The sequence below is a fragment of the Ischnura elegans genome, chromosome 5 (genome assembly GCF_921293095.1).
Source record: "Ischnura elegans chromosome 5, ioIscEleg1.1, whole genome shotgun sequence".
NCBI classification, from domain to species: Eukaryota; Metazoa; Arthropoda; class Insecta; order Odonata; family Coenagrionidae; genus Ischnura; species Ischnura elegans.
Window position 1 is genome coordinate 34,211,724 of NC_060250.1, and position 72,089 is coordinate 34,283,812.

A 72,089-nucleotide genomic window follows, 5' to 3' on the forward strand; every position below is an offset into this window, starting at 1 on the left:
TTTTTTATTTCTCTGAGGCTTTGGGGGGGATTCTATCCCCTCATCCCCACCCCATAGTTACGCCGCTGATTCCACATATATTTAATACTGAACGACCTTGATTTCTACGCGGCACGTCAAAACGAATCCAAACATATTAGAACTGTATAAAGTTACTGCCAATTTTCCACGAGTACTTTCTACCTCAGGACCGCTTTCAATACATTTTGAGCTGACGATGATAAAAAATGAATACAAACCGCACGTGAAGTAAAAATTAAGTATTTGTTAAAAACCGACAGCCATTTTTGATTTACTAGCTACGAACAGATGTTAACAACAATACAAAATAATACGGCGGGCAGAAAATTCATCTAGGACTACGCTTCCCTATTCTGTAATGTCTATTGAGAATTGCTAGAATTTTTTATACGAGGTGTATTTTAGAGTTGAAGGTTTTATAAGATGCACATCCGAGAAAAGTTTAAACATGTTACCAATTTAATTGTTAAATTTTTTTATGTTTCACCACAATTACAAATGCCAAAATTTGCCTGGAATACTTGAAAATGTTCTTTATTTCATGCCTTATTTGAAATTCTTCTAATATCATTATTATATTTGTAATTATTCACAAACTATCACCGCATAAGACCCATATCCCATAACGTGGAATAATACCATGAGCAAGCTTCTTTTCCTCGTGAATCCATTCCCATTCGTGCCAAGGGCGGAGATTAACGTTTTGCGTTGGGGGACCAGCAATTCTGCCGGGGGTTTCAGGGCTGTGGAATACCCTCGATATTTTTATTATTATTATTTCGAAAACCCTAAATCTACACCTAGCACGCCTAAATAACTCACCTGGAAACAACAGAATAATGTTTTTAACTTATTTAAACTTTTGATGTTTTTGTTTTCATTGTAGTTGAATGCACAGGTTTCATACTTTTTTCCGACAAATTACCATGTAAGTACACTCCCCCTTGCCCCCCCCCAAAACTCCGCCCATGCTTCATGCGAAGATTCCACGCGATTTACACGATCGACATGAACAATTGGCTTCATTATGAATCGTTTTAAGCTGAAAACGTAAACGTTTAACAATTCATTCGGTTAATGATAATGTATCAATCAAGATGATTCGTTCATGAACGACAGATTTCCACCGGCAATTACTCTCTTCATGTTTTTTTCATTATTCTTACGTTGCTTCTCCCACTTTCCCTCCTAAAACACCAGCACCACCTCATCATCCCCTTCGTCGCTGCTGACCGCTTCCTATAACCAAACTTCCCCCTCCTCCTCCGAGCCAACGCCGTCGCCACGACAACTTGCGACCTGGAGACGCGCAGGGTTGCCAACGCGAGCGGGTTTCTTCTCTCGCTCTTCGTCGCCCACGTTGTATCGGATGGCCGCGTTTATAGGCGTCGTTGCATAAGTGACCAGATCTCAATGTATCAGATGGCCTTTGGGACCGTGTACATTTCTTCTCGGGCTATAAGGTTGGCGAGATACACTGGGACTACTTTGTCATTTTCATGAAAATTTCAAGATACACCGATGTAGCAGTACGTCTTCGACTGACAGCCATGATTTTATATGATTCCACCACAAAATTACCGTGAACAATGCTTGTGTAAGGAGCCCTGCGCCCTGATTATGTAAATGTGACAGCGACGACGGCGAGAGTGACCATCACGTTCTCCTATCACGTTCCGCTGTATCACGCGATCATGTAAGCCACCGTCATCGCGCGTATCATACAGGTACGAGCGCGTGAGGTTGGTATCATTGAGAAATCTGAAGAGCCAATGAAATCCTTCGACACATCTCTGTCCAAGAATGCGTCGTCTGCGGAGTATTTGAAATAACAATAACAAACAACGAAAACATAAAATGGATGCAGTTCAAAGCTAAGTACTTCGCTTCGCCAATAGATAATATTATAATAAAGTACTCGTATTATGGTAAAGTTATGGGGAAAGTGTTGTATCACTTTCCGATGTGTGATAACGTAATCCATTATGCTAATGCTCGCCGGGAGATGCTGCAGTCATTATATTTACTATATCGTAGAGAATGGCCAAAAAGTCGTGATCTTGGATTGAAACTAATTAATGTTGAAATGATAATGGAAGTGTAATCGCGCTAGCGATTTGAATGTAAGTAGTTAATAGTTGATTTCATCATCATCACTGGTCAACAATCCTAGGATTGGTTTGACGCAGCTCTCCACTCAGTTCTCCTAGCAGCTAATCTTTTCACTCCTACGTATTTCTTCTCTTTCACATCTCTCTTTACTTGTTCCATATATTTTGTTCGTTATATAGTTGATTTATGATGATTAAAAAATCGAAAAGGAGTTTAACGATGTTCATGGTGAAACAAAACTCAGTACTATTCCACAAACTTTTATTGTAAGTCTACTAGTTTCGACGTTTATACCGTCATTATCAAGACTAACCTGTCTGTTAAAATAAAAGTTTGTGGAATAGTTCTGAGTTTTGCTTCATCATGAACATTTCATCGTCCCAACAGGTAACGCCCAAATCAGTTGAGTTTAACGATGTTGATATGTTGGAGAACGTACTTGGCAAATGTTGATAATTAAACTTCGATATAAAGTAATTGACGTTTAAATCACGGATGTACTTCAATTAGCAGTACTTTCCAATTTGCTGTGTGGAAAAAAAGCAGCTCTATCGAATTCACTACCGTGCGCATATAACAATTGAACAACGTGGGCAACTATAAAGTCAACAGAGCACTCCAGTTGAAATAATTAAGAATTATATTGGTTTTTAATCGGTTATAGGGCATTTTTAAATTAAATAAACAATAATTGTTTGATAACATATGCATTTCGTGCTCGTTTTTATGTCAGCATATGCTTGTCACCATGGGTTTCGAACGTGATAGGCCGATGACGCTCGCAGCGTGATAAAGAGAGCGATCACGGTTTCATAATCGCTGCTATCACTTTCCGTCGTGGGAATCGCGTTGCCCCTGGCAACGACATCGCTCTCACCCTTCTCACAGTTACATAATCAGGGCGCTGGACCAAAACTACAGAAGAATAACTACACAAGGGCGTAACCAGGATCAAAACTAGGGGGTGGGCAAGCCATGATTGTCCACGTTGTAACATTTAAGCATGGAAAAAGTAAATGAAACCAACATTTTAAGAAAGCTATAGCAGCGCTTTATTATTTTTTAATATCATTTGCTAGAAAAAAATTATTTTAGTTATAATTCTTATACCATTATATCATTTTTCGTGGGTTTAAAGAAAATTTATTTAAAAAACTTTCGTTTCAATCCAGTCCTGATTTTCCTTAAAGACTTCTGCGATTTTTGCTTCTAAGGGGGGCAGCTGCCCTCTCCTGCCTCTCGCTCGGTACGCCCATGCAACTACGATTACCTACCAATGCAAGTGGTTGATAAGAATATTATAAGTGATATTTCTCAACTTTTGGCTTCTTTGATGATCTGGGTCAATTTCAGGAGCATTGATTTGCGCTCATTCGAATGAGTTACGTAAGCAATAATAGGCCTTTCTCTCGCCTACAACACATAATCTAAGTATGATGCTGTCCTAACACCCCTTGCCACATGGCATTTTAGACGGCTTGTGGACTAGAATGTAGATGATTGAAGACTTACCATGCTATAATTTGCGGAAATTGCCGAAAGGTGTCGGAGTGGGCCTTCATGAAAAAAATTGAGATGGAAAACATGATTTTACCGATAAGGTTGATTGCCTCTACTCACAATACAAAAAATAAAACGAGCCAAAGGCCCTCTCTACGTTTCCCATGCGTATTAGCGAAAATGAATTGGAGATAAGTTTGGGAAAAAGTTTGCCCAATCAGGATGCTGTATGAATTATTGAAATCCACAATTTAAATTGGAGGATATTTTATGATGTTACCGGTAAAACGAATGAATTAGCTGTAGCACTTAATTGCCAATAATCTAGAATTATTATTCGCTTCTAAAACTCAAAAAAAAAAAAAAAAATAGGTTTTATGGCAATTGTTGTACGGGCGTCAATTGGAGATGCATTGTGCGTGGAAGAAAGAGACATCATAAACGCGCTTGCTTTCCGGACAGAGGCAAAACCCTCATAACGACACGCGGCTAACCGAGAAACTCGGAGAGTGTCCAGGACATGAACACATAAGCACTACAAGTATGGAGAAGAGTAACAATTGAAAATGAAAAAATATACTCAATTAGCTGAATCACATTCCTAATGTACTCATTTATCATATAATAGGTATATCTTTAATTAAACGGAAGAAGAATGCAATTGTTTTACTTGATTACTTAAGGTTTATATTTTAACATCTAAATTCAAGTGCAATCGAAAACAATTGTTTTTGTGCCAATCTTTAAGGCCAATTTACTCAGTGATTTTACCCGTACGAGTTAATGCCTAAATTTATGAGCGCGTGGATGAACACGAAAATTCAGCGTGTAACCACCCAACTGGTGCAAATGCATGTACAGATAATAGAACTTGTTCTAATTTGGTTCATGCATTCGTTCATGTTCCGTTCCGACCCACAAAAAACGTTCACGCAAAAAGGCATTATCTAGTAGGTACGTGTAAATGTATCGTGTAAACAGGCAGTGTTGGTTACTTGCAATGAACGTCAAGAATATTACCCTGACGCTACCGTTAAGCTTGGCAAAAAAAAACAACACGGCAATATGCGTAGTTACATTTTTCCACTGAGTTCTCCGCGGTACCTGAATTATCTTCACCGCTCCAGTGCATTCAATTGACGCGTGCAAGCTAATGCGTTTAGGTGACGAGGCCAATCTTGCTTGAGGCGAGACGGAACGGAACCCGGGAGCGGCCCACCAATGAGGTGACAGCTTTCAAACGTCCGCGATGCGAGCAAGGCAAAAATAACACCGCCAGCTGAGAGAGCTCTCTCCCAATTAGTGGACAGAAAACGCATTGCCTCGAAGCGATGAGCGGCGTATATATGCAAGAGAGGAGCTCGGAAAGTACATTATCACGAATGAACGCCGGGAAATGCATTTACCGAACGCTACTTCTGTTTCCTCAATTTTACTTCGGAAGAGAAATGTACTCGCTCACAAAATGAGATGTTTCTTCAAGCTTCACGGTATTTAAAAGTAACAGTACAAGGGGAATTTTATCACGAATGAACGCCGGGAAATGCATTCACCAAACGCTATTCCTGTATTTTTAAATCGTGAAAAACATGAGAATGAACTATAAATGGTAAACTTCCACATAATTTTGAATATGGAACAGGTAAATGAAGATGCGATAGAGAAGAAAAACCGTAGGTGTGAAAAGATTACCTGGCAGGAGAATTGATTGGAGATTTGCGTCAAACCAATCTTAGGATTGTTGATCAGCAGTGGCGTAACTAGGCATACGCTTTGGTGGGCATGGGATGGCGACTCCTTCCCAGCATGCATTTAAACATCATTTTTGCCCTAAAGATTCAACTTTAAGCAGATGCAGTTATTACATTTCAAAACTAGACAATAGTTTTATTTTTTTTTTTTCTCTGAGGCTTTGGGGGGATCCCCTCACCCCCCCCCCCCTAGTTACGCCACTGATGAGCAGTGATGATGATGAATTAAAATATAGTTCGAGAAGATGGAGGCGTTTCATTTTTAATCGATATCATGGGATTCATGATTATTTTTTTTATTATTTGACAACTTTGAAAATCTAAGTCGAAAAAGGCACAAAAATTTTGGCAAAATACTCCTCTCATTCCTGAGTTTCATTGAGGTTGAAATAGCATAATATTTAACGTGGTGTTTAGGAAACTTCCGGCGAGTAGACGTCGAATGAACAATTTTATATTTAATTGGCCTGGCAATGGAACCATCGCATCGTTAGGAATCAATTTTTTTTAAATATCTCCGAGATAGAGGCCCTCCACAATGGACATATCAGTGTTTAGTGTCCCGTAGCTCATCGTAGCACAATAGGTTGCGTCAGTCTCCTCATCTTGACAGCCGGTGAGAGGCGACGATAAAAGATTTATCGCTACGGAAGAGTGTTTGTATAAAAAATTTTCTCCCCATTATCCTCGAGAGAAGAGACCAGACCGAAGCTCAAATCGATGCTTATATCTTTGGTCGAGCATTTCCAGCATAGATACCAGAGAATCACTTTGTTCTGAACAATAACAATCAACTCTCTTGTTTCCTCTCCAGTTCTTGCATCATGAGCATGGCGATATGAGGACCATCGATCCATTTCATTACGTGCCCAAAATATCCCCCGCGAGTCAAACCATCCGACAACTAGTAATCGAGACACTGCACAGCGAAATGAAGCGAAAACAACCCCTACAAACATAGTTTACATAAGGCTGCATGCTCAATCATCGGAAAATAAGGAAATAAAGGTCAGAGTCCAAGAATCAAATAGCCAAAACGAATGTTATAGTTAACAAGTTGTTATTTTAATCTTCACCGGCGGAATAACTATGTGAATCTCACGTTTTTAAGAAATAAAACGAAAACATACTAAAACATACTAAAAGAGTATATACCAGTAGGTGACAGAAAATGTATTGAAACAGGTTGTGAAGTAAAAATTAACGTGTTTGTTGAAAATTGCCAAAAACTCGAATTAACTAACAGTTTAGAATTCCACCAGATTAAACCTGATCGAGTCTTCATAGTACTTCACTCGTTATGATTAATTATTCCATATCAAGGCTTTCCAATATCTGCAGAATGTAAAGCATCAAAATTAATACATTTTTCTCATTTTTGACACAATAGGGAAAAAATTAATCAACCCGAACGAATTCTTAACACAAATTAGGTGTTTTTTCAAGTATGCATAATATCGTTTCATTATTGACGTGGTGGAAATGCGATGTATCCATGATAAAATATAAAATAATAAATATTAATCTCCATACTTTGATAACATTAAAAAAACAACAGTAAAGTACTTTGATTCGACAAAATTAAAAACACTAATAAAGATTTCCACTCTTTAAAACTTCGTTGATGTTGCCTAGGGAACGAGAAAGATTGTCGAAACCATGGTCGTTAGTGGAGTGTTAAATTATAGTGTAGAAATAACTATTGGTGTTTTAAATTTCATTATGGATTTGTGCAAGTATTTCTGTCTTCCTTCGCATAGCGGCGTATAGTCCGCAGTGCGCATGACAATAAAACGTTTCAATGCGCGAGTCTTTTTTTGGGATCACGTATGAGGCGCTATCTACCGTCACAATCGCCCAATATGATCGTCCTTCACGTTCATTGTTCGGATATTCCGTCTCGTGCCCTCGAAGCGCAGTCAAGCGAGGAACACTTGATGCCTCTCTGTATGCATGTATTGACGCTCATGCGACTTTTAAGAGTGTACACAAGAATAGGAGAGGGCCACCTACTGACTCCGAAGCTAGCGACACAATGCCGCGATGCTAATGCGAAGGTCAACCCCCACCCAAGCAAGGGTCGAGGGCCTATATCCACTCTCGTCCCACCATGAGCGCCGAAGGCCTTTTTTTTCTCCTCTTACAGTTTTTTTCCTTCTTTTAATAAGTCCGACGGAGGCACCTGGAACAAAGTTCAGCGTCGAGTCGAACAATCGGGTTGGGGGAGCATCTAAGGAAACGTTGACAGACGGAATTTGAATATGGATGACGAAAAGTGTCGCGCGCGGTAGACGGCAATTGTTAAGCGGGCGCACATTTTAAGGAAGTCAATGTCCTCATAACTCTTCGTCTTTCGCGATATGAGAGTAGAATGGTATCCGCCACGTTTTCAGGACGTCAAGAGCAATTCGTATGCCCGTTCCGTTCAAGGTTAAGTCGAGGCGCTAGTACCTAATCATGGATTCACGAAATCAGACATTAAAACGGAATGTAAAACCGCATAAGGCACTATCTCCGAGTCGCTCTCCTGCCAATAAATAACTTTGCCTACCGTTTGGTTGACATTTCACCATCAAAAACGTCTCCATATTTCCTTTTTATAATATATAAAAAGATTATAGGTTCTTTCGGGTCAAAATAACTGGCGAAACTTCAGGAACTAAAAGTCCATTCGATCAGAAACTAACCTTTAAATTCTAAAAATTAAAAGAAACTTCAATGAAAATTCTATTCAATACTCAAGATGTGGCAAGTGTTGCCACCCGGATGCAATGCCTCCTTGTGGCAGCTGTCTGATTATCATCTCTCCTTCTGGTACGTGCACCTCCTATTTTATGACCGACTTTACAATCCTAAAGAGTCTAGTGACAGAGGAACGAATCCTGTTGGGAATACTCAAGACGGAATACATTGAGATAGCATTACGACTGGACGTCTCATAATAAGTTCTTCAAAAGTCTTCCGTACCCAATTTAAGCAAAATTCCAACTTGAAATTTTCTAAATGTATACATTCTTTTTAAATGAGCAGTACCTGAAACAAAAACTATTTAAATTACATATAGGGCATGAAGAAGTCATTGAAACAGAGAAAAAAAGGAATAAGGAACCCACATAATTTTAATCTTCAAACATCTTTGAGGTGGAGGTACAAGCCCTCCTCCATTTACAAAATTTGGATGTATATCCGAGAACACTGTGGACGACACAGATGGCATCAAAGAACTTTATCGGAATGCCATAAAATGCAATGCATAAAAATAAACTTCAACAATAAAGGCACACTAATTTTAAAATAGTTTTGTTATCCGAACTGATATTATGCTCAGAACTTTCAGTACATTCGGCCAGCTCTTATATTAATAGCAAGGAACCATATGAAATATTGGAACAAATCCGGAAAAGAAAATATTCTAAATTAGGGTCCCGTCTGCAACCGTTCGTGAAAAACACTGGCGTTGCTACGCCTAAAAAAACATAAATTATAACTTATTTCTGGTTAGCTGCGAATCAAATTTGAATAACATGTGTATCAAAAAGTTAAACCGCATAGGAAAGTGATTATTTCAATAACATGAGTTCTTTTCAATGCATCGTGAAATCATGGACTTCCTTTAAATTTTAAGACAAAGCATTGCAATGAATAAAAATATAAAAGCCTGACATCTGCTAAAGGGATGGTAAAATACGAATGATATCATATGCTAATGGCAGAAATTTACGGCGGTTTAAGGAAGATCGAAAATGCCCAGATATTATCAAAACCTAGATTTTTCGTAGTTATTATGAACAAATAGCTTCAAAACTCGTTAACCCTTTCGTCACTATATGCCTAAGGTAGACCAAATAATGGCCAATTCGACGGCTATGACCGAACTCAAATAAAACTATTATCTGTTCATGTTAAAAATGTTGTCCATTTCGGTGTCCAATCCCAGTGGAATGCTACTCAAAATGGCAGTGCAAGTAATGAAAAAAGAAAGAGAAAATTCTTTAGGAGTCTGTAATATAAGCCTCATTTTATACGCATTTTTTACATTAATTCCGGAAGATTTCAATTACCAAGAGTTGTCAGCTATTCTAGTATCCAGAATTCACGGAAAGAAGTTAAAATCCGTCAACGCACGAAGAGAAAATGCTGGTTACCGCGAGATGACGTGCACTTTGATATGTCTAAGAATTTGTTTCAGTTTACTATTTCCCAGTTTAAAAAATATTTTTAGTTTATAAATGCTCAGAATGTCATCGACCCGTATGATTAAAGATGAAAAACTATTACTCGCACCTTTATTAGGCTTCATGAGGCGACTGAAATAGGACACAAATTTCCCTTAACGATGGCTAGATTGATAAAAAAATAAACGTCGTTGGGCAGTAAGACATGCGTATCACATGTAGGAAGAGATAAATATCCTAATGAATCTTCCTTTTGGTATTTTTAAAATGACATGAAATAAACCGGAATCTACTTTGGTGGTCCATGCAGAAAACCTGCCTGTTTCCGAATTCAAAACTATGATACCTATTGCTCAAAAGGCATGTTTATGACATATATTTATCTAAAATAAGTGTGACGAAATATTCACAATCAAAATCGCACCATTTGACGACCCGAAATTGCTTTATTTGGGCAACTGGGCATTCATCCGGACATTTGCTCAGCTACGTAGGTACTGCACGGGGCATCTAGTAAACATGGTTTAAGACCTTAGACCACCCCACTATGTATACCAATTGCATTCGTAAAATGTTACCTGGAAAATTAGCGGTTTTTCATCGCACAAAACTATATCGATATGATCTAAATTTAAGAACTTTAATTAACGATTTTAATGAAAATGATTAATCCATCCCGCTACGTATTATTGAATCTTTCATCAAAGTGAGATACTATCGAAACGAAAGAATTGATCAGAACAATATAGAACCCTGGCTATAGTTGAATGCAGCTAGGGTTATCGTTACCTCCATTGATTCTTCTAAGTTAATGCCAACTTTAGGCGGAATTAATTAACTTGCTTCAGTTACTTTTTATTTTTCTGTTCACTCTGTTAGAACCTTAACCCTTTCACTGCTGTGGACGTACCTAGTACGTCCGCACGGTAGACTGCTGTGGACGTACTTTTTCCTCGTCCCTGCCATGCGGTCAGCACTTTTGCCGAAGCACTCCAAAAGGTTGCTAATCCGGGACCCGAAATCCTCGCCCAGCTCACCCACGTAGGACCTTCTCATCGACCCAACCAGCGTGGGGCCTACCTCCCAAAAAGTGACCGCTCTGACTGCAATTTGAAAATCAATCAATCAATCCGATCATCAAAAAATTATTGTTTGCATCGCACTCCGGCCAATCAAGCAATCAAGTACGTCTTTGAACCGTGTTTCTGTGATGAAAAATAACGATTTTGTTAACTTTGCTAAAATGGCCATTTTCCTGTTGTCCGCAGCCACGTTTTTAGGAAAGTTAACTAAATCGTTATTCTCCATCGCAGGAACACGGTTCAAAGACGTACTTGATTGCTTGATTGGCAGGAGTGCGATGAAAACAATCATTTTTCGATGATCGGATTAATTGATAGATTTTCAAAATTAAGTCAGAGCGGTCACGTTTCGGGAGGTAGGCCCCACGCTGGTTGGGTCGAGGAGACGGTCCTGCGTGGGTGAGCTCCTAGAGGAAAGGGTCGCGGATTAGCGACCCTTCGGAGGGTGTACCACACCCATCCTGGAAGTACCTGCTCCGTGGGCCCACCAAACGTATTTTAACCTTTTCGCCGCATGTGAGGAGACTGTTTTCGGAGATAGAGCAGCAGTGAAAGGGTTAACAATGGAGTTGTTTAAAGCCAACCATAAAGTTTTAATGGGTATGTATGATATACATGACTCTTATGTTTTTTGATATTAGTTTTTTTTTAAAGTTCAGTGTGAAATTGGAGTTTCATTGAGTAATACGCCTTCAATATGGGATACAAGTCGTCTTCCGAAACGTCGGCCTATACGACCTGGTTGCAAACCCGAGAAGAATTCATCAATTTAAGAACTCTAACTGCGATTCGGTTGGATGAACAAAAACCGAGCCATTCAAATGATACAGTAACTTAGAAGAATCAATGGAAGTATAACCTTAGCTACATTCAACTACAGCCAGGGTTCTTATGTGTCCTGATCGTTTCAATAGTATCTCGCTGTGGTGAAAGATTCAACAATACGCAGTGGCCCCGACTCCATGACGCCTTACGGGGCCCGAGCCCCCTCAAAAATTCGTAACGGGGGTGAGGAAAAAATGTGTCAGGCTTGTCGATTTTCCCCGGAGTGTCCAGTTATCGAGAGTCGAGTTTTCAAGGTTCTAATGTTGATCATGTGACTCTTCCAAAATGCTTTAAAGATCTTTAAAATCAGTATTCATAAAATTTCCCGTGGGAAGACCCCCGCTATGGGCCCCCCAATATTTTTTATAACTCGGGAAACTTTATAATACGTAGCGGGATGGATTAATTATTTTAATTCTAAACCGTGCTCGACACGAATTCGCCTGCAGAGTGCGACTACCCTTCATGGCACCACGTGTTGCATCGAGGCCGTTCTGGAACGAGGTAATCGGAAACGCTGACTGAGCGTCGCTCGCCTCCTATTTCCAGATTTTGCGGTTGGAAAGGTGACTCCTGCCTCGCTCCGCCCACCAAAACTCCCTGAGGGGGCTACCTGAGGATGAGGAAGCTGCACGGTACACATATGGGCGGTTTTGCCTACGTGAAGAACAGGAATGAGGAAAGAACTCCGGAAAAAATCTCGCCAATAGTAAGTATCTGCATAGTTTTCCCTTACAGGGGTGCAGCTAGGAATTAAAGCAAGGGGGGGTTTCAGGCGCAACTATAACTGACTTTACTGACTGACTAACAACTTTATAGAACTGGGGTACCTAGGGGTGTGGTATACCTGCCAGGGTAAGCGGTAGGTGCGAGGGCTCTCCGCCAGAAAAAAATTAAGATATTTTGTTCAAAATGTTGAGTTTTACGGCCTTCTGAGGGATATTTTGCTAATACTCACACTATTCTAACAGCAATATTAATCCAATTAAGTAAAATAGATTTAACTTAAAAATTTCTCTGAGCTCTGGGGGGGTTTTAATCCTCCAAAACCCCCCCTCGCTGCGCCACTGCTCCCTTGTAACCATTTGTAAGGTCCTATACGAGAGTTGACAGGAAAATCAACAATAATTGGGCTAAGTGTAACTTGCTCAAATGTCTTCAATTCATCCAATAGCAGTAAACTTGCCCCAATTATAGTTGATGTTTCTGTCTTCTCTCATATAGGACCTTAAACTCAACAGTGAACTCAACTCCACTGTTAAGTTTGCTTCACACTTTAAGACTACGAAATTCTGTGTCCCGTCCATCCATTTTGGACCCACTTTTCCTCACTTCCATATTCATCACAAGAGCGCGAAAACTTAATCTGTCGCATTTTGAGACGCCATGGCCTTATTATAATATTGTCAAAGGACAAAAGAAAAGAAAGAACATCTGAGGAAGTTTCCGGATAAAATACAGTAAGTAAAGGATGTAAAACAGACGTAAAATATAAGTGTTAAACAGCAGCAAATAAGAGAATTATTGAAGAGCCACATTACACCTATCTTCGGTTTTCTGACTGATCATGATGATTCTCATAATTTGATATTATTAACTCGACCTCACCGATTCAGTTAGTTAGATCTACGACTCTACCCAAATAGTTCTCGAATTATTATAGTTTAATGACCACACGGAGGCGTACTACCAACAAACCGTTACGTACTACTGTAACAGACATTGGTCGCTTTACTCGTTACTAAACTTTCGGAGAGCTCAAGTATTTTATTTTTCAACAATATTAACTTACTGGGGACACAAATATAGTTAAGAGTACAACGACACCTCACAACTGCGAGCGATAAAAATGAGAATATCCATGAGTAAGCGTAACGGGCAATGTCGGTAACTAGCACAATAACTGAAAGTGAACAGCTCTTCATTGCTATTCACTGATTGAATCAATTGCCAGGTTTTTAGGCAAGTAGTGTGAAGTTGAAAAACAGTATAAGAAATTGAGAAAATATCAGCTCGAAAGAGCTTCTAGGTAATGAAACACAGATTAATTCTGACTCAAGCATCCTCATTGAGATTTCCAAAAAGTAGAGAAAAAAGCCCTAAAAAACAACCGACTATCAAATTTCATTAATTCATGATCGACTGCTATTCCCTTTCTTTTAAGGTAACAACACCACCAATAATTTAATTCTTCCACAGCGCATTGTAACTAGGAATTGACTAGATTCCGCACCCTAATTAATCATGGTAATTTTAATAGCGGAGTCGCCTGCAAAAAAAATACGTTAAAAGCAAAAAATATGAACAACTTTTTCCATCATGTGACTCGGCGAGGAAGGAACTAACAAAAAGAAGCCGCAGCACTATGTGTGAAGAACCAGTTAATGCATGCAGTAATATTGCCTCTTAATACAGGATCAAGAAAATTATTTACGCAACACATTCCCAAGTAATGATGGTAAAACTCTCGGATAGCCTCTTTTTCCAACAGTTCAGCGCTAAACCGTATTATTTCCAACCAGAAGGCACACACGTTACTGCACACGCACTAAAATGTAGGAGCATTGAAAAAATTAAACATTCAGGGTTAACTTCATGAAGGGTAACCGTCACAATCTATACGAGAACACAGCACTCCTCAGTGCACACAGAGTCAATCCTGCACACGTCACAGTTTCGCCGGCAGCATTGGTGGAGGCGCGCAAGAACTAAGTGGTGGTCTTCCATGACGATATCCCATTCGACTTCGGCGCACAACGGCCTCAACGAAGCGTAGTGGGGTTATAATCCATGCCCCCGGCTCCCACATTCGACCGATCCAGGCCAACAATGCGATGTCTCCAACACGATGAATTGGGCGCGCGAATGGAGGACTGGGAGCCCGGACGACATCTTTACCTGACAGTATTAGAGATTGCAATCCGAATCTAATGCTGCCCGGTAAGATGTGAACAGACGCTCCGCTCTGAGAAGACTCGCGGCCGGCCAAGAGAACGTTCGATCGTGGACTGTCCCTCGGCGGAGAAGGAGATGACACAGCCGTGGCAGTTGTCGTGTGGCGGCGCGACGGTCTAGCTCACACAAGATGGCGGCGCGCGCGCGGCGGCGGTCCTCCGTCTCTCTGCTTCTGCAGTGGGGGGTCCACACCCACCAGTCGTCGTTATTGCTTCCACTCCCTCTATCCTCATCTCACAAACAGGCGTGGGGGTGGGGTGAGGGAACTTATATCCCCCCACTACCCTCCCCACACACAGTCAGTGGTTTGCATCACATGGCACGTAGGCCCTCCCTCGAAAAAAAAGCAAGCGACATATCTCTCGGCTTGAGGCATTGCAGAAGCTGCGCGATATATCCTCCTCCCCTCCTGCTTAGTTGGTGATGTGATGCTAGGTGAAAGATAAAAAAGGGAAAGTAAGCAGAATGGGCCGTGAGCATTCCAGCCTTGATAGAATTCATTTCATCAGACGAAAACTGCCTCATCCACTTTCGGGCGGCGACTTTGAACTTAGGCCCGAATGGCCGCTTTTAACTTGGATGCTTGTCAGAATGACGTACTCAATAGAAATCGTTTAGGAACTTGTAACGACAGCAAATTTACTCATTAGCTCTTTCATCAAAGCCAAAAATAGTAACAGCAATAAGGCTTTTTGCAAGACACGAAAGAGAAGATTTGATGGAATATGGAATAGTGAATTCACTTCCTCCGTGACACCACCTTACACAAACTTTCGCTCAGTATGAACTAATTTACGGACAAGAATTTTTTTTATTGATATTTATGACGGTGGAATGAAAATTATCTAACTCTTACAGCTAAGTCTTCATCCATCAGTAGTTCCAGGAGGAGTATACGAACAAATTTAAGAGAATAGTTAAATGGCGATTTCCGAAAATGAATTAGGGATATAATTACCCCAAAATTTTCGTCACGAAGGAATTTAACTCATAGACTGATGGAATACCTAATAGAATTATATGCATGGAGTAATTATTGAGATCACCAGTGAAATCCATACCAATAGCCTTGTACATTCCAGTAAAAAACCTTTGTGCCTAAAACTGCCCCTATTTCTCTCCCAGAAACTTTAGTTCCAAGTGAAAGAAGAGATTGATGACATCAAAGATTTAAGAATAAATAATAATGTAAGTGGTTCTTTTTTCTATGGGTATCTCGAGCAGTAAAATATTAACTCCTGCTGCAACTACGCCATCGGCAAGGGATTTTATTTAACGAATAGTATAAAAAAGTTCACATTTCTACGTAAGTTTGAAACAATTTTAAGTCACTTCATTAAAATGCTCTTTCGAAATCAAGTATTGAAACAAAATCATTGAAAATCCGCCTTCCGTAATATCAAGCCAAATTTAATTTTTCAAAAGTGTCACTTCTGCGTTGCAAGGGTTATTAGTAATGATAAAAAAATATTCTTCCACAAAGCGTGCTGTCGTCCATTTCGACTTAGAGGGTCCCACGCGATTCAATTCGAGTCGATGAAACCATGTAATGGAAACAAATATGTGACTAAACTGAAATTTTAATCAGCTGAAAATTATACGTTTTTCTTTCATTGCGATGAATTTTATACAAGAGAGAGCAAAGATTCATGTTCGGAAAGAGGATTAAGAAAGCATTAACTTGCCTGCAAAAAAAGTTTTCAACAGAAAGTCACCCTTTACAACACGACTGAGGAACTTGTTAAACAATTTTACGAGTAGAGTGTATTTTCCAGGTAGTTAGAATGAAGTTATATTTTCGCCACGTGAATTATACGGTTTTTATCTTATTCTGATATTTTACGGCTACCCAGATCAGTCAAACATAAAATTAATCTAAACGCTGTATAAAATGGCGGTTGATGCTGAAGAGGGTGTATAAAACTTGACAGGCTAAGTATTCAACGAGCACCATTAATTATCTAGTGAAGGATGTAACTATCATTTACACTCCGTCGACTGATGGTATGCTCTTCATCAAAGGAGCCAAAATTACTTCGGTAAAGAGAAAGATAGCTAGGGGAATAAGAGTCACATGGAGTAGAGAAACAAGTCGGCGGAAGCACTCATCCGGACCCCAACTACTTACGCGCTCTCAGCGAGATCAAGATGGAAGGATTGAGGAGGAGTGGTGAGAGAGAGAGGCGGCAACCACCTTACTCGCCATTTTTAGACACCGACCGAGTGAGTTGACACTCCCCGAGTTTTAATCCGAAGCGACGCGGAGTCCCGACCACCGGTTCCGCCACATGGCAGCGCGCTCCACGCCGGCTATAACACGATCCCCGGTCACTCACTCGTGGGATCTGCGCACATGGCTGTTTGATGACCATTCCTGGAGACACACTCCCGACGTTGCCCTTTTGCTCGCTAGTCGGTGAAGTAACCACCTGAGAGACCTGCGGAAGGAAAAAAGCAAAAAAATTATATTACAAATCGACAAAGGAAATCAGAAGCATGATTCTGAACTACTTAAATACCAACTTTCACGAATTCTTTCGATATTTTCACATATTTTTGAGCTCAGTGCGATATTTAAGGACTCACAGTAAAGAAAACTTGGTTTAGCACAACACCGAGCAGTTTTTTTTTATTAATATAGGAAATTTCAATTAAATTCAAGGAGGTTAAGAGTTATTAAAAGACTATGTTAATTCTAATTAAATCCTCCCTTGCGCGAAAATCAAGAACACGATGCTACTGATGTAGGAGCTTCGAATCGAAAATTCACTAGACAGTTGCTATCCTAAGTGCGACAAAACCATAATTACCAAACCGCGATTCTCAACATCAGGGAACGACGGACAACAAAGCTTCTCTAGTTCCTCCGAGTTCCTACGGATTCTTGTCTCCCCGCTACACTGACGCTTTTCACCCTAGCATTCAATTTCCCACTGCCCACGTGTCTCTAACTCACCAGTACAAAGAAAGAGAAACAACTCAGTCAGGGGAGAAAAGAACGAAGTCAACATCTATACCGGATTTCGTCTCAATAGATTTCCATCGATGCGAAAGAAGTTGACGGCAAATGTTCATTATTTTTTTGAGAGAACATTGGCAAACGAAATACTTCTGGAAAGCTCAATGCACATCTGGATATAAAATACTTAGAAATGTGACTAATTGTAAGACTGGGGATGACCAATGCCCGAAGCATGGCTATATCCTCCCCGAGTACCGGTACTTACAACCTAACCGCACGCACGCCTTTTACCCCGACTTCCAATTCCTCCACGTCTTTCCTCGACTCGCCAACACTACACTGGGCTCCCCAGAGGTTCTCTCGGCAGCGTGGGACGTGGGGTCGAGTCGTCTGGTTTCGCGAGGACTGACTGTGAGGGCCGACTTCCCCGTGGGCGGTTTCCGGGAGAGACTGATGAAGGTCTACGGGACCGAAGGGCGATGACAGACTGAGGAAGGGAGGAAGAGGTGCGGCTGGAAGGATGTGGGAGCTGAGATGAGTCCTGCCCTGCTGGAACTGATAGACCGGAGGTGGTGTCCCCTCTTCGCCGTCGGGAGTCGCACTGCTGACCGCCGGACACGGAGGAGACTACGCCCTCCCTCTACAAGTCATGTGTCCGAACCCTATCTCACCTCCCCTCCTCCGACCCCGCATAAGCTGATATCCACGCTTGGGGTCACGGAATTTGCTTCCTCAGATTAGAACGTTCGGTTCTGGAGGGAGATGAGGAGGAGGAGGAAATATCTGTGGTCGGAGGAGGAGGAGGTGATGCTGATAGTGGAGGCAACCAGACGCCCCCAGAAGGTCGTGGGGCAAAGGGACGCCCTCTCCCCACCCCAAAACCCGCAACGGACAGCAAGTATCCCCCACCACACCAGGGCACAGTCTCATAATCTGGCGCCCTTTTCACCCCTGGGGAATCGCTGCCGTCACTACCTCCTCTCTCTCTCCCGTTGAGCACACAACACCACCACCACCCTGCCCTCTAGATAGCGCCCCCACCGCTGCTGCGAAGCCCGCACTCCGCCCTCCGAAAGAGCGGGGGACACAGTGCAGAGCCTTGTGTTACTCCCCCGCTAGGCCGCCCACCCCAGCTCTCTCCCGCGGGCACCGCCGCCCCTAGCCTCGTTATCGTCGGTCACCCCCAGCCCTTTCGGCTGCTCCTCCCCTCGCGATGGGTTGTGCAAGTGGTGCGTGGCGGATATCCGGCCCCCGCAGGGCGACAGACAAGATTCCTCCTCTCTCTCCCTTTCTTCTTAGCGTCGAGTCGCGGGATCGGAATGGGGGCTCCAGCGTCGCCCACGCCGCCACACGAGGCGCGCCACTCTGCAGGGATATCTCCATTTTGGACGGCCCATCCTCCTCCCTCCCTGCCTGCCAGCGGCTCCAGCCGAACTCGACAGCGAGTAGCGAGCACCGCCTTTCTCCACAGGCTCCCAAGTGATGCTGCCGCTGCCAGGAGGCTAACCTTAAGACGACCGTGGCACTAATGACCCTTGCTTCCACTAGAATCAGCTATTTCTACTTTCATTATCTACGCTCGTGCTTGTTTCCACTGTCAATACTAAACCAGAACCGTGGTCGAATTTCGAAATAGATATGACAGTTGCGCCAACCGTTGCTCAAACGACGGTTACTAAGATAAGCATATTTAAATTCGCAAGGGTAATGCTATTTCTCTGTCTACGGCTACTGATATGGTCGTTTCTGCTTCCTTTTCTTTGGCCAAGAACTATATTTTAATATTTCGGCTAACTTTCGCTTCATCTCGAAAAAAACTTTATTTCGGGTTATTATTTTACCACGTGGAACATTGACCAGTTGACGTTGACTGACACAATGAATCTAGAATCTATGTTGCGGAAAACTGACGCAACAGAACTGTAAATTTTAGAGGGCGACGTCTAAGCAGCGACTTCGGTTGTCCAGCATTAAGGCCATTTTTACACAGTGCAAGGCATTGCGTAGGCATAAGCAATGCTATCAAGTTGTTGGAAGCGACGGGCTGACCAGACGATTACATAATTCCATTTATAGCGGAAAATAACCTCATACTGATGTCCTTACTCTTTTAAAATAGCATTAGATAGTGAGACTTCAACCGGAAACGCGGTTATGTGTCGTCATGGAACGATATCAAGGTGGCTGAATGAATATTCATATTATAAAAGAAGTTCACGACTGCAAGTTCATACGAAACAGGGAGGCTTCCCTAGAATTAGAAGTAAGCAGGTTTAATCAAGTAGATCGATGAACTCTGAATTATTTTTCGGAATTGAATTTTCGAACGAAATCAACAGTACTAAATTGAGGGCAAAATTAAATTTTCAAGATCACGACGAAAGTAGATATTTCAATCGGAGACAAATTTTTAACGACACTCCCAGAGAATTCTCAGCGAACAGCCTCAACCTATCTCCTGTGATTGAAACTCAGTGTGCTACATGAATTAAACAGGATGTACAATATGCTCTTGACCCGACTGCCTTTGGGAAAGAAGGCTATATATAATTAACTCACTGCGGAGTGAGGAATAAGAATCCACAACGCTGCGTCAAATAGTTCTGAACAATACAGGGTATTCGGGGAAACTACAGCATTCGAGTTCAATAAATAGGAGTTCATGATGAAGATCCATTTTGTGCTGCACGTGAGATGTCTATACTTGGCCAACCTTGCTCCATGCAAAGCGGTCTAGACTAGCGTAGACCTTGACCTTAATCCAAATGTCCTATTCAGGTGCTCATTTCACACAAAGCGAGAGAGCATGGTATACTCTCCACTTTCTTTTCGATATCTTTATTATTTCGAATACCTGACGAAATTTTGAATTCTTTTGGGCGAAAGAATACCATTAAGTACTGCATATCATAACGAGGTACATACATGTTTTCGTGAGTAAGCATTAGTAAAAATGAGCTTTTGTGCGTATTTAAGAAGTAAAATGCTGAAACCGGTGAAGTTATGGTTCTATGAGAGATCTCTGTGCCCTTCCCATATTCATCACGTTCAAAAGTCGACGCACTTACGTCTGTTTTCCTCTGGGTGACATAAATACATTTTATGCTGCAGAGTAACAATGTGCATGCACTTGGCATAATCATACATCAGCAACCTTATTTTTCTTTTCCAAACGTTTTAACTCATACATGCCACTCATATCTACCTTCAATGTGTCTGTGACTATACAGTGAAACCGCGTGCATTCTTCGTCAAACCAATGGCGTCAATGTAATCTCCGGAAGAGGAAGTGTATACTCTCAAGGGATATGAGCCAAATTCGCACAGTCCATGGAAGTGGCCGACCTCAAACACATTTTAGAGGCCCTTATTTACTCTTACACGGACTTATTTTTATATTCTAATGCAACTGAAACCAAAAAATATAGAAGGCGTGATTTTCTACAATTACCCTACCATGGAAATACATTAGCTAAATTTTACTGATCCACCGGAAGGAATTCCAAAGCGCCGTAGCTAGAATGAAAACGTCCATGACAAAAGGGCTTGTTTTTCTTTAATCACGAAGTTTTAGATGTCAAATAAAGTAAACCGCAGCAACTTAAAATGTGAGCGAATATCGAGAAGGAGCCGCTAGGAAAATTTATCATTCCTACTTGCCGAGGAATATTGAATTCTCTTCCGGTTGTGAAGGAGAAGCGACCGGAATTATTTCACTCGAGTTTTCAATGGAGAACGATATTCTTCTTCACGTTGTCAAAGTCTGTGCTTCGCAGCTTATTGTCTCCGAGACGCACCTGGGCTGGAAAAATTGAAATTATTATTCCTCGATTAATATTTACGCGGGTCGGGGCCTGGCATGGATTCAGATTTACATTTCACGGGGAATAAATCAATGCCTTCCGAACAAAGCGAACGACCGATGGCAGGAACGGAAGTGAATGGGAGGCAAACTGGTGGATTAAGAGATTATACTGCTCGCTTGGGTACTTCACCGCCTCTTGAGCTGAACGTGGTAGTGACATCTCGCATATATACGTACTTGTGTGCTGACTAGATTCAACTGTTTCAGACGAGATACTGTGGAACATGTTCTTCTACCTATTCGATGGACTTTTCTTCCTCATAGGAAAATCCACTAGGATTGGTAGAATATTAATTGCGTTTCGCTTGGTCTCGCTGTTAGTAGGGCCCGCCCGCCTTTGTGACGGTGCAGGATTCATCGTCCCTTCCCTTCCTTCCCTATCCCCTCCCCGGAGGCGTCGTCGGGCTCTCATCGCGGCGGCGCCTCCTTCCTTGCTCCTTCCCGTCCTTCCCCTTCTGGGTGCAGAGGAGAAAAGCTAGCGCTTACAGTCCCTGCCCCAGGAGTGTATCCCCGCGAGCCCGACCTAGGGTTTCGTTTCCATTGTGGAACATGTTACAAGGATTAATAAAGAAAACATTTTGCAAAATCCACTTAGACTTTGAATCGAGTACAACATGTTTCAACGATTTTCGCATGTAGATTTTCACAGCTTCTTTTATCAAGGTTGGTGGTTGTTTTCGGGAATCGCTGCGTAGGCAACATTTTCTAACTCGACGTTTCACTCCTCATACTGGAAGCTTTTTCAAGAGAATGGAAGAAGCGTTTTCCCCCCATTCTCTTGAAAACGCTCCCAGTAGGAGGAGAGAAACGTCGAGTAAGAAAATGTTACCTACGCAGCGATTCCCGAAAACAACCACCAACATGTTTCAACGATACTTAAATGGTCAGGTATACTGCCACGCAGTGTGCCAACACAGAAGGTACCGTCGAAACGTGTGCACTCAAAAGGCTAAGGCTGCAAAATCTTTTCTTTATTTACCCTAAGTTTTGGCTGCTAGGCCACGCGCGCCTTAGTGGACAGAGAGAGAAACCTGGTGCCCAACTCCTATTAATAGTATGGCACTTGGGGGATCACGGCTTCACATCTCTTCCGACGGAGGGAGTACTGCAGTACCCTAGATGCGTCTAATACCTAAGCTTTGAGGTGATAGTTCGCTACTCTCCTGCACAAAATCTCACCAACTCGTGGGCTAGCGAAATAATTTACACCCGGGCTCTCTACATAAGAAGACAAAACACTTTTTACGAGACGAGTCGTTCACCTTGGACTGAGTTTGTACCATGACCCCTGAACCTGCAGGAAGTTCTTTGAGCAAGTTAGCTACGAGGACTAAACAACTTGGCGCAAATTGAGGACATACTGAGTTCAGGTCGGGATAAATAATTTTTTCTTCGTGGAATATCCATACCTAACTATTGTACACTCAAAACTCACAAATTCCGGGTTAACTCCGTAAAGATTCATCACTAGGGACCGCTGGCTAATCGGCGCTTATTTGTTTAGTCTGCGTTGTCCATCATACCTATCTTATCCGCCTCACAATCTCGAGAAACACAGGAGACACTCGCGCCCTAAGTATCACTCCAGAAAGTAACCTGGCTCCACTCTCACTAAACACACCAACTATTCCGCTACTCTTAATCTAAACCACACCTCCTAGCATCACTGCATCCGTTGGGCGCCTGAGATTTGACGGATAACCATCAGTGATTAAACCAATCGAGAGTTACAGATAGTCAGTGGTGATAGCATCAAAATATGTCGACATTGTGGAACAACTACGATAATCTATGAGTATTTCTAACAATTAAATCGAAACTTGAAGCTTTTACGTGGTGAAAGGGCTCCATATTAATAATGAAATACACTTTGTTACTTCCACAAAATAGGTTCCTTACAGGTTTCGGCTTTTACAAATGTATTTCGGTATTTGAAAATGGTGTCCACAAAATTCAAAGAGTTTCTATTTATTACCGGTTTCGGCTATTACAAATGTATTTCGGTATTTGATTTGGATTACACCATTTTCAAATACCGAAATACATTTGTAATAGCCGAAACCGGTAATAAATAGAAACTCTGTGAATTTTGTGAAGCAACAAAGTGTATTTCATTATTAATATTCTCACAATTAGATTCAACGTTTAACAATTGTGCACTGCATGCTTCTCACTAAACACTGCACCCTTTCCAAAATGGTCCATTGAGATAATTATATATCGCACATTGAATAAAAAAAGCACTTCCAAAAGTTCTGACGAACTTCTGCGATATCATTGCGAAGCACAATCATCGCTTTCCTCCGCAAAAGAAACAACATTCCACCATGCGAACCTGCAGAAAGTTGATTTGACGAAATCTACGATTAGAGAAAATACCTTTCCATGACATTGTCGTAAATAGCACTCCATTGCACCAACTCGCTTCCAGATGGGTTTTCGACGTACCGCAAGCATCTCCGCACAATATCCGTGGGTCGCCTGGTCGCGAGTAGGAACGACTTCCTAGTGGTAGCCGTAAGTCCGAATCAAGAGTGGGAGTTTTAGTTTGGGAAGGCTTTGGGTGAAAGATGGGGAGGGCTTACATTCGTGTGCGAATCAACTAATGAGCATAACTAAGCAGAGAGGGAGAGAGCTCGTGATTGTCGGCACGCTAGAAGTGCGCAATTGCCTCGCAGATAACGAGATGAAACGATGCGGAAGATAAAAAAGAAACAAATGAAGAGGGAAGTGCGGAGGGGAGGTTGTGGATGTGGGTGTCTGCCGACAAGGAGCCTTGTTTCCTCATCATATACATACGCTCCCTCATACTTTTTTTTGCCATCGCTTTGCTTCAAATGTGAGGTCTGGTACATATGCGCATTTAATCGAACCCGCCGTACTTGGTATATTATATTACTCACTACTTTTTTACTTGATGCGTCAAACACTCACACTGATGAACATCACTGTCCAGCCGATGATTAGGCCAGCCTCTAATAGTAATGACGTACGCTTTTTGAGAAGTTTGAACGCGCCCAAACCTAAATAAATTCAATTATTTTACGAAAGCTCGAAATCAGAATTGAATTACGCACAGCACTCTTTCCATGATGAAAGCAATCAATATAGATTCCTGAATATACCAACACAGTTACTATGAGAGATCTATTAATTTAGACGTATTCTTTCTTGACTATGAACAAAAACACGAGTGGTAACATGATATACAGTAAGGGCTACTTGCCTCCAACAACTGAAAACATTAATACTATATAATTTAACCCAGATAACACGGGAGAAACAAGTAGTTTCAAGGCCTCTATTGGTGGCGAATGATATCATTCGCATGATCATTCAGCATGATCATTCACCGTGTATAACCGAACAATTCGCGAATGAACCTTCATGCGCATGATCATTCGGTGAAAATTAGAACATGTTCCATTTTGCTCGCATTATCCTGTGAATGACCACGTGATCATTCAGCATGATCATTAACCGTGTATAGCGGCCTTTAGACCTCGTGACCAGTTTAAAATAATATCGTGAACTGTCAAAATATTAAAGGCCCACGGAGCATCTTTTACTGACCCTGAAAAGGGCAGAACCAACGTTTTAATCAAGTTGTCAATGATTGGAATGTAATTCGAATAACTCTCTTTATCATTACTAATTCTACGGGTATCTTAAAAATGATTGGCAATTGCCTGGGGGCTCGCGTTATTATTTCGTTACAGATTTTTTTCTTTTCCATTTCACCGACAAAAATAAACAACGGCATAGTAAGATCGTCGGAAAGAAATTTAAATCAGTATATCATTCCCTCAGTTCTTAATTCCGCGGGTACTTAAAAGAATGATTAGCAGTTGTCTACTGGCTGGAATTATAATTTAACCAACGATTTTTTTCCAAATTTATTTCACCGCTAAATAAGAAACAACGCAGTTGTAAGATGAGGTTCCCCGCTGAAAAGTTCGCAGTGTTTTTTCACGGGCGCCATAGTTGATTCCTCATTAGCCAGCGAGTCATCCCGGCGAAGAGCCCAAACGGCCCGTTATGCGAGGGGGCGCAGCGGGAATCTCCGAGGTATACATCGAGTCTAAAAATAGAACGCAACTTTCGTAGCAGTCTCCGCTGATGTCTACGCTCGCTCGATAGCAGCGGCATGGCAGACTCCAGGAGATGGCCCTTCAAAAGAATCAGGCCTCCGAAAATGCTCCACGTGTCTTTACCACCACATCAATAAAATTTTTAAAAACATTAATTGGTGCTCATTAATTTCAAGGTGCAACAATATCTATCTACTGGTAAAAAAGTTCAATCTATCCATGCGATTTTTGACAATTTTTTATGTTATTTTATTCTCGAACCACCGAATACAGCTCATATTGAGCCATTTTACATCGGGGTATTCAACAAATTTAACTAGTAAACGTACACGAACAACCATGCCCTGGACAGAGGAAACTTGCCACGGCGGGACTCGAACCCACGACCTCTTGTTTAGCAGGCAAGGACGTTACCCCGCCGCCACCGAGGCCGGCAAAAAGTATATAGATATATATTTTATGTCGTGTGGCGCGATACAATATTTTATTTAGCCTCTAGGGGCCGCAGGGGGAATTAGCCGGGGGGCTGCGGCTTGAAGACCCTTGCTCTAAATATCTTCCGGACGATGTGAAATCGATTTTTTTCCCCTTGCATTAAAAAAGGTTGAAGAACCCAGAGCTAGAGAGAGAAACAAGGTAAACAGGGGCCGAAATTTAACCCTTTGAAGACCATATCGAGACTATTCCGCACTCCTATACGGATTCCAGAATGAGAAATCGCGGGGAAACTGCAGGAAAGCGAATTCCTAATCGAACCGCCCCGTCCCGTGGCACTTCCTCTGGGGACATCCGGTTATTCAAGATTCTCTCATGAAAGACCACTGCTGAGGGCTAAGAAAGATGTGGGTAGCGAGAAATATTCACAAAAATGAGGCGAACCGTTGTCCCTCAAACAGACTCAACGACTTTTCAGTGTTCAAAGTTGGGTAGAAGGAATTTTTCTCTAAGCCCCGAGACTATGGACGACTCGGCTATCGAAACGTCGGCAAAAATGTAAAGCCTCACCCGGCTGAAAACCCGACAACATTTCATCAGCCTTCGAAGGAGGAGGGAATCGCGGAGAAGGAATTTCACCTAATGTTTCACGCTCAAAATTAATGTCACCGGTCTGAAGATTGAATTCCTGATGCTACGATTCTATAGACAAATCATGAAGATTCGAATAATATCCGATTCGATTTAGAATCATTCGCTCACCTCTAACCATCCATTACTGCAATATTTGGACGAAGACCTAGGCAGAACATTGAAGTTTCTTCATAGTTTTTGGGTTTAATAAGAGTGGGTTTCTTCATCGAGATGACTGTTTCACGATCGATTTTTTCATCCGAAGTCAACTTTTTCCGGAGATATTTTATTGATCAGCATATTAAAGGACACGCAAAGATGTACTGAGTACTGTAAGATGCACTGTGTACTTAACCAACATTTCACAGATCCTACCGCACGTATTTCGATGACTGCAAGGCAGACGAAACACGTGTAGTAGAATTTGTGCAATTAAAATTAAGGAGACAGTGCGATATCTTAGCGTATCATTTAAATTTTTATCCTGAGATACCGGAGAGATTACCAGCGAAATCATCATTTATATAAAAAACAAGCTACATTAACTACGCACGGAGAAACAGTTCACGATTACTGTCCGCGACGAAGGTGGGTTTCACAAAGCTGTCCCGGTGAGCCCAAAATTCACCCCAACCACCCAGTTTACAGAGGTGCATGAATTTAAGACGGCGGATTTGTATCGCCGCCCGTGTAAAGTGATGTTTTAATGTGAAGGAGTAGCATATATCTAATAATGTTTACAAAATTCAGTCGCGATTGATAAGAATCGGAATAAATATTAGAAAGTAGGAGTCGGAACAAATTTTTAAAATATGTTCCATTTTTATAATTTCGTTTTTTTTTCTAGGTTTCCAATTTAAACAGTGATGTTCCCTGCCATACGAATTCACTTGATTGTCACCAATAGCAATGCAACTTGGAATAGAAAATCAGATTTCCTACGATTTAAAAAAAGAAATCATCGGGGCCGCTGAACGCTGCATTACGCCCGCTGTTATTTTTTCCAGCGGTGTGACCCCGCCCAAAATAGACCCATGGGAGCCGTCGCCGCTGCTCCGCCTCTCTAGCTAGCACCTTTTCCTTCCAGAAACAGTTATGACACCCAGATTAAAATAAAACAAGGAAATCGGTGAAAGGAATGCGGCTAGGAAGTGGCAGGCAGAATCAACCACTTACGCCGAGTAGGATTCCTATAAATAGATAGTTCTGCAACGGAAAGAAAAACGGGTATATTGGGGTTAGTTCGGAGACTTTTAGAGTCAGTTTTCAGAGTTAGATGGGAGAAGATTCATTGGAATCTAAAGAACTACACATGCGCTCAAGTAATGAGATATATGCCAACAAAGGACAGAAATACTTATTTCGAACTCCCAACCCTCAATGACACTATGGAATTCTCGGATGTCACTCCATTAAAAAATCAATAGCTGCCTTCCCCCCACCGAAACATTTACCAATTTGTTCTCACAACTACTGCCCTACTAAAACACCCTTCAATTTTATTTACGACATAATAGTATTGAAAAGTGTGGACTAAGAATAAGAGTCGTCTGTAATTTACAGTCATGAATTATCGAGATGTTTACAAAATGTATTAATTCCTGCCATTTCTTTTCAACCATCGCTATACTGCACAAGGCTAACTCTAGAACTTTGCCGGGAAAGAGTGAAAGCAGACTAGCTGCAGTACTATTAATCTTGGGGAAATATTGAGTTAGTGCTTAAGGCGGCCACAATCTTGAAAGGTATTGTCAACGAAAGACCCCCCACGTTTATCTAGCGAAGCCCTTCAATTGATTCCATGTGTACACAATGCTATAATTCATTAAATATCTGTTCCTCCTCTGTGTCTCTTAAAGATATCACTGAATCCTTTTTTCCGTTCTTATCAGAACCCTTTAGGCATTTCTACTGATTAGGTCTTTAAGTTTTTCATTTTTGGTTCACTAGCAATCTTTATTTTTCCATTAAATTTGATTTACTTACAGTCAGACTAGGACTTCCCACAAGGATTTGCAGATAAGTGCACCGTGTGACTACGTAACAGAAACCTTAACTATTTTCAGTATATCTATGGCTATCTTCAAGCTCACGGTCGCTCACCCGATTAAATATAGGTGAGTTAGGGTGAGATTGACTTAGCCCCAAATTACCAAGACAAATTGAACGAAACGCAACGTGAAAATACGACTTAAAAGCCTCATGTTTTGACGTCTAAATCCACTGCTGTCTTCAGCTTCTATTTGCGTCCTTCTTAGCAGGGCCCTGCAGCAATTATGTTCGACTTCATCTCTTTCAGTATTTCCAGCTGTTGTTCATTATCAACCTTAATTTAACCATTAATTTTGATTAATTTAGACAAGACAAGACGCCTGATACAACTACGCAAGACATACTTAACGAGACCCCTTCAATCACATCGGGTTCCAATCCCGGCGAAGTCAGATGATGTTTCCCATGCGAATTTTAACCTTTGTGCGGACACCAACTTCATCTATCGAGGCGATTTCGGCCCGTTAAAGTCGGCGCACGTGAGTGATTTCCGACGTGGAAAGAGCAACGGGGCTCACGTCACGCGGCTACGCTCCGACGCCGTACATAATGCCCCACGCGCGCGCGCGCGCGGGAACAGGTGGAAAGCCATCACGCTAACATCATTCACCGAAAGGGAACTGCCGGCTCAGCACACACGTCATTCAACGCTCGAACACGCGAGGCACTTGACGCGGCTGGGGAAGTCCTCCAACCCGGCTACCAGTTAATGCGTGCCATTGCGAAGACATTCATAGGAGAGAGCCTCGAGTTAAGAGGACGCATCACTCCCCCTCGATTGGGTGCATTTCATCTGTTTTCGTAGTATGAATTCGTATCAGGCTTGACTTGGTGTAAATGCGATATATCCAAGATAAAATATAAACTACAAATGGTAATTTCCACACTTTATAATAAAACCCCACTACCGACTATGTTTTCGACATTCTATGTCATTTTCAACACTGTTATATTTATATTCAATAGTGGATATTTTCATTTGTACTTCATACTTTACCGTGGATGTTTCGTAGCGTAGCACTCGCTTATAACTCCAGCTATCATCTCGAATCTCCGCTTTATACAGGTGAAATATTTACTATTATTCATTAAAGTATTCTACCGATTAAGATAGATTTGCATGGTGTATTTAAGAACTATTATGGCCATCCCCCCTTACTATATGGACTTCCCTCTTCAATTGTCAATAAGGCCAACTCCTTTTCAGTTTTATCTAAAACTCGTATACCCTTCCTTCCTCCCCCTCGTTTAGCCAACGCTCTACCCTCTAACAATGTTAGTTTAAATATAATCCAGCGTTAAACCATTTCTCAGTAACAGAAAGTTACATCTGAGGACAAACTGAGGTAAATTTAAATTTTGAGTCACTCACTAATGTTTTCTAGGGTTTACTCCGAACGCCTTGAAGATTTTGAGGTGATAACTTTTAAGATAAGTTTTCAGCTATGTAAACCGGAGATTTGAGATGTTATCTCGATTCCGAGTATTACATCACGAAATAAGTAAGTTTTGAAGTCACCAATAGAGAGATCAGACGAGAGGGAATGATGTCGCCTCTGAATGCGGTGGATATTTGTGGTGAATCTGTCTCTGTGATATTTTAATGAAATGCTCGGCAGTATGCAAATACGCAGCAAGTTTATGCAATTCGTTAGAAGTGAAATGTAGCTGTGTAACTGTGCTGTCTATTTAAAAAAATAAAAAAGGGAATAATGTGAGCGTGGTGTAAGCTCTCCCTTGCCTGATTTATGCACTTACTTATCAATGAGGCACTGAAAATAGAACGAAGCGGAATATATTCATAGCGAGTAAAAAATATTTTACAATAGCATATTGGATTCCAAAACACCGATGTAGACAACCTTACGTTTCTCCTCGTCATTTGGCTTAGCACCAAATTCACTTGCTGTGCATCACGCATATAGATAGATTTAGGTGCAAGTGCGACGTATTTATGAAGTGAAAGGAACAGCAACTTAAAAAATACGGAGTGGATGAACTGGAACTGCGATATCTCTTATATCTCCGGACACCATCTTCGTTCCGTTCGCCCTGATCGCTCAATTAACGGAAATGAACGCGTGGCTTTCTGACGCGTTGGCAGCGGGCATAGCCACCGCTCATCCGTCGTGGGCATAAGCAGGCACTCTGCCTACGATGCGTACAGCCCAAAAGTTTAAGGGAAAAATTTATAATACATGTATCCAGCTATAATTTTCATGGCAAGGCTGTGTATTTCCACGATATGATCATTGTAAATCATGCAAATGAACGTTATAGTGCATAACACAGGTATCGAATCAACTAACTCTCCCACACTAAGTCTTGTCTTGGTGGAGTGTTGAGTGCTTCAACAACTCAACTAAATAACTCCATTTAAATAGCACTAACTTTGATTTATATTGGGCCAACAACCTAGATAACAAAGCCAACTACACATCATAAGGGTTACATACAATTCCCACAGCCATTTGTCTTCATAGAGTATGAAAAATGATATAAAAGTGGTTGAGATCTGTTTCCCCATGGGACACATAATATTGCTCCAATTATTTCCTCTTTTAAGGTCACCAAATGCATATTCATCGTATCACCTTAAGCTTTCATAATTTATAACGAGAGTTTTTGATATCCAGAACAACGGTTTGAGAAATTAGGGGTCGAAGTTATCTTTGCTTTGCCTAAATTCAAAGTATTGCGGTATCCTCTTATACTATAAGACGCTGGAACGTGTAAAATAAATAATAGAGTACATTTCACCGACATCATTCGCTCAAAAAAGTCACTTATACGACTTCATTCTGCTACTATTCATCATCAGGTTATGACAAAAAAATTGTTTGTAGGCCAGTTTACCAATAATCATAACCAAAGAAGTTCACCGAAGTTATGAATTCTGGGCAGGAAACATTACAACGATATCATTCGATTTCACTATGGATTTTTGGGTTTCTGTCGTGAATAACCGTTCAGTTGAAAGGCGAGGGAAAAAGCACCTCTTGCCACAATTTACGCCAGAAGCGAAAATTCTGTTGTGTGCTTCCGCCATATAGTCCAACCCCTGAAAGCCTATCCTCATGGTTAGAAATTTAGATTTGTGTAAAAAAACACTATCAACTGAAAAAATCAACTATTTGATACTTTAACTCAGATTATTCGACTGAAAGTTAGGAACAATAATATCGTCACACTTCAAGGATGTGTAATCACATATCTTACGTGATATTAGCGTAATACCACGGGTGCATGTACGAGTAGCCACGAAAATCTTCGATTCGAGCGAATATGGCTCACCTTAGCGGCGATGCGTGGTAAACACGACTAGTTTTTTTTTGTAGGTTCTCATGTGCGTTGGTTGCGGGCGCATTAAGACACCCATTAAAATTAAGCACGTCAAAAACGGCAGCAGCACACGCACACGAGGTGAGGCACACGCGGTCGTCGAAAACTCACGCAAGGCGAGGGTAAACGCCCTCTTTTCCACGCCCGGCGAACGCCCCCATCATCAGCCGACCCAATATGGCGGACTGGAATATCAGCGCGCATCTGTCGCCAACACTACGGCCGGTTTTATCTCACTCACACAACGTACTAACTGGGCTGAGCAATCTCAACCCATCAAACAAACTAGCACACAAAATGTCGATATCGCAACAATCCTAGGATATCTTTACCGGGATCATCACTTTTAGAAAGATGTGGTTGCTCTCCTAGCAAGTTTACAGGATTAATATTTCCTGAGTTTTTCAACCCCTTGTTAATCTAGGGATATAGGTCCTAACTAAGGGTTACAAAGAAGAACTATACGAGCCTTGTGACGCCGGTCCAACTCACTCGGTTGAAAACCCGAGAGAAAGCCCTCCCTTTCTCAGCACTGTGTGTCAATACCTTAGCTCTCTTTGGGATTCTTATTCCTAACAACCGCGCGGACTAGCCTGGAACCCTTAACTTGACTCAAAAGCATGCCAACACCTATCTTTCCTAAGGATCTTTTCTCCATATCCTTCTTGGCTTTCCCTAATAAATTGTCCTTAAGTGTTCTTCAGGCTGCCTTAATGTTTTCCTCTACAATGTTTCCACTGTAATTACTGCGTCTCTTTGTGGTGATCACCATATTATTCGTCGTTAAGTGCCCCAAAGTTCCCATTCTTCGTCTAGACAGTACACGGTTAAGGTCGCATGGACCAAAGAATCTCATTTCACACTTGATGGTTAGATCAGAAGGCTTTGAAAAAGTTCATAGATAAGCTCAATTACCAGCTTTGGTTCATGGAATTAAATATTCAAAATTTGTAAGAGTAAACACTCTGCCACGCTTTTATTTCTAACAACAAAACGTTTTTATGTATGTAGAATCATTCCAAATGAAGTAGAAATGCCGATATGAAGATTTCTTCTGGCTTCGCGCGCAATAATGTATGGGCTTCCATCGAAGTTACGCTCGCTACAGTTTCCCGACATAAAAAAAAGATTCTACGCCATCCGTTAAAGGCTGATGAAGTTTGAACGGAAATATGTTCTTGGCGACTTTTTTTTCCCCATACCCATTCCGACGTCTTTATTCCAGCATATTTTTCGAGCTTGAACAGTCAGAAAACATGGAATCTCGCGGTAGTTTTAGAAAACCACCAAGAAAGGCTTTCAGACATGCGAGACCGGCGGTGGAAAAAGTGAGGAACTCTGTATGAAAATGAGTTTCCGGAAACTTTTTTTTTTTTGACCCCGCGTCCGTTGACGTAAGGAGGTGGACGGACGGGCGGCCGAAAAAAATGTGTGACACACATTTCCATGATTCGATTTGTGGAGAAGCGTGTTCAAACGAGGGAGGCGGGCGGAGAAACACGTGTGGTATATAGTGCGAACACATTACTAGCCCCCGGAAGAGACTAACCGCACCTATCGCGAACTCTGAAAAAAAGGAACTGATGCAGAATACGTGAGAAGACGCATGAATTGGAAGAGGGACGAGTAATGGAGTAATAAGCTCCAAAAAGGAGAAATTCGCGGGAAAAAAAGCATTTTACTTGACCGGTATTCAAACCTGGACGTCCATTATCAGATAACGTAGCCAGTTAAACCAGCATGTCATAGCAGTTAGTCGCATTTTCTAGGCACAGAGTGTATTGACCATTGAAATGTTTCAACCCGAAAGTTGATTTAGCTTGGTGAGGGTTAAACTATTCCCGAACTATTGCTCGGGGTCGGCGGTCACTTGTCTATCCGCTTGTCTAGGAGTCCTCGCAAAACCATCTATATTTAAGACGAATAGAATGAAAGGTCACGGTAAAATCTAAGCGTTCCGCCATTCCAATTGTGGCTAAAGCCTCTTTCACAAAATCTTAGGGGAGCGACTCGAACCGCGAAACGTCTGCAGCCATGGAAGAGATTACACGATGGAACACCCGAGCAGCCTTCACTACAAGAAAATATGCTGTTTACAGTACCTATGTTACACGAGTTAGAAAAGGAATCTTTACTGGAGCGTATATCGAAGCGTAGGCTTAATTTACTTAGTAAATTCGAAGAAGATATTTTCTCAGACGACGTGAATCATATCCTTCGTTTACGGTCGAACTATGGTAGACGTGATCACGAGAAGAAAATAAAATAAATAGACTGTAAAACAGAGAGATTTAAAATGTCATTCTTCCCTCGCACTATTAAGGACAGCAACGTTGTCTCAATTAATAGGATTAATGGCGTCACTCGCTAGGATGACTCATTGTATGATTTTTTTCATAGTTCTAGCCTAGCATATATTTGCAATAGGAATTACTAACCATTGGCAAGCTTTTTCTCATGAATAAGCATGTATATTTTGCTAGTATGCGTAATATTTCTATGGCCGTGCGGTGTGCATGTGGCGGTCTTCTTGCATGCTGTTGGTGATTGGTCACCCCCTGCCAAACACCTAGAGATGGCTCGCAGGGTATTACGTAGATGTAGATGTAAATTAGTATCGTTCGTAACGGGCAGAAGCGACTGCTTCCCTGAAGCGAAGGCGAACGGTGGGACGAGACTCCGTGCTCGACGTGGATTCCCGACCAATTTAGGCGTTGCCCGCCTCGAGGGCTTGGGGACACAAGGGACACGCACACCAACTCAACGAGATTTCTCTCTTTCTCTCGAGGAACAAGTGGGGTGGACCATGATGTACGAATCGCTTGAACTCCTTCCTCGCTTAGCACAATGATCGGGGAACGGACGACGTAGATGATGGAACGCGAGAGAGGTATCGTCACACGTACGTGTTCTCTCACTTACTTTGGTTATCAGGGAAGAATTTTATCTGAAAATGCCCCAGAAAGCTCCCATAAGGGCGGTATTCAGCACTACACCAAACATTCTCTATCGTCCCCAAAAAAAAAGAAACGTGAAAATCACACGCATCGGCCCAGGAAGGTCTCGGAGCACGAATAATTATTTGCGAAAGGCAGCAGAGTGGTCGATTACTTTACCCGTCTGTTAAGATTCACCGAGTGAGTGGCTTGTAAGCTAGGCTTCCAATTGAAACGCGAGGGGAAAAAGCATCTCTTGCCACAAACCACGCCAGATGCGAAAAATCCTTACTGTACCTCATACTTCCGCCACATCACCCCAACCCAGTAAGCCTATTCTCAAGGTTAAAACTTTAGGCTTGCGTAAGCACACACTTTCAACTGAAAAATCAACTATTTGATACTTCAACTCGGATTATTCGAATTAAAGTTAGAAATGATCATATCATTATAAGCGTACCTCACCAGTACTACCCCAACTCACTTCCAGCCCGTCTGGTGAGACTACATTTTTAGGATAGTCACAGAGCACTAAAGCGAATAGAAAAGTGCTCATTCGAAATGCTATTCAAACCTTTCAGTGTAAAGCCAGAGTGAACGAGACTCGATGCCTATTTAAAGTAGGAAATGAACGACGAGTCATTAAGATACTCCGCCACACCACGGGGTTGTGGCCCTCCTAATAAGAGTTTTAGTCTCATGAGGTACGTGCAATATCTTTCCATCAAAAGAAGTTAATCAATATCCTATCCAAATCAAAACGAAGAGCGAAAAATAATATACTTCTCATACTTTAACGGGGAAATTACGACAAATCCATGCAGTAGCTAACCACTCCCAGTGGCAGTCCTGAACGGTGATGTCACCATAGTCGGATCCCAGTAGTGTTCTTTACGATCGAGTTAGTTAGACACACGAACAAGATTTAGCAAACAAAAAAATATACTGTAAACCTCATAAGCTTACGACATCATCAGAAGTACCACACCAATTCCTCCCCCCCCCCCCCCCCCCACTCCAGTCATTCACTAACCGTTGGCAAGTTACCCCTTTGCACTAACGTACACGTATGTTTTTTGTTACTGTGCGTAATAAAATGGCGACCGTGCATGTAGGGACCCTCCTACATACTGCATGCTGGTGATTGCCCACCCCCTGCCAAACACCTTAGAGATGGCTTGCAGGGGGGGGGGTCACGTAGGTGTAGAAGTAGCCTCCAGCCTACTCATATCACAATGTAAGTTCCGCATTGAAGTTATTTCAAAGAACTAATCAATCCACACGTTTTCAACTGAGTAAATAGACACTGTAACGCATAGTTACTCACAAAGGAGGCGCAGAAGCGTATACCTCGCTAGTTCCCTCCACCGCCCACTCCCAAGCCTGACTGCCGATATCACGATTTGCTTTCTCCTTAATTTAAAGCCAATTTTAACCTTATTTACCAGTATACATTCTCACAATTGAGTAATTAGAGAAACAGTAGCACATTGAAACTCAGCACGTAAGGAAACGACACTGCGTGTGCATCTTCAATCTTTCCCTCCCCCACTAGCAGCCAACCTACCGATATCACAAATTTGGTGTCGCCTGAAATCTCTTTTTGCCTCATTATAAGTAGAAATACTTAAATTTCAACTGAGAAAGAGACACGGTTAAGCATCACTTGAGGAGACGAAAATACACGAATCTCACCGTTCCCTCCCCGACCGCTCCCTCAAGCACCTCGCCTACACATATCATAATTTCGTCACAAACATCTATTAGAGTCCTGATTGCCATACATGTTTCAGATTGTGTACGTAGGGAAATGGTGGCACAGTAAATATCATCGCCCACTGAGACGTGAGGTACACGAACCTCACCGATCCTCCCCAGCCACACTCCCACAAGCAGCCTGGCCGCTGATATCACTATTTCCGTGCCGTCTTTAACCTCTTTTCGAGTTATAACAAGTAAGCAAGCACACGATCGCGTAAATAGGGAAAATGCTACTCGATAAAACTCCACAGTCTCGAATACGACACGCCATTTACTTCACCAATCACTCCCCCCCGCCCCCATCCCACTCCCACGACCATTCCGCCCCAGGACATTTTATAGGATCTTCTCAAAGCACTTTCCTCCATAGAATTAGTACACACACTGAATGGGGTTACTACAGAAAAACTATAGCTTTGAAAATCACCAGCTAAGCACATGAAACGCGAAGTACCTCGCCAATTCTTTCCCCGCCCTCAACTCCCACCAACCGCCTGACTACGAATACCCCAATTTCCTTACAAACTTAAAAGCTCTGTACGAAACTTTTACAGCACACACAATTAGGATGGAGTAAACAAATGAAAAACTTTAGCTTGCTAGAAAAACTCACCCGTCGATCGTAGTGCCGGTTAGTTCTTCGTCGGTTGCTAGGGAGCCACACCACCACCACCGCCACCAGACTTGGCTGCTCCTACTCTCTCCCTCGAGGAAGGTCTTGCGCTCTCCCACGTGGCACAAGTGGGGGGCAGCAGCCAACGAGAGAGAAGAAGAAGGGGGCTGCGAAGGCGGGGAGGGAAGGAATAGCGTGGAAAAGGGCGCGGCCCTCCGCTCCTCTCGTCGAAAGAGCCACGGCGTCGACTCCTCCGCGTACACACACTGACTGCGCAAGCGAGGGACGCGCGGAAGATAGCGTTGCGTCGGCCTCAACAGCTGGGAGCCAACTGGCCGGCAGTGCTGCCGGCCCTCGTGTGTGACGTGGAAGTCGTCGTCGTCGGGCGGCGGCGGCGCGCGCGGTCGGGGCGGTTGGAGGCAGAAGCAGCAACGCCTCCTCCGACTCTCCTTCCTTCCCACCCTCTCCATCCAGCGGAGGAGGAGGCGGCACCTTGACCCCTCCCCTATAATGGAATGCCACTTGTGGATATCCCCTTCAGCGGCGGTCACCACGCGGAGGATGAGGGGCAACACTAACGTGGGGAGGAGGGTAAGAAGATCATTCTTGTGTGCCGGCCGGCCGGCGCGTCGTTCAACGAGAAATGAAATGGCCGCGGAAACCGCGGACCATGAACGCGTACGGGGAGAGTAAACGATGATTATCGAGAGTCGTTGGGAAAAGGCTTTGCGCGAGATTCCAATAACTCCACGTCGTTGCCGATTGAGTTGTCGACTGTGCGACCACAAGAAGACGGAAACGTTTGTAAATAGAAAAGACAATATTAAAATAAAAGGTAGTTGCACTTTTCGACAATTATTTAATGCGTTTCGCCTAACACAGCCATCATCTGGCACAAAGAGACAAAGGCTTTCAGTTAAGTAATACGTGGAAGTCAGTCATCAATCACTATAAATCACCCCAATTCAGAGAGGACTAATCAGGGCCCACTTGAACGGCCCTCATGAGTATAAATACCGGAGAAAAAACTTGGCTCAACATTAACCCCTGATGACGATGACGGACTTAGTCATGGAAATGTTGGGAACTACTACCCGATACGACACCCGGTGGGAAACCCGAGAAATATTCCGGCAGAGCATACGCCGGGAAAAACTCAGATTCTACATCTGGCACAAGATTATCCTTTCCACGGTTCCCTCGGCTGCTGTATTCAAAATCCACTTCTATCTTTTGATATTTTTTTTAAATTTTATCCCCAAACCACCGAATACAGCACATATGTTCAATTTTATGTCGGGGTTTTCAACAGTTTTTAACAATCAAACGTACACGAAGAACCATGCCAATGTTAGGGGAAAACTACCGAGGAGGGACTCGAACCCGCGACCTCTTGTTTGGCAGGCGAGGTCTTTACCCCGCCTGCCTTTAGGTACCCCTTTCTCTTTTGTATGGTTTTCAATAATGTTCTTTCCTCTCAAACTCCTTCCAGCACCTCCTTATTCCTCACTTCGTCCACCCACTTCACTCCCTACAACCTCCTCCACGCCAACATCTCAAAAGTGTTGATCCTATCCCTATCCCTTCTTCCCAAGGTCCACGTTTTGCATCCATACGACTCGACACTTCACACAGCATTTCACCAGTCTCTTCATCGGCTCCAGGACCATGCTGCTATATAACACATTTCTCTCCTCATTGAAAAATTCTTTTCCCATTGCCATCCATTTATGTCTTGATATCAGTTTTACTCCTCCAGTCTTCAGTCAGCATGCTTCCTAGGAGTCTATGCCTTCTAACTTGCTTTATCTTTTCTCCATCGATCATATTATTCACATTTCTCAAACTCTTGTTTTCTCCACGATCATTTGATACCTCAAATTGCTTAGATTTGGTGAGTTTTCTGATGTATGTATACACCATATGTTATGCTCTATACAGAGTGTTCAGAGACTGAGTTATTGCATTATAATAACGGTGAACTGATAGAAATGTCATGAATTGTCAAGATATTGAAACCAACGCAGTTTTATGGGCTCAATTCCGGCAACTATGGCGGATGCTAGGTAGATTTTTGGAGCTTTAGAAGCTGTCATTTGTAATTTTGAGTGGGAATACCACTATGATGTAACCAAAGATAATATTCATAAATTAAGAATAAATACTATCCCTATCAAGGTAACTGATGATGACACTTCTGCGTCGAAACTATTCATACTAATAAAAAATTGGTGGAACAAAAGTTTTTTTTTTCATATTATTATTAAGAATATACCTACTATTGAAATTGGATAGTACCTTAAATCCGAAATTCAGAATACCCTCCAGGGAGATAAGTATAATTAATTATATAATTGAGAACGTTTCCATATGGTTTTAACAATAGTTTAATCTTGAATCAATAAATCGGTTATTCCACCCAGTAAGGTTAGAGCTCTCCCTAGACTAATCCACTGTCATTTTAATTCGCAAATTAGATTCACTTCATTTCCAATGGCCACGTAGAGTTTCGAGGATTTGGATTTGGGGATATTTGTAGACTTCACCTGGGATATTTAGATTTATTCTCTTGTTGGCGAATGATTCTTTGGCAGCTTAAGCGTATTTTTGTTATGAAATATTGAGGAAATGGCTGAATGAGATAGAAGTATTTTCGTCGCGCTAAATCTTTTACTCCTTTTGATGAATTGGGATTTTGGGTCTGAGCGAACCATTACATGCAGGTCTTTCATCATTTTGTCATCATTCATAACGACGTAACACCATGGAGAGTCCATTGTGTATCAAGTACGTGCTCATTCCCTGGAAATGGTAGGTGAGACTTGTTGGGATATTATCTTGTAGATGTAGATATATTCACTCATCTACCGAGGCAGGTATATGATCGTGCAAACATAGTTATAAAGGCCTGATTGCACGATACATTTACGCGCACAATTAAATATCTAGATGCATGAATGATTTTGTTGGACCGGGTTGGAGTATGCACGAAAAAATGAACAAAATAAGAACAGATTCTATTCTTTGTTCATGCATCCGCACATGCAGGTTGGCTACTCAGTGCATTTTCGCGTTCATTCTGGAGTCTAGCTTCGAGTCGAGAGCATCTGAATATTAATTGTAATGTATTGTGTGAACAGGCCTCAGGGGTTAACTTTTCCAATGAAAGATTCAAAATATTTGGTTTTGTTAGAATGAATTATAATGGAGAAATTCATGGTTGAAGTATTGTATGGAGATGCAACGGACGTAATAAAACCATGGGTGAACTACAAGAAGTGGTTCAGGGTGGGTAAACTTTTCTCGGGATTCCCACCGGGTTAATGTTTTTATTATTTATTAAAAACATTAACCCGGAGGTAATCCCGAGAAAAGTTTACCCACATTATTCGCCGGGAAAGCATAAAATCATGGTTCAGGGTGGTTTAACATTTCCTTTATCTTGACCGGAATTCGAACCCGGATGTCCCAATTGCAGGTCAGGTCGCTCTGACCGTGGCTTACTAAGCACCACCTCGTCTCCAGGTAGAGATCCGAACACCGTTGTCCAGTAAACCATATCTCGAGTACATAAAGGTAATTTCCAATGAAAATAAAATCTTCGATTTAAGTATTTCGACCATCTGTGGCAGTGATGTACAGGAAGTGGTAATGTAGGGGTCCAATCTGAAAACAGGGCAGGCCCTAATTGAACTTAACTAGATTCTTAACCGTAATAGGGTGGTTTACTATTATTTTTTTATTGCCTAAATCGAAAGGCATTACTCCTGGAGTACGTATTTCACGCTTTTAGTTTTTAAATGACGATATCTATTTTTCGCGATTAAATGAAAAGTGAAAATTTTCAAGCGCGCGAAAACGCGACGCGTAAGTATGAATGCCGGGAAATATCTCCGTACGTCGCATTTCTGGTTCCCCCTCCCGCCCGGTGAGGTGACCTTGAGGCGAGGCTTAGCGCTGATACGTCGCAGGATGCTAGCGGATAGCTGAGTACCTTGCTGGATGGTAGCGCTTGGCTTAAAAAAGGTTTATTAATACCTTATCAAACGAAGAAAACTTTCCGAACTTAGCCAGTTTTAATAGGTGATTATTAAGACATGTTTCCCTGAGCCCTGTGCCTCATGCATGCATTGGTAACCTCATACGATGTATAACTCCTATCCTCTCGTGTAGAAACTAGGTCCCTGTGACGTCATGCGGAGTGGAATCGCATGGGCGCCAATCTGGCCTTTTTCAAATGAGGATAAAATTTGACCCTTGCCATTCGTCTAAACCGGTATTTCAAAAACCAAATAATTTGTGTATTATGAATACACTAATGGTGGGTAACGAATCGCAATCAATGCCTTTCGTTTTCTTTGATGAAGGAAACTACCCTATTGAATTTCATAAGCTTCGTAAGGTTGCACCTCCTCTCTCTGAATAGGACCGTATTTAGACGCAGTGGGTACCAGTATCAAATATGTTATTTCTTTTTGTTCTTTCGGAAGATTGTCTACAGCCAATTTACTATTGTCTTAAATATTTGAGGAGATGCATATGCGATTTTATTGATTACCGTTGAGTTTTCTTATTTTTTCCGAGATTCATAATATATTGTAAATAACAATATGTGACTTGAATAAAGTCAACGAAAAAACTTTATCTTAGAAAAATCTTGACGTAAAAAATCACCAGGTCATCTTACCCGTCATGCCAAGTTCAGGTTGACACTAGCGAGCGCTTTCGGTTTTTGATCAGCAAATATTCAACGAAAAATATTTCACTTACATTTCGTGCGATAAGCATAAATGACGAATGCACTGTGCTATGGCAATTTATGGAATTAATCCGTGGACATGCGTTTTTCTGGTTGTTGGAGAGCAAGTTAATGTTCAACATCTTGGACAATGCAGACGAAAGCTTATTCCGTAAACTTATGCGATGTTTTCCGTCACAACAATTGAAGCGGTCTGGGAATATAGCTAGTGGTTGGGTTGTAATAAATGGGAGTTCATCCAGGTATTTAACAAGAGCCTGGGTAAATATTCAAAACGAGGGTTTTGAAATTTGAAACATTGCAATATTTCCACAGCATCTTCCTATGGAATAATTGAAGTTTCATTTAATTAAATAAAAAAATAACTAGTGACAAAATTTTTGCCCAATTGTAATTGTAAAGAATAATAAAGATATTTATTTCTCTGCGCAATAAGACAGTGCTATGCAGTGGGAAAGTTTTAAAAAATAGATAAAAACAAATTCAGCTCATCTGTAATTCATCATAGAAACGAGAGTGTATAGTGTACTAATAAACTTAATCGGGAAGCTTAAACTTAAACCCTTGGTGAGGCAAATTAATTAACTGTCTCAAAAAGAAATTTATAATTCTTGTGACGAAACAACCAGCCTCTCAATTTATTAACAAACTCAGCTTGGCTATTACAGCATTGTGACTCTTGCCAAAGTTTAAGTTTGATCATAGAGTAAGTATATACTTACTCTATAGTTTGATTTTAATTCGAGGTGTTCAAGCAGTTACCCGAAAGTGGCGAATCATAAATTTCTTCGGCAGCAGCAGCGAACTTCACGGGGTGCAGTGCACACAAGTCACACTGAGTTTTCAGTGTGGACGGAAACAAGAAACAACGACGACGCTCCAACGTACTACGCCTGCTGTCTTGTATCATAGCCACTAGTCAGTTTGGTAACAAACCAAACTGGCTTCCACGGATGAGGAAACTATAAAATATTCAGCAGGACGCTTAAAAACGGGCTTTTAGTAGAACATCGCCGGCACGCCTTCGGCTTCCTAGTCCGGAACCGATTTTAATTTCCCTCGGGGCACGTAGACCGCTAAGGTGTTCCACGCGGACGAAGCCTACCTCCGCGACGATCTTTGGAAAGGAATTAGTACCCGCTGGTGAGTGCGTCCGTTTCACGATAGAAATAAATTCGATATCGTCCGTCCTTCTTGGGAAAGAAAATCGACTTATTGATGATGAAACTTTTCTACATCTACCCTGCAAGTCGATTTTAATTATTTTGGAACTTTTATACAACTAAATCTACATAATACCCGGCGAGCCACCTCTAGGTAAATAAAACCCCTTGTAAACCCACCCCTTGTAAACGTTTGTCTACCATTTTTTAATATGTTTTCATTGACGCTATCGAGGGGTTAGGTGGAAGAGGGGACTTCATAGTCTCAACCTCGCCCGAATAAAGGTATTTTATTATTATTATTATAGGTGTTTGGCAGGGGGTGATTAATCAACAGCATGCAATAGTGGCGTAACTATGGGGCGGAATGAGGGGATAGATACCCCCCCAAAGCCTCAGAAATAAAAAAAATATTTAAAGCTATTGCCTAGATTTGAATTGCAATAACTCCAGTTAAATATTTAGGTGAAAAGTGATGTAAAATGTATTTCCAGGCATGTCATTTTTCAAAAATTTGCCGTTGACCCCCCCCCCCCCTCCCGTCGCCATCTCATACCCCCCTCCCAAAGCATATTCCTAGTTACGCCACTGGCATGCAAGATTATTCCCACATGCACACCACACAGTCATATGAACGCTCTCCGCTCCTGTAAAGGTTGTATCCTCGAAATATATAATTTTACAATTTGTAACCGCCCAGTTTCCGTATTTGGACTAATTTATGTCGCTTAGTGTCTTTTCGTACAACTCATTCCCTTTCTTTGAGAAGAAGCATCATTACAATCTCGCATCTACATATTACCCTGAAAGTCTCCGAAAGAGGTGTTTAGCAGGGCGTCCACAATGCACAAGACCATCCATGAGGATTAAAGTTTACTTCCAAGAACGTGCACTACAAATCATATGCTACATATGGAAATACATATACAAATATGCTATGGCATTAATCTATAACCTACTTATGATGGCAGTCTGCCCATGAAGCTAGGGTATGCCGATCATGCTTATTATATACTGGGAAAAAATTCTACATGCTTATTATCTCGAAAAATTCAGAATCATGCATTTCGAAATACGTAAGTTGGTAAACTACACTACCTGTCAACTAACCTATTTATAAATCCTAAAGCTGCCGTTATTGTCAATCATAGACCGCGGAAAAAAACGTCATTCTAAATCTATCTGTTTTACATCCATCTCTCTTATTTTCTTTCTAATATCTGATCTACCGTAATACGATTAATAGCCATAATACGTATAATAGCCAAAACTGCTGTTCGTAAGATATGACTAACTTCGTCGGAAAATAAACTACTCTTGAATTTATACAATGGATTTAGTGTAGTTTTTAATCTACAGTCTGAAAATGATTTCCATCCGAGTTGCTCTAAGAGGCCAATAACACTGTAACAAGACTATCGCAATGGCTTTTCACGTAAGCAAATTTCATGCTAATTCTCATACAATTCATTCCCAATCTTTAAGAAGACACTTTACTGAAACCCAAGTGGGTATTCATACATTATTGTGGAAATTAATTAAGTTTTTAGGTGACAATGCACATCATCAAGAATAAAAACATGGGCGCGGAAATATCAATTTAAGTTTGACCAGTTGGCGGTGGTCGTGTGCTCGCTAGCGAGTTCGTACCTATTTGCGTACCTACTTTCCCCGCCAACACAGTTATACAGATCCCCGTTCCCCCCTAGAAACACGGGGTTAATAGCTAGGCGGCAGCCGTTGTCTATGCAGGCGGGGAACGGCCGGCTGCCGCTTAGAACCGCCGGCCTAGGACGAAATTATCACCCGTTCCTCTTCCTGCTTCACAGAGCACAAGTCGACTCTTGAATCATTAGGTAGTCGTGGAAGGGAGGAGGCAAAGTGGTCCCACGGTGCAGTCGATGCGACTGGACTAAAACCCTTGAGGCAATTCTACTGTCACGTCACACGTATTCAAAGTATGCTCGCTGCCTTTGCAGTTAGTGCTATCCAGGCGCCAGCAGGCCACCTAGAGGGAATATTTATTATATTCGTATTTCAACCGGCACCTTGAAACCCAGTCTAATCCCCACAAATGAAAAAAGATGCGTAATCCACAATGTGTAATTAGAATGACTAATAGGGTAGTTTCCTTCATCAAAGAAAACGAAAGGCATTGATCGCGATTCGATACCCACCATTAGTGTATTCATAATAATAGACAAGTTTTTTGATTTTAGAAATCCCAGTTTAGACGAATGTTAATGGTCAATTTTAACCTCATTTCAAAAAGGCCAGATTGGCGGCCATGCAATGCCATTCCACGTGACGTCACACGGACCTAGATGCTATAAATCCACAACTACATAATATCCTGCGAGCCACCTCTAGGGTGTTTAACAGGGGGTGATCAATCACCAGCATGCAACATGCCATTGGACTCCAACATGCACACCACACAGTACAAAAAACATCACGCATACTAACAAATTATACTACTATATGCTGTTAGAAATAATAATAAAATTAAGAAACATGCATTAAGTTTTACATAGGTTAGTTGGCTACACCATATTAGCGTCTCAAGCAGTTTAGGCATAGAATGTAGCCTCCGATTATTCAGCAGCTCCCAACCAATTCGTGTGACATCTGCGTAACACTTCCCGGTCACCCGCAGCAGTTTTTGTCTAATTTCACCGATTTCCTATGCTTAATTTAATTCTTCAAGATTAATTTAAGTACACCGGGACTAGCCACGGTGTTAACTTTACGGAGGAGTCACCCGCAATGCGTAATTATACGAAAATTCGAGTTACGGTTCTATCAAACATCTTTTTCCAGGAAAAAATTATTATCAATCACCGCGGTTACGTTCTTCAACCAGCTCAGCTGAAAATAAAATTTAAGATTTTAAATTAGTCTTTAACCTGCACTTATGCTGGCATTTAATTTTATTATAGCCAACGGAAATCTAACAATAGGGTAGTTTCCTTCATCAAAGAAAACGAAAGGCATTGATTGCGATTCGTTACCCACCATTAGTGTATTCGTAATACACAAATTATTTGGTTTTTGAAATACCGGTTTAGACGAATGGCAAGGGTCAAATTTTATCCTCATTTGAAAAAGGCCAGATTGGCGCCCATGCGATTCCACTCCGCATGACGTCACAGGGACCTAGTTTCTACACGAGAGGATAGGAGTTATACATCGTATGAGGTTACCAATGCATGCATGAGGCACAGGGCTCAGGGAAACATGTCTTAATAATCACCTATTAAAACTGGCTAAGTTCGGAAAGTTTTCTTCGTTTGATAAGGTATTAATAAACCTTTTTTAAGCCAAGCGCTACCATCCAGCAAGGTACTCAGCTATCCGCTAGCATCCTGCGACGTATCAGCGCTAAGCCTCGCCTCAAGGTCACCTCACCGGGCGGGAGGGGGAACCAGAAATGCGACGTACGGAGATATTTCCCGGCATTCATACTTACGCGTCGCGTTTTCGCGCGCTTGAAAATTTTCACTTTTCATTTAATCGCGAAAAATAGATATCGTCATTTAAAAACTAAAAGCGTGAAATACGTACTCCAGGAGTAATGCCTTTCGATTTAGGCAATAAAAAAATAATAGTAAACCACCCTATTACAGTAATAAGGATAGTAAAGAGAGTAATAGAAAGTAAGCTTTCAAGGATATTCCCACTAGTAAAGTGGCTAACAGACACAGTGTTTATAAATTAAATAGAAGTATCGCGAAGGATGGGAAAAATCAAATAACAGTCAAGGGCGAAATACAAGCGATTGTTGTAGCATTTTTCACTCATTGTAGTGCATTTTCAGAACACAACTTAGCCATAACAAAATATCAGTAGGAGATGAGTCCAAAAATTGTCAAACCAAGATGGCGGAACTTTGACCGCGTCAAAAAGTCGGAAACAGCCCCTCCAGATATTTACAACCTCCTCGTCTTCCTCCACAATTTTCCCACTCCTGAAACCTCCCCCAATGACGGTCCTATCGCCCGGCCAAGACGGCGGAATCGCCAGGGGAGGTTTGCCCGGTATGGGAAGAGACACACGTGGAAAGAGGACGTTTTTAAGGTTTCCCTGCTCCCACCCGACCCTCCCTTCCAAGTGCAGACACGGTGGAGGACAAGGCGACTAAACAACACGAAAGAGGCATATAGCCACCCACTTACGCGTCTATTTACGAAACGTCTGGGAACACATGCGGGGAAATGTCGTGCCAAGGAAACTGAGAGAAAACGCGCGTCGTTCCGGAAGAGAAAACCAAAGAGGTAGTCGATTGGTGTTGTAATCGTCAGAACCATCCCCGCTCGAAACAGCCTTCTTTACTATACGTTCCTATGTCGCCCGACATATTTCGCTACTTTATTTTGTTAACTGTTTATGCATGAAATCAAGTTACTTTTTTACGTACTACAAGGTTAGCGAGTTCACTTTGTGGAATGGTGATATGATGGATTCAAAAATTAACTTTGTTGTATTCCACGCAGCAGTGGAGTAACTATGGGGGAAGGGGGGTGAGGGTATAAATCCCCCCAAACCCTCAGCATGCTAACGTTTTCCCTGCTGTGATGATTTCCCGCAGAATTATGGGTGAAATTCAAATTTTAAGTGCTGAAATGGTGTAAAATGTGTTTTCAGGCTTGTCAAATTTCAAGAATTTTCCCGTTCCCTGGGAAGGGGGTGGCGGTAGGGTCCCACCCCAGATTCCTCCATCCCCTCTGGGGAAAAATGCTTCGCAAGAAACACCTTACAAATTGGTCGCAGGGTGCTGTGATGATGTAATATCTGATTTTTCCGGCGAACAATGGCAGTAGGGTGGATACATATGGGGGCGGAGGGAGCGCCGCCCGCGTTGCCAAACATTGCAGAACCACAACTTTAACTTTTTTATATCATAAGACAGCATTGTCTTGTATATGCATGTCTTAAATTTTGCATTTAACTTGATCATTTTGTCATTACAATAAAAGTACAGGCAGCTCAAAATATCTTTTGCGCCCCCCCCCCCCCTTGAGTTTTTTCTGTATCCGTTACTGAATGACGGTGAAGATTTCTCTGGTATTACACCGGGTAAGGTCCTCGATATCTCCTTCCGACGTTTCGTTGTCCAACTCGCCCAGCGTCCTCAGGGATTCAGGAATCCAATGGAAATCAATCATTGGAATCCTGCATCCCTAAGGACGTATATGAAGGACCTCACCCGGCGTGAGACCCGAAGAATCTTTATTGCTATTATGTCATCATTGTTCCCACTTTTCACTCGTAGGGATATTCATGATCTTTCCTTCATTTACAATGCCTTAAATGGCAAGTTCCGATCCTCAGAAATACTCCCTTTCTTTTCCCTCCACATTACCACCCGCTCCTTTCCTAATAATCACCTACTGCAAAAAAAAACTAAATTCCGTCTTTCTCTCTCTCAGAGATCCCTTTTTTACAGACTCCCTACCTTTTTCAATACAATTTCGACCACTCACCCTTCCCTGAATCTGACAATGCCCATCAGATCATTCAAGATGCAGCTTCGAAAAGCCATCTTCTGAATCCTTTTTTAAATATCCTTTTTATAGTTTTTTATGCTGTATATTTAATAAAGCTGCAGATTTTTAGTTTTACGTTCAATGTAAAGGCCATTTTGGCTGTTTTTGGCTTATTAAATAAATAAATGTAGATGTACGTTTAAGTCGCTAGGATGACTCATTGCATGTTTTGTTCTTCTTCCATAGCTCTAACCTTGCATGGATTATCTATTGGAATTACTAAACATAGGCAAGTTTTATCTTTGCATGAATATGCACGTTTATTTTGCTAATATGCATAATATTTTTATGACCGTGAGGTATGCATGCGGCGGTCTTCTTGCATGCTGTATGTTGGTGATTGGTCACCCCCTGCCAAGGACCATATAGGTGGCTCGCAGGGTATTTTGTAGATATGGGAGACCGTTTTACACGGGGAGCTTCATTGCGCAATGTGGCTAATGTACAAAGGCGCAATCAAAATTGCTTCGCATAAAGTGGTGAATTGCCATAACGCAAGCGAGAATGCATGGATGCGAGATGGAAAAATAGCCCCTGCTTTAACTCCAAGCTCGAATTCTCGCAATGCCAACATGTTTTCCGTTCTAACCTGCGCAATGACATGCCCCGTGTAAAACGGCCTTTAGAGATGGCTCTCAGGTAGTGCCTGCGCGTGCATTTACGCATGTTAGCAACTGCACACCCAAAGATGAATGAATTATAAAAGAAAGCAACGTATTCTTTTGCAAAGACAAAGATAAAAATCCCGTGGCATCGCGCCGGCTGCATATTCGGTCTACGCGATCGCCTGTGGGTGCTGGGTCGGGACGAGGTAGCGGGGGGGGCATGCCATGTTCAAACGGGCGCAGGGAGCAGATTCAACACGACGCGAGTGCGTACTCGCTTATTTGGTGAGTAACTCGCAGTTAGTGTAGCGGTGTAGCTGCCACCTACACTTCCTGCGCTTAGGAGTCCAATTGCATGCTGCGTGCTGGTGATTGATCACCCCCTGCCAAACACCCTAGAGGTGGCTCGCAGGGTATTATGTAGATGTAGGATCCTAGTCCGTCAATGCAAGGGCGTACCCAGGATCATAACTGGGGGCGGAGGGAAAAGCCATGGTCTAGGCGGGGGAAACCAAGTTGTGACATTAGTTTCTGAGATTATTTCCTTGAAAAATAGTTTTATTTTAGTAACATATCTTATACTAATATATATGATTTTTGTGGTTTTAAAGAAAATTTGTTGAATGCTTTCGTTTCAATTCAGTATTGATTTTGCTTAAAGACTCTTGCGATTTTTTATTCAAGAGGGAGGCAACTGCCCCTCGCTGGGTACACCCACTCCTCAATGCATTCAGTGCCATTTAGCAGCATTCATTTGGACTTCATGCCCTTTTTTCATCATCGTACATCTTCTCTAATGCACATCCTGGATATGTAACCACCAGCCGCCGCTGCTCTCAGGTCATTACGTAGATTCAGACGAAGCTCTTAATACCGTTTTACACGTGGCAAGGAATTGCGCAGGTTAGAGATGCATTAATTTCCAAAATGGCGTGGAATTGCGCGAATACATGAACGAAATTAGAACAGGGGCTATTTTGCCGTCTCGCATCCACGCATTCTCACATTTGTTCTAGCAATTCACCGCTTTACACGACGCAATTTTGATTGCGCCTTCGCGCGTACGTCAGATTGCGCAATTCTGAATACCGTGTAAAACGGCCTTTACGCGTTCTCTCACCTCTCACCAGACTTGTGGTTCCTCGTTTTGAGTCGCCGATGGGTATCAGACGATGGCCGAGACGTTACGACAGACGACTTTCCTCGACTCTCCTCTGCCTCGAGGCACGAAGAGGACTCTCGTCGCCTTCTTTCCCCTCTCTTGAAGTCACCAAGGGGTCAGTCAGTCCTTGAGGGGCCTTCCTCCCAGCCACACTTTCCTCTTTCCTTATAGCTGTCGGGAGGGGTTTGAGGGGGACGCGGGGTCATTGGGGGAGGGGGAGTGAGTATATGCGTGTCAGGAATGGTTCTCGACCGGCGGTTTTTTCGGGGCGAAGGCGTAATATTTCACTCTCGGCCTCTTTTTTTCTTCAAGAAAAAAAAATAAGTCCTCGAAGCTGGAGGGGTTTTTCTTTCTTTCTTTCTTAAAGGGATGGAAAGTTTATGTATGTGTGTGTGTTTGAGGCGAGGGTAGGTTGGTGAATAGGGGAGGGTAGGTTTAGGAGGAGGGTGTAAGGGGGAGGAAGTAGCTGGAGGTTAGTCGGAGTCGCTTCCGTGTGTGTCGCATAGGAGGAGGGTACGCTCGCTTTTCATAGACTTAGAGAGTGTAGTTGGCGCTCCTCTTTGCTCTAGCCGAAGGGACTGGATATAGTGGAGGCCGTACTCAGTCGCGTGGTAGCTTGATTTATGGTGCCACTTAGCTAGCTTTTTTTTAAGTTTTCAAATGTTTTTCGGGGGTGAGTATGGAGCTATCTTTTATTCCCAATGTTTTCAATAGAGAATCTACATCTAAATAATACCTTGCAAGCCACCTCTAGGGTGTTTGGCAAGGGGTGATCAATCACCAGCATGCAAGAGGATTCCGACAAGAGCACCGCACGGTCATAAAAAATGTTGCCAATGCGAACAAATTTTACTTCCACGTTCATGTAAAGGCAAAACTTAGTAATCATAAAGCAAATCCGCCTATGAAGCTACTATAACATGCAAAACATGCTGTTAAAAATAAGAAGAAAATCCAGAAACATGCATTCAGAAATACATACGTTAGTAGGCTACACTACAAGTCAACGAACTTATTAGTAGTACTGACGCTGCCGTTATAATCTGTGAATCGAAAACATGGAATAGGATTGGAAAGTTATGAACCCGATCGATGGTAGCATCTGGAAAATACGTTACGGTTAGCACTCTTGATGTTCCGTAAAAGTAGGATCGCATCACGATTACGTTGTACTAATATATCAGCTGAGAAAAGTTCACAAGGGCCTAGTAGGTACAAGTGCAGGGAAATGGCATTTCATTCGCATTTCCCTGCACTTCTAGTGGTTTACAATTTGATTACAGCAAATGGAAATCTAACGTTCACGGGTCCAGGGGCGCAGCTAGAAATTAAGGCTAGGGGGGGTTTCAGGCGCAACTAATACTGGGGTGCCTGGGGGTGTCGTATACCCTCCAGGGTAAGCGGTAGGTGCGGGTGCCCTCCGCAAGAAAAAAGTTAAGATAAATGGTTCAAAATGCTGAGTTTTACGGTCTTCTGAGGGATATTTTGTTAATACTCACACTATTCTATCAGCAATATTAATCCGATTAAGTAAAATAGATTTAACTTAAAATTTCTCTGAGCTCTGGGGGGGTTTTATCCCCCAAAACCCCCCCTCGCAGCACCACGGTCGGTCACAATTATCGTAAAAATTTACCCATGTTTACCAGGATAACCCACCAGTTGAGTGACTAACTAATAGGGTACAGAATTTACACAGTAATAGCAGCATCAAGAATGATCGGAAAACTCCGATCACAATCATCGGCTAAATACATGCGATAATGGTTGCAGTTATCATTTAACTTATTGTATTTGCAGGACAAAACTTAGCCAAGTCAAAATACCAGTCAGAGTTTCAGAGTCAGAGTCCAAAAATTTTCAATCTAAGGTGGTGGAACACTGACCACACTATAAACTCGAAAAAAGCTCCTCCAGATATTACTACCTCCTGGTTCATGCATAATTTCTCCCAAAGGAGCGAAGCTCCATCCCTGAGGGACACGAAAAGTGAGCTTTGCCGTCACCTGATGGAATGCCGGTTTCGGATGGGAGGAAAGGGTTGAAATCCCAAACGAACGGGTTATTACTTTATATCACAGTCGGACTGCATGAAGACTTAATCCGCGATCCGAGTAAAATACAAAGGAAGGCTGCGCGTTTCGTCAAAAACTGCTACGGGCGTATAGACAGCGTTACCCAGATGTCAGGCTAGGCCCTAATTAGGCTGGGAGCCGCTGGAGACTCGGAGGCTGCGCGCTTGGCTTAGATTGCTTGAACAATTAATAATGGATATCTTTAAGAGAGACCCGGAAAACATAATATCTACATCTACATCTACTTAATACACTGCGAGCCACCTCTAGGGTGTTTGGCAGGGGGTGATCAATCACCATATAGATATGGGAATTCGTTTTTCCCACGAAATATAAAGGCCTTTAATAAGTTCTTGTCCTAACTTCGTAAGAGCACTTCCTTTTTATGTAAGAACGGCTGGTGTCCTAACACCCCATGCCACACGCCTTTTGGACGGCTTTCAGGTTATTATGTAGATATGCATGTAGAAAAGATTGGGCCAACATATATTACTAGCGATATTAGTGAAATAAGAAATTGTTATATGTCCAATGAAATTATTTTAGCATGACGCGTTTCTTTATTTCAACGACATTCTCAAGTGCCTAACTGTTTGTTGTAACAACGTAACAAGCCCCGCTCAAATACTACATTGAGAGGAAATATTGCAACGTCTTATATCACTATTATGCGCCTTTTCTAACGAAATTAGCCCTATCTCACGAACGCCGACATACTACGGAAGATTAGATCATATAAATAAAATAAGAGAGATAGACTGTAGAACACACATGTTCAGAATATCTTTTTTCCACGATCAATAAGACATTATAACGACAGCGTTAGAACTTATAAATAGATTAGATGATTTGTAGTGTAGCCGTTTATTATTATTTCTAATAGCATGTGGTAATATTATTTGTTAGTATGTGTAACGTTTTTTGGACCGTGTGGTGTGCATTTGGGAGTCCAATCGCATGCTGCATGCTGGTGATTAATCACCCCCTGTCAAACACTGTAAAGGTGGCTCGCAGGATATTTATTAATTAATTTATTTATTGCCATCACCCCATAAACAGCATATTTACGGACTTTACAATGGGGAATTAACAATCAACAATGAAGGACATTCACACACGCCCATACCCTGGATAAGGGCAACTTACCCAAGCGAGACTCGAACCCGCGACCTTCGGTTTGGCAGTCGAGGACTTTACCCCGCCGCCACCGAGGCCAGCCAGTATGTAGATGTATGTATACTTCAACCGTTCGAGCCTTTTATCATACAAGAATTTACTATCGATAATAGCCCTTGATCGTCACCCGCTGCATTCTCACGCGGCGCTTGAAGCACATGGCGCGATGGCGATATTACTGATTCATCATGATCACGAGACATACTCTCCTCGTTAAATGAATCGACTCACACTCCCGCACTCACAAAGGAGTCAGGGTGGAGAGAGTGGTAAGATAAAAAATCTGTCTCATCCCTCGTTGAAAGGCTGTGGAGACTATGAGACGGAGGAAAGATCCCTTCATGAACATCCACGGGAATGATTCCTTGACTTCATCAATGGGATCATGGCAAGCCGCGGCGTTAGCATTAGCTTGCTCTTAACAAAAGGCGCCAAGGGGACCACAGCTTAACGTCCCACTCGACGGACGTTGTGTTGATATTAAAATGTCCTCCACACATCGTTCAAGCCGGGATCGGGTCTTTAAAAATACTCTGCAACCCCCGGGATTTTAACTCCCAATCCTGATTGAGTTAGTATAATGAAAAGACCTGATATTTACTAGATCATTTATTAATTAATTTATTCCTGTACCAAAGAAAACAGCACCATTAGCCTTTCACATTTTTTTTAACATAACGATTAAACATGGGGGATCGGGTTGGTGTGATGACAAAAGCGTTGGCTTCCCACCCCGTGGGCTCGGGTTAAAAATAATATGAATGCACTCATTCGCTTACGTCCTGGGGAGGGAAATTTGTGTACGAAGTTTACCAAGGCTTCACCGCATTCAGTAACTAGGCTTGACTTCCGTGACTGTGGCGACCGCCGCGTCACCCAACCGCCCCCAACTACTCCGAATGCCCCACCTTTCCCCTTGCCCACATTCCCCTGGGATATCTCATATTCCTACTTTCGGTTTTCCGATTAATCGCAATCCAATTTCAACTACACAGATGCCGATCCAGTGTTTTTTTAACCAACGCGAGTAAGGAATATAGGACTCAAGATAAAAGGTAGGTGGTCACGCACTTGAGGAAGTGGAGCAATTCAACTTCTACGGTCAGTGCATTTGAGGAAAACAGACACATCGTCAAGGATATCGGGAAGGGTTTGTGCGTCAGCAGAAGGAAACGCACATGAATAGGAAAGAGTTAATGAGAGGATTGTTTTGTGAGAGTGCAAAGAGAAAGCTTGCTAAAAAAAAGTGTTTACTACATACACGCACATTATTCCCACTCTTATTCATTAATTTGTTCTCGTGATACTGGAATAGGAAGTTGAATCGTGAATATTATTTTACTTGGGAGCATTAATTTTGTTTCATCCTGGTCGAATTGTATTCTGTAAAGAAAATTCATTTCGGGTTCGAAGCAAAGCTGTGCAACATCCTTTTTTGAGGTGTCTTTCGAAATAAATAATCGAATAAAAGAATGATTTCCTCTAGCGGACTTTAATCTAAAGTAATAAATAGTATTTCGTCAAATAAAAAAAAAATAAGCTCGTAGTAAAACTGTAAATCCGAAAAAATTATACATTAGTTTACTTCCTGTTTTTACTTAGCACTGTGAAATTTATAATAAGCACCATATGCTCTATGCTATGCTATGAAGCACCATCCATATGCTTATTTCTCTGACTTAATTATTGAGCTTCTGTGTAAAAATGATTATCAATTTGGGCGAAAGACCTGGCGCCGGTGATCAGGGAATTACACAGAATAAACCGAAGCATCGGCGCATAAAAATAGCATCGAAATGTATATATATATATATTTGTTACAAAATGTATCGATGTGCCGATACGAAGAGCACATCCCTGCCTGTAACCCCAGCCTTGCATCCACCCCGCCTCTCCCCTCACCCTTGCAATTTCGCAGGGATGTCCCGCCCCCTCCCCGCATATCTCAGGGCGGCCAGATTCGTGATGAGTTGTTACGACAAAAAGTGCAGCGTTTCCAGTATGTTGCACGAGTTAGGATGGTAATCTTTGCAGGAACGTAGGTCGAAGTAGGCTTAAATCACTTGGCAAATTCGAAGAAGATATTTTCTCAGAAGACATGAATCATATCCTTCGTTTACCGTCGTACTATGGTAAATGTGATCATGAGAAGAAAGTAAAAGAAATAGACTGCAAAACAGAGAGATTTAAAATGTCATTCTTCCCTCGTACCATTAAGGATAGCAACGTTGTGTCAATTATTAGGATTAATGGCGTCACTCGCTAGGATGTCTCATTGCATGATTTTTCCATAGTTTACTAGAGAAATTACTAACCATTGTCAAGTTTTTTTCTTATGAATATGCATGTATATTTTTCTAGTATGAGTAAATTTATATGACCGTGCGGTGCGCATGTGGCGGTCCTCTTGCATGCTGCATGTTGGTGATTGGTCACCCCCTGCCAAACACCCTAGAGATGGCTCGAAGGGTATTATGTAGATGTAGATCTCACTCCCTCCAATTCGAGGGGGAGAGGTGGCAGGGGAAGGGTTTTACTAATGGGGGTGCTCACTCGACTCCCAGCCACTTTGGCGTACGCCCTCCTCAAAATCCCACGCTTGCCTTTTGTGGGTTATCCCGAGAAACGAAGCTAATATGAGAATGGATTTTTCTCGGATTTGAAATTGGGTGAATTAGTATATTATAGCCAAAATAGGGTGGAGTGGAAAGTGGAAAAAAATATCTGAAGTGGAAATAATTTGTCCCAATTTCAAAAATCATTTCTTGTAATTAAAAATGTTCGCTGTATTCTTCTCATGGTTATTGTAATGCATTTCTCTTTCCCTTTTTTAAGGCACTAACGTTTATTAAAAGATCTATCGAATTGATCTTCAATACTCTATAGATAGTAAAATATTTTCAATTGGATACTAGATAGAATATATTCCCTGAGGCCTATGCTTTATTCGGGAACAGAAACGCTATAAAGTAGGGACCCCTTAACTAATCTCGACAATCGAGAGAAATTCCATCGCACTTTTTTTTTTTTTTTTTTTTATTCGCAAACCACCGGATACAGCTCTTATTGGCCATTTTACATCGGGGTGTTCAACAAATGTAACAATTAAACGTACACAAACGACCATGCCCTGGACCGGGGAAACCTACCCAGGCGGGACTCGAACCCGCGACCTCTTGTTTGGCAGGCGAGAACGTTACCCCGCCGCCACCGAGGCCGGCGGGGTAATTTCTCCGAGAAAGCATCTAATCAGATAAAATGTAGTTAGAAGAGCATTGTCAACATTTTTAATGAGATTACCATATCGATACCGCCACTGCATAAACTGTCAACAATCGCCTACCGAATCAAATCCGCTAATCTAGATAGCCCTTACAGTACTAGATGAGCGGATTTGATTCGGTAGGCGATCCGCTCATCTAGTACTGTAAGGGCTATCTAGATTAGCGGATTTGATTCGATGGGCGATTTTTGAGCGTTTATGCAGTGGAGGTATCGATATACTTTCTATAAATTGCTGTCGGGTTTTCCACCGGGTCGACCATCGAAACGTCGATAAAAATGGAGATCCTGAAACAGCAGCGAACCCGACAGCAGTTTATCCACACCATAAAACTTCCGATTTTGTTCACTATTTACTTTGTTTCCCAATAGCACCGAGATGGCTTCGCATTTTTTTTTACTTCGCTCGGGAAAAGGCTGTCGTCATTCCACTTTATGGAACTCAGATGTAGCGCTTCACGATGCGGAAATGTGGAAAAGGAAGGACGAGAGAAGATTGGAGGCATTCGAGATGTGGGTATGGAGAAGAATGGAGAGGGTGAAATAGACGGAGAGTAAAAGGAACGACGAAGTGCTGGATATGGTGGGTGAGGAGAGGCAGCTTATAGATGAGATACGGAGGAGACAGAAGGTACAGGGTGGTATCCTGAAGTAGTAGGACTGTATTTTTTCCGTGCAGGCGGAAAGATTGAGGGGGGTCTGCAAGACTGGATGTTGTTGGGGGGAAAGTGTTTCGACGTGCGGCAGTCGCCTGCGTGTATTAGTTGAGTGTGGACTACTGTTTTAGTGACCTCCTGTTTTGACGCCTCGTCGTTAGTTGCGATGGAGCAAAATTTAGAGCAGCGGTATGGATGGGGCGAGTACTTAGCGGGGAGGGGATGTTGAAAATGGTGTTAGAGGGTTGAATTTTAGGGAAACGAGGGAGGGGAAGGAAAAGAATAGGATTTTAGATAGATTGAAATGGAGTAGGCCTTACAGTGAATTAAAGAAGGCATTGCTGGAAGGAAAGGGAGGCTCCCAAATCACTTCTTGAATACTCCATGGAAACTTACCTTAATCGGTAGAATACCTTAAGTAGTAATACTTTGTTTCCCGATAGCCGCGAGATGGCTGACGCTAAAATGCGCATTTTTTATTACACTCGGGAAAAGGCTGTCGTCATTCCACTTTATGGAACTCATGCCTGCGTTGTTGAGTTCATTTCCGTATTCAGTCCTGAAGTACGTGAAACGGCCTTTGCGAATTCCCTTCCTTCTTTTTGCGCCCGTGGCCTTCGCTTGTTTCTCCAGTCGTTCGTTTCTCCCTCCTCCGTCTCCGCCACTCTCGCTCTCATGTTTCCCCCAACCCCTTCCCCCTCCCACATCCGCCCTTGGCCGTAAACTCCGCTCAATATGGGCTCGCTAAAGTCTATCTCGGCGCAGTGCTGAGGCCTCCCGTCGTACGTCGCATTCTGTGTTTCTTTTTTTTGGGTGGTGTATAACTCCTTTGGACCTTATCCTATCATCTGGAAAATTTCAGAGTATATAGAGAAGACCCATGGTCATTTCCAGTGTGGGGTAGCAGGGGTCATTTGCCCCTCCCCTCCCCCCCCAGGAGCAAAAGTAATTTTAATTCTAAACGAAAGTTTTGAACAAATTTTCTTCAAGAAAAGATATGTCTTTTTTTTAAGAAAAGAGATATTAGTATAAAACATGTAATTAAAGTAAAAATATTTATTCGAGCAAATTGTTTTTAAAACTAATAAGGCGCTGTAATAATTTTCTTGGAATTTTGGTTTCCTTAACCTTTTCTGTGCTACAACTTGAAAGACTGCGGCTTGCCCCCTTCCTAGTTTTGATAGGTACGCCCTTGAGAAGACCTATGTCAACATGAGCTTGTTTCTCAAGAAATCAACATGAGCATCCCTGAGGGTGAGGCCGCGAGTCGGAGCTCGGAGCGTTGTCTAAAATGGAGAATTTAACCCGGTGGGAATCCCGAGAAAATTTTACCCACAGTCATCTTCGAGCGTGTCATGCTAAAATGAAATAAGTCAGCACGGATTTATCCGCTAATGAACGCGAGCTAATAATTAAAAAATATAGGATGACTAAAGCCGCCACGGAGGAAGCGTTCAGGAATGCATTCACGAATTTTAAAAGAAAAACACCAGTAGAGCAGTTACAGGATAACCCAAAAGCATTTTGGTCATATGTTAGGGAAGTTCAAGGTAAACGATCTACCGTATGTTCGCTGAGAAACGACAATGGAGATGTGTTGACTAGCAGTTACGATAAAGCCAATTTATTAAATTCCTACTTTAAGAGCGTGTCCACCGAGCCTTCCGAGAACTCACCCGAGACCGATGACAATCCCTGTATACATGAAATGCCAGCTATTGACATTAATACGCTCGGAATAGAAAATATATCGAAATCGCTCAGTCCAAATAAATCACCTGGTCCAGACGAAATCCCTTCTCGCGTATATAGAGAACTAGCCTCAGAAATTGCCCCCTAATTGCAGTTAATATTCAGTAAATCCATCAAGCAACACGGAGTACCTAATGACTGGAAAATCGCTAATTTAACACCAATATTTAAAAGTGGAGACAAGGAACAGCCATCTAATTACAGGCCGATATCTTTAACGTCCATCTCATGCAGGGTCCTTGAACACATCGCAGTCAGCTCGGTAATGAAACACCTAGACGCGCAAAACTTATTAATGGGAACTCAACATGGATTCAGGAAAAGCAGATCGTGCGAAACTCAGTTAGCGCTTTTCGCCCACGATATTTTAGTGTCCGGGGAAGACAACATTCCAGTAGACACGATTTTTCTTGATTTCAAAAAGGCATTTGATAAAGTACCCCACGGAAAGTTAATAAAAAAACTGAAATCTTATGGTCTAGACGAAGATGTCATTTCCTGGATAAGAGAATTTTTGAGCGACCGCGTCCAAAGAGTAGTATTAGACGGTGCAGTCTCCAATGAGGTAAGAGTCACTTCTGGCGTTCCTCAGGGTAGTGTCATAGGCCCACTCCTATTCCTTCTTTATATAAACGACATTGGCGAAGTAGTACACAGTAAGTTACGATTATTTGCAGACGACGCTGTAGTTTACAGAGAAATCCGTTCCAGCAAAGATATAGATGAACTAACTTATGACCTTGCTGCTATCCAAGCTTGGTGCGATGCTTGGCAGTTAGAATTAAATTTGGAAAAATGCGTCGTAATGAATTTTTGGAAGAAACACTTTTCGGAAGCCTCCATTCTTGATTTCTTCGCTGCTGTCATTGTCCACGCCTCACTTAGAAAAGTAAGCCCCAAATGTAATGCCTGATAAATTGCTTTCTTTCGGCTATGTATCAATTTCCCACTGAAAGTCTATCTTTCTTTTCCTGAAATGCTCTCTTCTTGAAGGGATGAGAAAAAAAATGATCGTGTGATTCAGGCATAACGAGCATCAGGGAAATACTAATTGCAACTTTGCAGCGCGCTTTATTCTTATGAGAAATTTTTATGCAGTTCCAAAATTGACGGCATGAAAATTTGCCATCATTAGAACTATAATTTCTACAACTACGTTATACCTTTCGATGCACCGCTAGCGTGTTTGGCACGTTGTGATCAATCACCACCATGTAGTTTGCAAGAGAATTCCCACATGCAGTCAAAACGGTCATAAAAATGTTACGCGTGCTAACAAATTATACTCTCACATTCATGCGAAAGCAAAAATTGCCCGCTACTTATGATATCTCAATCCAATTACAACAATGAAGCTATAAATAAATTCGTAGTATCATTGGTTTTTTCCGCAAAAATTGCTTTTTTAACGGAACGGCATTCAATTTTTTACTATGCGCTTTGGAATTTTAAACGTTTAGAGGTCGATGCAGTTGCTAATGTACCAATCGGATTCTAATGTAAACCGTGATGTTAGGTATTTAAAAAATAAAGTTCCTGGCTTTAAAATGCTAAATAGGTGGTGACATTACAAATAAACCTTTAAACGTTGGATGGATGTATTGAAAGTTTGCAGAAAACAATCCATGTAGTGTGAACAAAGGATAGTTGGGTGATGCTTATCCTTGGGAAACAGGTAAGTGAATCACTCATGGTCGAAAATATCCGAGTGATGGTTATTTTCGACCGAGCGCATTATTTCTTCGTGGAAAATGTCCAGTTTTTTTCCTCTCATCCCTCATCAGGTTTATTTTCATGCCATCGGGGGCAAACTCCTATTTATATTTTCGCGTTTCATTTAAGTAAAGGGAAAACGAATGCTTTTTCTTGTTGTGGCAAGTATAGCAAAGGAGTCGGTTTATAGCTAAGGCCACAAAATAAGGTAATGGGGCATGTATCTCAGTAGCTTCGGAACCACTTTTAAATGGATGAATAATACATGTCTTTTTAACTCTAGCCGCAATACTTAGATATTGGAGCAGAGGAACTTTCATAAAGAACCATTCCAGCGTGAAAATATCCCTACGGAGACGAAGAGTAGCTGTGAGTACTTTTTGCCTCCAAGATTTCATTATGGTTGATATTTGATAATTTTAGCCGTTTGAATATTATTCCACAGATGATTTTTAATAAATAATCTGCTTTTACTGTACTTAGGTTTCCCTGTAATTTCTTCTTGTAATTCTTGCCAATGGTTAGTTTGCTGTTTACTTTATTGCATTCGTGATTTTCAGTCACTTTCTCTGTACTCATCTTTTCGTTTTTGGACCTTTCATTCGCTTCTCAAACGTTTTTAGTTAATATATTCCTCCCTTACCATTGTTTATACCACTGGCTGTTTTAGATTTTTACATTATCTTGTATATTTCTTCGATGGCCAGTGACTTCGTCAGGCTTCTCCTGAATACCTCGAAACGATATTTCTGAAGGCGCTCATGAATTGGAAAACGATTCGTTTGCTGAGTATGAAAAGTCTTTCTCGGAGAATCTCGGCTTGTGTTATTCAAAATTTTGCTTTAGGAGAGGGTACTTCTATTGCGCAAATTAAGAATCATAAAGGCATTAGGTTTTATCATAGAAAGGCTACGCTTTATGTTGAATCGAACTATTTTACTTTTGAAGGTTTATCACGCATTATGTCTTCAGTGATTTGAAAGTTTCACTTCTCGCATATCAAACCGTGGAATCAAAATTCATGGTTTTTCCCCAAAATAATCGGTCGCTTTGAATAATTAGGGACATTTTTAAGTACCTGTATTCTGTGCAATGCTCCCACGATACTATTTGAATCGCCTCTTTCAATAATCTGCGGTAGTTGATGGTGATACTGATGCTACGGTCTTGGAATAGTAAAGCGTCTTTGAAAATCTACGAGGACATCATTATCGCTGTCACCATTTAATGTCAAGAAGAAGAAAAATTCAATATTTACTTTTTTCCATCAATTCTCAAATTCAACCTTCGTGACACTGGAGTGTTTCATTCCACTTTATCTCTTCAGTATTTCAAAGATGCGACGACTTAGCAGGGCAGATACACTTCAGTCGCATTTTCGGTTTGAGAATTTGTGAGCCAACGAAAAGGACAGGGGCAGAAGCTAAGGTTTTTGTCGTTAAACCCGAGGGTATCTCCATGACTACAGAGAAAGATAAAATTGCCGATGTTGGCTGTGTATAAACTGGTATTATTCTCGGAATGGTCGCGGTCGCTCGGAGCGATTAGATTTTACCGAGGTATTCCTCTCTGTTTGTACTTAATCAGTCCACTGATATTCGCACTTGGGAGGTACTTCGGAGTAATGGTCAATATAAGTGGGAAGATATCTGAAAGAGAGTAAAGAGATGTGAGATTATAATAGTTTTAGGTTTGTTTGTTTTATCTTGGGAACTTCTGTAGCACAACAATTTCCCAGAGCTGTTAAATTATAAATAGATTCTAAATTTAGGGTGAACCGTGAAGCAATGGCATTGTCTGTCAAACGTAAAGGAAGGATGCCACATCTGAATAAAAGGAGCACTCATTAATTAATGAGTTTTATAGCATATAAAGTACTCTTTTCATGCATATTTGTGATATGATATGTTATCAGGGCTCGTTCTGGCGCCATGGATGCCATTTCTGTGAAAGCTATTTACCTCTGCCTTAGGAATAATCCCTCTATCAGTGGTAACCCCCTTCACCATTTCGACTGTATATTTATTGTTTATGTGCCGTAATGATACACTTTTCCATTCACAGTACATGTGTATGCTAATGAAATATTTAAGCATAAAAATTCATAAATATACAGCATTTTCATTTATCAATATCTGCACACAGTGGTATAGGAATAATGTATATCATGGAGTGGATATTACGATAGGTCTAACAAATTTACCCGCCCGGAAAGCGCCAAGTGTGCAGATCATAGACTGTGAAAATTCATTTTGCCGCTTCATTTGTATTCTTCTGTGTTATTCGTATTAGAAGATTTAAACAACATGTGCTTATTTCACCAATATATGCACACTGTGACGTAGAAAGAATCAATATCATGTAAATTATACAGTATTCCAGGTAATATACCCATAGCCAGGGCCCAGTATTGAGCTCATAGACCGTGAAATTTCCTCGGGCCGTATCATTTGTATCCAGCGATGCACCCGACCTGTCCCCTCCCCCCCCTCTACTGGCATCGTCACAAATAAGGCGCCCCCTTAGCCATTCCTCTCACGTGCGACCTTTTCGACTCAATATTCCGCCAGCCTCGTTCCACAAACTCCGCTCGAGCCGAGATTCGGCCTTTGAGTGCGCTCACGATGCGTGACACACAAGGGATTTCTCTCACACGAACAATGTCTGTACTTCTTATGACACGAGTTCATATGTAATAATAATATCCTCTTTTATTATCATGTGTCCACCTTCCCTTAACAATTCATTCCTATAGGACATGTGTTTCTATTGACTTCTCACCCGTTCCTTTTGAAAGATATCGTCCTTCCAATCGATCAATAACGTATAAAATAAGCCGTGTGAGGAGTGAGTAATTATATTGCATTTAACATCTCTAGGACAATGTTATGGGGAATCGGGTTGGTGTAGTGGCCAGAGTGTTACCTTCCTACCTCGCGGGCTCGGGTTCAAATCCCGGCAGTGGCAGAGGATTTTGAGAGACTGCCCAATCCCTGCTTGAGTATTTTGTGGAGGACATTTCAAGTGCAACACTCCGTCCGTCGGATGGGACGTTAAGCCGTGGTCCCCTTGGCGCCTTTCGTTAAGAGCAGGCTAATGCCGACGCCGGGTTTCTCTCCACCCTTCCTTCCATAGCCTTCATTCATGGCGTAAACGACCTCAACTGTCGGTCGCCTCCAAATATCATACTATACCAAAGTATTATGCTACAATATTTGCCTAGGTAAAACAGTTAACCAAAAGGGCAGAGTGCAGGTATAGGAGTAATTTCTTGAGACAAAAGGCAAACAAACCTAAAAATATTTGACTTTTTCGGGATATTTAAAGTAGGCTCCTTTCAAAAATTTCCCGTCTCAATTATTTAAAAATTTTCCCTCAGTATTTTCTAAGGAATAACTTTTTCTATTAGAGAAACAGATCCACTTTTTTCATAAATTTTCCTGGTGAAAGTATAGGGAGTTGAAAAACTGATCCACGGCGAAAGACGATAAGTTTTCACGATATTCTGACTCTTTGAATTGAATGAACGAGTTTAGTTTTCAAAATATTTCGTGATGGTTAAGATGCATAACAATTTGGACAGCAAGCGGGAATAGATAATATTTGAAGAACGTGAGATGAAAACGCCTCTTGTCATGTAAGGTTCAACTTTAGGCTCCCTACTAGGGCCTAATATTGCTTTGAAGAAGTAAATGTTTTTTTGTTTAATCAATAGTGAAGTCATAATGTTTTGCGTTCTATTTTTTATCCATCGGGATGAGAAATGTTCACAAGAGCGATAAATTTTGAGACCCCGCCATAAGTAGCAAGGGGAACCCTTCAAATCTTTTGCTATCTCACATTAAAAATTCCTTACTCATATTTAACTGTATGGTATTCTATTTTAAATTAATTTTGGAGGATAACTATTACTTTATAATTATATTATTATTTAATTAACCAGAACTTCTTCTCTTAATAAAGCGATTCCGATGTCGATGAATAAAAATCGTCAGCAGACGTAAATTATTATCTATTATCTTATTATAGTAACCTTAGTTACGTAACGGAAGAAGAGATGAATTTTGAAACGGAACAATTGATGCACAATGGATGCAGTTTGCTCTGAGACTGGCTCATCATTTCCCAAGGACTCATTGGACAATCCGCATGGCTTTTAGACCTAATGCCACATTTCGAAGGCTGCTTGTAAAATGTAAAGATCCGAAAGATCAGCGGTTCCCAACCTTTTTTTCCTCCCGCATCCCTCTAAATGTAAATTTATTAAGGCCTGGATACACGGTGCTTTATAATGTACAAGAATCTGTACATTTTTCCGAATAATTTTCTTTACAGATTCTTGTAAATTTGCATGGACAAGATACACGAGGTGGTTAAACGGTACATTTTTTCGGACAAGTTTTCGAACATTTGTACCCCCAAAAATGTATCGTGCACATTTTATTTCATAATTTCACCGTGGGTAAGGGACATTTTAGCTATAAATAATTGTATCAATAGAAATTTTTTGTTTCAAATACCCCATAAAATATGTATACATATTTCCTGAGTAAGAGATACATAGTTCCTGGCGCCCGCCATCACTGATTATTTTCATCGTACCCACGACTGGTTCGTCGCGTACCCCCAAGGGGTACACGTACCACCGGTTGGGTTCCGCTACGATCGATCAGATGCGGGGTATATTCTTTAAAATGCAGCGATTGCAATGGTGTCTACGAGGGGTAGACAGGAGGAAGCTTCGTTTAGAGGAAGATGGAACATTTAAGTGCTAACAGAATATGCAAATATCTTTGTCTCATCTACACCCAGTTCTTCCACACTGGCCTCAATCTCTCCGTTTAGCTTTGTTACGGTTACTATAAGTTCCGTCTTTTCGACGGCTTCCCATCATTTGTTGGTCGTCTTCGAGAAGGAATTGGAGAAGTAAATATTTGTCAGCCATGCTCACGAAGTAGAAAAAAACATCCCTAGTAGTTTAAATGTAATTTAAATCCATGGTTTGCCTTGAGGGTTGATTGACGAAGACAAAAGCCTCAGGTGGTTGGGACTTTAAGCCTACACTTCTGTTGCTAGAGCGGAGGAGTTTATTGGCTTGAAACCGAATCGTTTCCATAATTTTTTCAAATAAATACACCTCGAAGCGGAGAGTAATCGCTGGCTTGCGGGAATTTTCTCAGGTTTCAGCACCTGTTGGCTCTTCCAGCTTTCTCTGCAACGCATGTCGGGATTTCACGTGGAGTGAAGAGAACATTGCAGTAGTCCTCGGAACATTATTCTTCTCAATACTCTCCAATGCGATTTCGCGATAACTGCCTCCTTATAAAGGCACCTAGGAGAAACCTTTTTGCAATATTTATTGATGATAAACAGGTCTCATTGGTTGTGGAAAAGTATCTTTGTGGACCATTCATGAAGTAATTTTCGGTGTGGACGAATCTTACAATATTTTTTGGCATGTATGAATTAGGGCTGATGTAGCCATAAGCATCATCAACAATGCTATCTAGGTAATTATAATGGGTTGGAAAAAAATGTGTCACGAAATTTTAACCCTGAATGCCCATAGGAAACAAAACCACCAATGATGTTTTAAACACTATTGGCGATTTTGGTTCCTGCTTTCATCAGCTATTCACGGTAAACATTTCGTGACACAATTTTCTCCACCTGGTATACTCTTATTTTATTGCGTGTGTGTGTGTTATCCTCGGAGTGTGAACTGGCCATTGCGTGATCTCCACGCGACCGCAATAGGAATTAGTTGTGATATAGGAATGTTATAAGTTAGATAATTATCTTATATTTTACTTATGTTGCACATCATTGGCGGCACATGTTTTAATTTGCCCACGTGTACTCCATAAGAGTGCGGAACAAATGTGACAGATGTTGGGGCGACTTCTGTTTTTTCCCTAGCGTTTCAGAACGGTTCTAAAAATAAATTTCATCAGGAGATGCAAGGCTCGATTTCCAGTTCGTACTTACTTAGTTGTGTCGCGCCTGCCTTCGAATACCGATTGAGAAATTCTCGCTTGCTTCACTGCTCCGCTTTTTTGAGCTTCTTCCAAGGACGGTTGCTGCTGCGTTGTCTGGTGTTGAGTCCACCCCGCCAATAATGGCACCACAGAATCATTGTCCCGAGGGAATCTCCGAGAGATGCCGGAAGCCATTTGGACCGTAGAAAATTCCACACCTTCACTCCCTATCCAGCAGTCATGCTCCTTTGTCGATTGTGAAAATAATTGCGATAGATGATACGGGTGGCAGGGGCGGAGCTAGGAATTAACACTTTGCGTGCTATGGACGTAATATTACGTCCGGTTAATCTTTCTGAAGATTGCCATGGACGTAATATTACGTCTTTCTATTTCATTGATTTTGTTTGCGAGAAGGCGTAATATTTCGCCCGTGGTACTTTTCCAGTTTACTGCTTAGTGGTTTTGTTATTTCAAAAATCAACTGCTTGATGGAAAAAGACTGCTTTTAATGTCTTGAGGACGAAAAGTCCTCTGTAGCTACCGGCACCCTTATCTCAGCCAACTTTGTGTGAAAATTCTTTTGTGGAAACAACCTTTCGTTGAGGGTGCAGTGACCCTTTTTGTCATCCAGGATTTTGAATGCTATGCTTGGAACAATGCTTTTTTATGATTTCCATGGCTTAAATAATTCAAATTGAGCGTGATAAAAATATTATGTATTTTATGGCGCGGTACATCATTTGTCGCAACTTTTTTATTTAAAAAACATTAGGTTTACATTGTTAAAATATGTATTTAAAATTTAGCAATAAATGTTATTCAACTCATTCATGAAGAAGAGCAGTCTATTTTTCCAGCCTTTATATCAACTCACCAACCTGTTTGTTTGTCTGTTTGTTTGTCTGGTACAAATCTTGTAACTCAAATTTGACTCACTTCCTGTGAAGCAAAAACGCTGAAATTTTGCACACTTCTTCATTTCCGATGACAATACATGAAAATATAACTTTTTCTCTCCAACCCCCCTTTAACCACCCCCCAGTCAACCCCCCCCCCCCCCCCAAAAACATGTTTTTGATCTAAGAAGTTCCAAATGGTCGATTTTCGTGTTTCGTGGCATTTTTAACATAGGGGTAGGCATTTAAAAGCATAGGGGTGGCATTTTGAAACATACGGGGCTTACCATTCACTGAAAATTTAATAAATATAGTGACTTTTTTAATACGTCACTTTTGGTTTTTCGGGGTCACTGAGTTTTTTTGCTTTGTGTCATATATAAACGTTGCTCATCCCCTGTAATCTAAATATAAAGGCTGGTTTTTAAAATTTTTTTTTTATAAGAGCTTATTATTGAACTACACATCGATATAAATATATTTTTGATTCTAATGTTAAAAAAAATGCGAATTTAGTACAGATGGCCGGATTTTTCAGTAGGGCTTTAAAATTAGCGACCGGCACTCAAAGTGTTAAGGCTAGGGGGTTTATTTGCAACTAATACCGGGGTGTGTAGGGGTATGGATTACCCACCAGGATAAGCGGTAGGTGCGAGATTAATAAAATAAATTGCGGAATTTCAAGATGAATGGTTGAAAATAGTGAGTTTTACGTCTTTCTGAGGGATATTTTTATTAATCTTTATTTTTTTTTTATTTATCACATCCCCCGTAAACAGCACATGACGGCATTTTACAACGAGGGTTTCCAATATTAACAAAGTACAACACAAACATCCATGCCCTGGATAGGGATCACCTACCCAGGCGGGATTCGAACCCACGACCTACGGATTGGCAGGCGAGGACTTTACCTCACCGCCACCGAGGCCGACTATTCTATAAGTAATATCAATCCAATTAAGAAAAATGGATTAAACCTAAAAATTTCTCCGAGCTCTGGGGGGGGGGGGGGTTTATCCCCCAAATCCCCTTCCCCTCGCTACACCACTGACAGGTAGACTAAGTTTTTGTGACGGGGGAAAATATTCATTTATTTATATTTATTCCCGTGCCACCGAAAACAGCACCATTGGCCTTTTACATCGGAATTGTTAACTTTGCAAATAGGTAAACATACACGAACATCCATGCCCTAGATCGGCGCAACCTACCCAGGCTGTACTCGAACCCGGGACCTCTTCTTTGTGAGTCTTGGACTTTACCCCACCGCCACCCAGGAAAGCAAATTATCATTTTTATCTATAATTTAACATTTTCTCGGCGTATGCAATGAATGAAGTTCTTTTGGGTTTTCGCGCGGGTCGGTAAAATTAAAGCAGCATCGTCTGCCGGGTCAGTAAGGCAGACAATGCTGCCTCAATTTTACTGACCCGAGCGCAAACCCAAGAGAAGTTCATTCATATTATTTTGAGATTATACTTGTCAGAGTTGAGTGAATCAAAAACCAAAACTTTGCCACCAGGTCATATTTTCCAGTTAATAATATAATTATATCGTTATAAGTTTAAAAATAAACATCCGTAGGTCATGTCAGTTCGGGAAGAAATAAATTATATGGCAGAGAGGTTTCATCGAGTCAAAACTCTAGAGAAATACTAGTTTAATGCTATTATAATAAAACTGATACTAATGGATATCTAGACGATTGTATATTTCATTTTTGAAACGTCGCTGTCGATATTTCATCGAAGAAGACAAAAACTTGAAAACACTAATAATGAATCATGCAAAATTATTTTCGTATCATTCCTGTTTATTTTTTAAGAGAATGGTGCGTTTGTACTAAAAAAAACATGGAATTAGGCTATGAAAACGAAAATAAATTACTTTATTCCTCAATGTTGACCGTTACTGCTTTCTCGTATTCTAGCTTGACATTTAAAGGGCGTGGAGCATGTGCATCGTACTTACTTGACTTATTTTTCAATCCATCTTTTTCTTGATAGCATTCTTTTCCTATGGCTTTCCATCTAGTCTACCAAATACACTCATCGTTTCCTTTGTTCAGGTCTCATATTTTAGAAATCCCGTGCTCCAATAAAATGACTTCTTTTTCAAATTCAGATTTATAAGTTTATGTGCTTGTTTAAATAATGTGCTTTTTATTTAACATTTCTCCGTTAATAGGTCGTTTGAGATGTGCATTCAGTTTTATGGTCCATCTATATTATATAATAGGGTGGTTTCCTATTATTTTTTTATTGCCTAAATCGAAAGATTATTACTCCTGGAGTACGCATTTCACGCTTTTAGATTTTTAAATGACGATACCTATTTTTCGCGATTAAATGAAAAGTGAAAAATTTCAAGCGCCTGAAAACGCGACGCGTTAGTAGGAATGATGGGAAAAGGTCCGTGCGACGCATTTCTGGTTCCCCCTCCCGCCTTGTGAGGTGACCTTGATCGAGGCTCTGAGCGCTGATAGGACTCAGGATGCTAGCGGGTAGCTGAGTACCTTGCTGGCTGGTAGCGCTTGGCTTAAAAAAGGTTTATTAATGCCTTATCAAACGAAGAAAACTTTCCGACCTTAGCCAGTTTTAGTAGGTGATTATTAAGACATGTTTCCCTGAGCTCTGTGCCTCATGCATGCATTGGTAACCTCAGACGATGTATAACTCCTATCCTCTCGTTTAGAAACTAGGTCCCTGTGACGTCACATGGAGTGGAATCGCATGGGCGCCAATCTGGCCTTTTTCAAATGAGGATAAAATTTGACCCTTGCCATTCGTCTAAACCGGTATTTCAAAAACCAAATAATTTGTGTATTATGAATACACTAATAATAATAATAATAATATTAAATTCGTTTATTTCGTGGGCCTGTGGCCCATGAGAAAACCATTGCACAACTTTCACATGTTAAGCATGATATTACATTCCCAAAAGAAAATAAATAAAAATAAAAAGAAACACATAAGATACACTTGTTGCGGACAGCCGCCAACTTACAGACAATTAGGCAAAAACAATACCAACGAAAGGAGAAACAGTTTCCAAAATGGAGATACTTTAGTTTCCCCTCCTTGGTGACATCATATTCATAAAGAAAAACAAAAAATGAAAAGAAATACATAACATTTATCGTTGTAAACCGCCGTCAGCACACTAATGGTGGGTAATGAATCGCAATTAATGCCTTTCGTTTTCTTTGATGAAGGAAACTACCCTATTGAGTTCACTGGAGAAGAAACTCCTCTACCTACCTAGCTTATCCTCTTATCAACTATCGATTTTCATTTCTTAAGAAAAATGGTGTAAATATTCGTGCTTGGGTCGTGGGCACCTTGACAATACATTAGCTCGTCCGCCCTGTGTGCAGTTATCGATCAAGCACAGTTAGTTAGGTGGGTTCCCAAAGGCGCGGAGGCTTAAAATTATAAACAATCTTAAAAACTAAGTGCTCATAGTCCCTATAATTGGAGCGGCAAAGTTTAGGAGTACGTTATACCCAAAAGCTTTCATCATCATCACTGGTCAACAATCCTAGGATTGATTTGACGCAGCTCTCCACTCAGTTCTCCTATCAGCTAATCTTTTCACACCTACGTATTTCTTCTCTTTCACATCTCTCTTTACTTGTTCCATATATTTTGTTCGGGGTCTTCCTTTTCCATTCTTGCCTTCCACTTGTCCTTCGACGATTGTCTTCATCAGGCCATCATGTCTCAGGATGTGGCCTATAAGGTTGTTCCGTCTTCTTATTAAGGTTTTCATGAGGCTTCTCTCCTCTCCTACCCTTCTTAGGACTTCCTCGTTACTAACTCGGTCGATCCATTTGATTTTCATCATCCTTCTGTAGCACCACATTTCGAAGGCCTCTATCCTTGCTTTCTCCGCTGCGGTCATTGTCCATGCCTCACTTCCGTATAGGAGCATACTCAAGATGTAGGTTCTTATAAATTGTTTCTTTACTTCCATATTTAAGTTTCCCGCTGTAAGCAGGTCTCTCTTTTGGTGGAATGCTCTCTTCGCCTGGGCTATTCTGCTGATAATTTCTTTCTTGCTTCTCCCGTCACTAGTTATCTTGCTCCCCAAGTAACAGAATTCATCCACCTCTATCAGTTTTTGCCTCCCTATTTTAATGTTGGTCTTGACTTCTTCTCTTCTGCTGCATACTAAGATCTTGGTTTTCTTCGTGCTTATTTTCAG

At 41.5% G+C, this 72,089-nt stretch overlaps 1 long non-coding RNA gene across 2 annotated transcripts; it reads right to left on the reverse strand.

Annotated features, from left to right (window-relative positions):
• Positions 1–13,957: 13,957 nt before the first annotated feature.
• On the reverse strand, positions 13,958–37,431 carry LOC124158694. Of its 2 annotated transcripts, none has more exons than XR_006864857.1 (3): positions 37,112–37,431; positions 16,550–16,859; positions 13,958–14,852 (listed from the first exon to the last, which is right to left on the reverse strand). It is a non-coding gene; the product is annotated as an uncharacterized LOC124158694 (long non-coding RNA). The 2 variants fall into 2 exon arrangements; XR_006864858.1 differs by lacking the exon at positions 37,112–37,431 and adding an exon at positions 17,649–18,234.
• Positions 37,432–72,089: the final 34,658 nt, after the last annotated feature.